This window comes from Triticum dicoccoides, chromosome 3A (assembly GCF_002162155.2).
Source record: "Triticum dicoccoides isolate Atlit2015 ecotype Zavitan chromosome 3A, WEW_v2.0, whole genome shotgun sequence".
NCBI classification, from domain to species: domain Eukaryota; kingdom Viridiplantae; phylum Streptophyta; class Magnoliopsida; order Poales; family Poaceae; genus Triticum; species Triticum dicoccoides.
In genome coordinates this window covers 340,449,143-340,521,231 of record NC_041384.1, presented here as the reverse complement: position 1 = coordinate 340,521,231, position 72,089 = coordinate 340,449,143, and the positions used below count along the sequence as shown (strand labels likewise).

Genomic DNA, 72,089 nt, shown 5'->3' with positions numbered 1-72,089 from the left:
ATGAATGTGATGTCTACAGAAGGGTGAAAGCAGAACACCAACGACCAGCTGGTCTCCACCAACCTCTTGCTATTCCAGAATTGAAGTTTGACCATATCGAGATGGACTTCGTTACTGGATTTCCTAAGTCCAAGCGTGGGAATGATGCTATTTTTGTTTTCATTGACAAGCTTACAAAAGTGGATCATTTCCTTCCAATCAAAGAATCTATCACAACAGCTCAGTTGGCAGAGCTATACACCTCCAGAATTGTCTCTTTGCACGGTATTCCACAATTGGTATCTTCAGACCGCGGAAGCATTTTCACTTCTAAGTTCTGGGACTCCTTTCAGAAGGCCATGGGTACCAACATTCGCTTCAGCACAGCTTTCCATCCTCAAACAAGTGGCCAAGTCGAGCGAGTAAATCAAATTCTCGAAGACATGCTCAGGGCTTGTTTCATCTCTTTCGGAATGAAGTGGGAAGATTGTCTTCCATATGCCGAGTTCTCCTACAACAATAGCTTCCAAGCGAGTTCGGGCAAGGCCCCATTCGAAATTCTCTATGGCAGGAAGTGACGTACTCCTCTCAATTGGTCAGAGACTGGTGAACGCCAACTTCCTGGCAACGACTTGATCACAGAAGCTGAAGAAATGTGTAAAGTCATCCATGAAAATCTCAAAGCCGCACAATCGCGCCAGAAGAGTTACTATGATAGCAAGCACCATGACTTGGTTTTCGAGATCAGAGACCATGTCTACCTCAGCGTCTCCCCAATGAAAGGCACTCGTCGCTTCGGTATCAAAGGGAAGCTTGCCCCTAGATACGTGGGTCCTTTCAAGATCATTGGCAAAAGAGGCGACCTCGCCTATCAACTTGAGCTTCCGTCCAACTTCGCAAACATGCACGATGTGTTTCATGTGTCACAGCTTCGCAAGTGCTTCAAGACCCCCGAGCGCACTATCAACTTTGAAGAGATTGATCTCCAAGAAGATTTGTCTTATCATGAGCATCTCATTGCTATTCTTGAAGAAACCGAGCACAAGACTCACAACAAGTCAATCAAATTCCTGAAAGTGAAGTGGTCACACCATTCCGACCGAGAAGCCACCTGGGAACGCGAGGACCACCTCCGTTCCGAATATCCGGAGTTCTTTCAGTCCTAGATCTCGGGATGAGATCCTCTTGTAGTGGTGGAGTGTTGTAACACCCCAAATGTAAAACTTACATATTTGGAGATGTATCCAACCTTGTCATGTTCAATACCAAGTGGTTTCATCTTGTGGGTTTTTCCTTTTTGGGTTTTGTTTTGTTCCTCATTGCATTGTCTTGTCTTGTTTTGTCATTTTTCTTTTGCCTTCATTGTTGCATCATGGCCTCATCATAATATTGCATGTGTGCCTCTTGTCATTTTGCATTCCATCCTCGTCATTTGCATTGTGTGTTTGTTTTCATGCATGTTATATGGTGGCATGCTCCATGTGTGGTTCTTGCAGCATCACTTCTCCTCCTACGCCTTTCTTCCTTTCTTTTTGCAGGTCTCATATTGCACTACTCCTTTAATATTCGTCCTCTCCATATAAATCAGTCATCATGCCTTAAACCTCTCTGACAAGTTTCACCTAATTTGGAGGTGGTTTAGTTGGGGTAAAAAATGCCTCAAGTTTGAACCTAATTCAAACTTGGAATATTTTTCTTCCTCTAAAATTTCCCAAACCATTTTTACAATTATGTGCATCATACAAGGGTTCCAGATATATTTTTATATCTTCCATAGCTTTCCTCTATCACTCTGGTTTTTTTTCTTGTTTTCTTCTCTTTGAGGAAAACAGGAAAAGTAAAGAGAGCAACAGCTATAGTGCAACCCAGCAGCAGCGTGGGCACCTGGGCCTCGTCCACCAAGTCGGCCCATCTAGCCGCGCGCCAGCCAGCCCAGCTAGCCCACGCGCACGAAGCCTTCCCCTTTCTCACCCATGCGCCCATGCACTCCCTGTGCTTCACGCCCACATGGCCAAGCCGGCCCCAGATGTCGGCGCCTCACTTTAGTCTCTAGCCCGCTTTTTCCCTCTCCTCTCGCCGTCGCCATGGGGACTGCGAGCACGAGAGTGCGAGCTTCGTCCCATCGCCCTAGGACCCTATAAGCTCTTTGCCCTTGCCCTACCTACCCTCTAGGGTTTCCTCTCCCTCTCCCTGCCGCCGCTAGGCCACCTAACCCTCTAGATCCACCGTGCTCCGTCGTGCCTGAATGCATCTGAGAGCGCGGCCTCGTCATCGGCGAGCACTCCGTCGACACCAGCCCCGCCCGCCATGTCCTTCTTCTTCCCCGTCGTCGTCTACGTCCACGATGTCGACTACGTGGAGCCAGAACTCGTTGCTGCAGTGTCTTCTTCCTCGTCTTCGACTCCGGCCACCGCGGCTATTCGGTCGCCCTCACCGCCGTCTCCGTCCACGTCACGCCAAGCCGAGCACCCCAGCGTGTTCGTGGTGAGCTTGCGCACCTCCCCGACCTTTTTTCCCTTCCACTAGCTTGCTCCGCTGTAGTATGCCATGGCCGCCCCGAGCTCGTCGTTGTCGGCACTCGTCTCCGGTGAGTGCCACGACCCCTCTCGCTAGGTGCGTATGTCCGTCGTGTTCCTCGCGTCGCACACGTCCGATCTGCGCGCCCTGCCACCCGCTTAGGCCTCTACTTCATCATGTTTGCGGTATCCATCGCCGTCCCTGTCACCTCGTCACCGGCGTCATTCCCATCATCGTCCGGTGCCGCGCTTGCCTTGCGCGTATGCGGGTTCCTCCTACGACCCTGTTGCGCCTCTCCGCCGTGTCGTAGGGTCCCCGGAACAACTCAAGTGAGGCCCTCCGCCGTGCCCGTCGCCGGCCGGCAGCGCCCCTGTTTTTGCTCTACTTCAGCCGCGCGCTTGGGCCCACCAGTCAGTCTCATGCGTCTCCATGCCCACCTGCTAGACACACAAGCACACACACCCTCTCACATGACATGTGGGACCCACGGGCCCACCTGTCATCCGCATGTTTCTGTCTCTAGCCAAATCGGGTTCCTTGTCCATTTTGGCCCTTTCCAGTTCGAGTCCTTCCTTATCTGGCAAGTCTAGATCGGGACATAACCCATTTTAGGTTTTCCTTTTCTGTCTATTTCCCTTTTAGGCAGGTTTCAACTTATAGCTTTTGTGAGGACTTTTCTACACCAACCCCAACATATTATATATGTTTTTGGGGTAGAAAAATCCCACCAATCCAGTGGCGGCATTTGTTTTTGTATTTGAGCAAGTTCATGTACATGTTATTTTACATCATGATGCTATTTCGTTATTTTTGTGTGCTTTTTTTCAAGCATGCTATAAGGTTATTTGACACATGGTTAGCTTCATTTTTGTGCCTACATCATGATAGATTTTATTCCATGTCTTTTGGTGGACTGTGATGAGTGCAACAAGCTTGCAAAGATGCCATCATGAATCTATTTCTGCCATGTCCTGAATTTCACGGTCTGGATCTGTTTATAAAACTTGCTATGTTTACATGGGTGCCATCATATCTTCTGTGCCTTTTTGGCTCATGTTCAGTAAGGGAGTTTTGTTCTATGCATTTAGTAGACGCATGCCATGCCTTTGTTTTCTATGTTAATTTCCTGTAGCATGTTGTTTGCTTGCTCTAAACATTGCTTCCTAATGTTGTTTTTGACATGTTAGTATTTTCACTAAGTCCGTGAAACTGATATCTTTTGCACTTTTGCCATGATTGTTTGAACCTGTTCTAGTGTGATTTAGCCATAGCTCAGTGTTCATGTTTTGTCAAGCATCTCTTGTACATCACTGTCATATGCTTTGTTGCTATATTGGAGTGCAGTAGCTTAGTTTCTTGTTGCATTCTAAGTGCTATCCTGCTGTTAATCGCAAATTTGCATCATCCTTGCATTGCTTGTCATTTGCAAACCGTGCATCCGTTTCTGGTGATCCTTATATCGAGTTCGGCCGAAATCACCTCATCTTTCCAGGGGCATACTTGGTTTGCCAAGTTGATGCCTTGATCATTCTTTCCCTTCCGGAGCACGCATATGCATTGCATATCATATCTTGCATATCATGCCATGTATTGCATCATGTTGCTTGTGCATTGCACCGTGATTGATTGTTGTTTCTGTTTGCTTGTGTTCTTGCTTTGGGTAGATCTGGGAGACGAGTACATGAACGAGGAACCTGTTGAGTACGCTAACGAGGAGCAAGCTTTTGACGACTCTGAGAACATTGCAGGCAAGATGACCATACCCTCGATATCACTTCTATCTTTGCTTGCTAGTTGTTCGTTCTATCGCTATGTCACGCTACCTACCACTTTTTATATCATGCCTCCCATATTGCCATGTCAAGCCTCTAACCCACCTTCCTAGCAAACTGTTGTTTGGCTATGTTACCACTTTTGCTCAGCCCCTCTTATAGCGTTGTTAGTTGCAGGTGAAGTTGAAGTTTGTTCCATGTTGGAACATTGACATGTTGGGATATCACAAATATCTCTTATTTTAATTTAATGCATCTATATACTGGGTAAAGGGTGGAAGGCTCGGCCTTTTACCTGGTGTTTTCTTCCACTCTTGTCGCCCTAACTTCCATCATACCGGTGTTATGTTCCTTGATTTTGCATTCCTTACGCGGTTAGGGTTATGGGACCCCCTTGACAGTTCGCTTTGAATAAACTCCTCCAGCAAGGCCAAACCTTTGTTTTACATTTGACGACCTAAGCCTTTTCCCTTGGGTTTCCGCGAGCCCGAGGGTCATCTTTATTTTAAACCCCCGGGCCAGTGCTCCTCTGAGTGTTGGTCCAACCTGGGCGATGTCCGGCGCCCCCTGGGCAACCAGGGTCTATGCCAACCCGACGTCTGGTGCATCTGGTGTGCCTTGAGAACGAGATACGTGCGACTCCTATCGGAATTTGTTGGCACATCGGGCGGCTTTGCTGGTCTTGTTTTACCATTGTCGAAATGTCTTGTAACCGGGATTCCGAGACTGGTCGGGTATTTTCGGGAGAAGGAATATCCTTCGTTGACCGTGAGAGCTTGTGATGGGCTAAGTTGGGACACCCCTGCAGGGTATAAACTTTCGAGAGCCGTGCTCGCGGTTATGTGGCAGATGGGATTTTGTTAATATCTGGTTGTAGATAACTTGACACTTGACTTAATTAAAATGAATCAACCGCGTGGGTAGTCGTGATGGTCTCTCTTCGGTGGAGTCCGGGAAGTGAACACAGTCTTGGGTTATGTTCGAACGTAAGTAGTTTTAGGATCACTTCTTGATCACGTATAACTTTTGGACCGTTGCGTAGCTTCTCATCTTACTCTTATTTGCGTATGTTAGCCACCATATTTGCTTAGTGCTTGCTGCAGCTCCACCTCATTACCTTACCCTACCCATAAGCTTAAATAGTCTTGATCCCGTGGGTGTGATTGCTGAGTCCTCGTGACTCACGGATACTTCCAAACAGTTGCAGGTGCCGATGATAACCAGTGCAGGTGATGCTACCGAACTCAAGTGGGAGTTCGACGAGGACCTTGGTCATTACTATGTTCCGTTTCCTGATAATCAGTAGTGGAGCCCAGTTGGGACGATTGGGGATCTAGCATTTGGGGTTGTCTTCCTTTATTTTGGTTCCGTAGACGGACCTTGATTGTACTCTGGATGATGTATGTTTAACTTGTTATTTGTGTGAAGTGGCGATTGTAAGCCAACTCTTTATCTCTTTCTTATTCAGTACATGGGATTGTGTGAAGATTACCCCTCTTGCGACAAAACTACCATGCGGTTATGCCTTTAAGTCGTGCCTTGACACGTGGGAGATATAGCCGCATCGTGGTCGTTACACCTTATGTGACGATTAGTAGCATAGTTCAAAGAAATGACTCACATGGACAACAACATATATAAAACTTTAATAGCATCCAGATCATCTTTCACGACACCCCTTCCAGCAAGAAGAATAAACTGTCAGTTTGATATAACCAGATAGGTACCAGACATAGATGTAGCAGTATATGTTATGGTTCCTAACTCAATTAATTTTACGAAAGTAAAGTTTCATCAAGCAAATGAGGGACATCTTTACCAAAGAGAATAAATCGGCTTAAGTACATTGTGTAATATATTGCTGGAGGAGGACGACCCAATAAAACTTATTCCAACAACACCAACATCTCCTCGCCTTTGCCCATGTGCTCCTAGCGTGAAATCATGGTCGATGATGGCTCCAGCCTCCGCCGGTTAACCAGCCGCCACGTGACATTAGCTCCTCAATCCATCATGGTCCGGTACGCTAGGCACATGCCTACGCTTCTCGCCACCCATGCCCCAAGGCTGAATCAGAAGTTCACAACAGAATTAAATGTTTGCATTACCTTTTGTTTCCAAAACATGCAGAGTTCTTTGTATTAAGCAAGATAGATCAATAGCAGACACAATTCAAACTGAAAAAGTTGTACATGGTCATCATGCCCACTGCATGTATCCAATAAGTTTAACTAATGGGCAACATTTTATGAGGAAACAAAGGCTTTTCCTATCAACATCTCAGCAAATGTTCAACCAGTGCTCCAAAAACAAGTCAATGGCAGATCTACACTGCATTTCGGGGTGAACAAAAATCCAAAATAGATTAAGAACATGCGTCCATATTACTATTCATAAAAAGTTTACAAATTGACAAAAAATGGAACCACCATGAAAAGAACAGGTGCATAATGCATTTCAATTTTTATAAGAAAATATGTCATCAAAGAAGATGAAAGCAGAGACCATTTTTATACAATATAACCGATGGTACATAACCTTCGACCATAAAACATTTGCATATCACAACTCTCAGTTCAATAAAATTCATGTTAGAACTGTAAGCATGTTGATTTTTACACTGTATACATGTCAATATATCAAGCAACTCCTTCCTTTTCTTTGTTTTTTAATAAGCACAAAGCATGAACTCTAAACCGAACCTTATGTGAAGAGAAGGATGAGCTCTGAAGCTCTATACATTGTTGCTGTGACATAATATCAGTATGTACTCTGTACTGACATAATAAGAAATCTCACGCACAGTTGTCATTGTTGGGGAACGTAGTAATTTCAAAAAAAATCCTACGCACACGCAATATCATGGTGATGCATAGCAACGAGATGGGAGAGTGTTGTCCACGTACCCTCGTAGACCGAAAGCGGAAGCGTTAGCACAACGCGGTTGATGTAGTCGTACGTCTTCACGATCCAACCGATCAAGTACCGAACGTACGACACCTCCGAGTTCAGCACACGTTCAGCCCATGACGCTCCTCGAACTCCGATCCAGCCAAGTATTGAGGGAGAGTTTCGTCAGCACGATGGCGTGGTAACGATGTTGATGTTCTACAGACGCAGGGCTTCGCCTAAGCACCACTATAGTATTATCGAGGTGGACTATGGTGGAGGGGGCACCGCACACGGCTAAGAGATCAAGAGATCAATTGTTGTGTATTTGGGGTGCCCCCTGCCCCGTATATAAAGGAGCAAGGAGGGGTGCGGCCGGCCAGGGAGAGGGCACGCTAGGAGGAGTCCTACTCCCACCGGGAGTAGGACTCCCCCCATTCCCTAGTTGGAATAGGATTCGGGAGAAGGAAAGAAAGAGGGGAAGAAGGAAAGAGGGGGCCGACCCCCTTTGCCCTAAACCAATTTGGTTTGGGCCTTGGGGGGCGTGCCCCACACTTCCCTTGCTGCCCTCTATTTCCACTAAGGCCCATGTAGGCCCATTAAGCCCCTGGGGGGTTCCGGTAACCTCCCGGTACTCCGGTAAAATCCCGATTTCACCCGGAACACTTCCGACATCCAAATATAGGCTTCCAATATATCAATCTTTATGTCTCGACCATTTCGAGACTCCTCGTCATGTCCTTGATCACATCCGGGACTCTGAACAACCTTCAGTACATCAAAACATATAAACTCATAATATAATTGTCATCGTAACGTCAAGCGTGCGGACCCTACACGTTCGAGAACTATGTAGACATGACCGAGACACGTCTCTGGTCAATAACCAATAGCGGAACCTGGATTCTCATATTGGCTCCTACATATTCTACGAAGATCTTTTTCGGTCAAACCGCATAACAACATACATTGTTCCCTTTGTCATCGGTATGTTACTTGCCCGAGATTCGATCGTCGGTATCTCAATACCTAGTTCAATCTCGTTGCCGGCAAGTCTCTTTACTCGTTTCGTAATACATCATCCTGCAACTAACTCATTAGTTGCAATGCTTGCAAGGCTTAAGTGATGTGCATTACCGAGTGGGCCCAGAGATACCTCTCCGACAATCGGAGTGACAAATCCTAATCTCGAAATACGCCAACCCAACAAGTACCTTTGGAGACACCTGTAGAGCACCTTTATAATCACCCAGTCACGTTTTGACGTTTGGTAGCACACAAAGTGTTCCTCCGGTAAATGGGAGTTGCATAATCTCATAGTCATAGGAACATGTATGAGTCATGAAGAAAGCAATAGCAACAAACTAAACGATCAAGTGCTAAGCTAACGGAATGGGTCAAGTCAATCACATCATTCTCCTAATGATGTGATCCCGTTAATCAAATGACAACCCATGTCAATGGTTAGGAAACTTAACCATCTTTGATCAATGAGCTAGTCAAGTAGAGGCATACTAGTGACACTCTATTTGTCTATGTATTCACACATGTATTATGTTTCCGGTTAATACAATTCTAGCATGAATAATAAACATTTATCATGATATAAGGAAATAAATGATAACTTTATTATTGCCTCTAGGGCATATTTCCTTCAGTCTCCCACTTGCACTAGAGTCAATAATCTAGATTACACAGTAATGATTCTAAAAGCCATGGAGCCTTGGTGCTGATCATGTTTTGCTCGTGGAAGAGGCTTAGCCAATGGGTCTGCAACATTGAGATCCATATGTATCTTGCAAATTTCTATGTCTCCCACCTGGACTAAATCCCGAATGGAATTGAAGCGTCTCTTGATGTGCTTGGTTCTCTTGTGAAATCTGGATTCCTTCGCCAAGGCAATGGCTCTAGTATTGTCACAAAAGATTTTCATTGGACCCGGTGCACTAGGTATGACACCTAGATCGGATATGAACTCCTTCATCCAGACTCCTTCATTTGCTGCTTCCGAAGCAGCTATGTATTTCGCTTCACACGTAGATCCCGCCACAACGCTTTGTTTAGAACTGCACCAACTGACAGCTCCACGGTTCAATGTAAACACGTATCCGGTTTGCGATTTAGAATCGTCCGGATCAGTGTCAAAGCTTGCATCAACGTAACCATTTACAATGAGCTCTTTGTCACCTCCATAAATGAGAAACATATCCTTAGTCCTTTTCAGGTATTTCAGGATGTTCTTGACCGCTGTCCAGTGATCCACTCCTGGATTACTTTGGTACCTCCTTGCTAGACTTATAACATGGCACACATCAGGTCTGCTACACAGCATTGCATACATGATAGAGCCTATGGCTGAAGCATAGGGAACATCTTTCATTTTCTCTCTATCTTCTGCATTGGTCGGGCATTGAGTCTTACTCAACTTCACACCTTGTAACACAGGCAAGAACCCTTTCTTTGCTTGATCCATTTTGAACTTCTTCAAAACTTTGTCAAGGTATGTGCTTTGTGAAAGTCCAATTAAGCGTCTTGGTCTATCTCTATAGATCTTGATGCCCAATATGTAAGCAGCTTCACCGAGGTCTTTCATTAAAAAACTCTTATTCAAGTATCCCTTTATGCTATAAAGAAATTCTATATCATTTCCAATCAGCAATATGTCATCCACATATAATATCATAAATGCTACAGAGCTCCCACTCACTTTCTTGTAAATAAATGCTTCTCCAAAAGTCTGTATAAAACCAAATGCTTTGATCACACTATCAAAGCTTTTATTCCAACTCCGAGAGGCTTTCACCAGTCCATAAATGGATCGCTGGAGCTTGCACACTTTGTTAGCTCCCTTTGGATCGACAAAACCTTCCGGTTGCATCATATACAACTCTTCTTCCAGAAATCCATTCAGGAATGCAGTTTTGACATCCATTTGCCAAATTTCATAATCATAAAATGCGGCAATTGCTAACATGATCCGGACAGACTTAAGCATCGCTACGGGTGAGAAAGTCTCATCATAGTCAATCCCTTGAACTTGTCGAAAACCTTTCGCAACAAGTCGAGCTTTGTAGACAGTAACATTACCGTCAGCGTCAGTCTTCTTCTTGAAGATCCATTTATTCTCAATTGCTTGTCGATCATTGGGCAAGTCAACCAAAGTCCATACTTTGTTCTCATACATGGATCCCATCTCAATTTCATGGCCTCAAGCCATTTTGCGGAATCTGGGCTCACCATCTCTTCTTCATAGTTCGTAGGTTCATCATGATCTAGTAGCATGACTTTCAGAACAGGATTACCGTACCACTCTGGTGCGGATCTTACTCTGGTTGACCTACGAGGTTCAGTAACAACTTGATCTAAAGTTTCATGATCATCATCATTAACTTCCTCACTAATTGGTGTAGGTGTCACAGAAACCGGTTTCTGTGATGAACTACTTTCCAATAAGGGAGCAGGTATAGTTACCTCATCAAGTTCTACTTTCCTCCCACTCACTTCTTTCGAGAGAAACTCCTTCTCTAGAAAAACTCCGAATTTAGCAACAAAAGTCTTGCCTTCAGATCTATGATAGAAGGTGTACCCAACAGTCTCCTTTGGGTATCCTACGAAGACACATTTCTCCGATTTGGATTTGAGCTTATCAGGTTGAAGCTTTTTCACATAAGCATCGCAGCCCCAAACTTTCAGAAACGACAACTTTGGTTTCTTACCAAACCACAGTTCATAAGGCGTCGTCTCAACGGATTTCGATGGCGCCCTATTTAACGTGAATGCGGCCGTCTCTAAAGCATAACCCCAAAACGATAGCGGTAAATTAGTAAGAGACATCATAGATCGCACCATATCTAGTAAAGTACGATTACGACGTTCGGACACACCATTACACTGTGGTGTTCCGGGTGGCGTGAGTTGCGAAACTATTCCGCATTGTTTCAAATGAAGACCAAACTCATAACTCAAATATTCTCCTCCATGATCTGATCGTAGAAACTTTATTTTCTTGTTACGATGATTTTCTATTTCACTCTGGAATTCTCTGAACTTTTCAAATGTTTCAGACTTATGTTTCATTAAGTAGATATACCCATATCTGCTTAAATCATCTGTGAAGGTGAGAAAATAACGTTATCCGCCACGAGCCTCAATATTCATCGGACCACATACATCTGTATGTATGATTTCCAACAAATCTGTTGCTCTCTCCATTGTTCCGGAGAACGGTGTTTTAGTCATCTTTCCTATGAGGCACGGTTCGCAAGTACCAAGTGATTCATAGTCAAGTGGTTCCAAAAGTCCATCAGTATGGAGTTTCTTCATGCGCTTTACACCGATCTGACCTAAACGGCAGTGCCACCAATAAGTTGCACTATCATTATCAACTCTACATCTTTTGGTTTCAATATTATGAATATGTGTATCACTACTATCGAGACTCAACAAAAATAGACAATTCTTCATGGGTGCATGACCATAAAAGACATTACTCATATAAATAGAACAACCATTATTCTCTGATTTAAATGAATAACCGTATCGCATCAAACAAGATCCAAATATAATGTTCATGCTCAACGCTGGCACCAAATAACAATTATTTAGGTCTAATACTAATCCCGAAGGTAGATGTAGAGGTAGCGTGCCGACCACGATCACATCGACTTTGAAACCATTTCCCACGTGCACCGTCACCTCGTCCTTAGCCAATCTTCGCTTAATCTGTAGACCCTGTTTCGAGTTGCAAATGTTAGCAACAGAATCAGTATCAAATACCCAGGTGCTACTGCGAGCATTAGTAAGGTACACATCAATAACATGTATATCACATATACCTTTGTTCACTTTGTCATCCTTCTTATCCGCCAAATACTTGGGGCAGTTCCGCTTCTAGTGACCAGTCTGCTTGCAGTAGAAGCACTCAGTCTCAGGCTTAGGTCCAGACTTGGGTTTCTTCTCCTGAGCAGCAACTTGTTTGCTGTTCTTCTTGAAGTTCCCCTTCTTCTTCCCTTTGCCCTTTTTCTTGAAACTGGTGGTCTTATTGACCATCAACACTTGATGCTCCTTCTTGATTTCTACCTCCGCAGCCTTTAGCATCGCGAAGAGCTTGGGAATAGTCTTATTCATCCCTTGCATGTTATAGTTCATCACGAAGCTTTTGTAGCTTGGTGGCAGTGATTGAAGAACTCTGTCAATGACACTATCAACAGGAAGATTAACTCCCAGTTGAGTCAAGTGATTATGATACCCAGACATTTTGAGTATATGTTCACTGACGGAACTGTTCTCCTCCATCTTGCAGCTATAGAACTTATTGGAGACTTCATATCTCTCAATCCGGGCATTTGCTTGAAATATTAACTTCAACTCCTGGAACATCTCATATGCTCCATGACGTTCAAAACGTCGTTGAAGACCCAGTTCTAAGCCATAAAGCATGGCACACTGAACTATCGAGTAGTCATCAGCTTTGCTCTGCCAGACGTTCATAACATCTGGTGTTGCTCCTGCAGCAGACTTGGCACTTAGTAGTGCTTCCAGGACGTAATTCTTTTGTGCAGTAATGAGGATAATCCTCAAGTTACGGACCCAGTCCGTGTAATTGCTACCATCATCTTTCAACTTTGCTTTCTCAAGGAACGCATTAAAATTCAACACAACAACAGCACGAGCCATCTATCTACAATCAACATAGACAAGCAAGATACTATCAGGTACTAAGTTCATGATAAATTTAAGTTCTATTAATCATATTACCTAAGAACTCCCACTTAGATAGACATCCCTCTAATCCTCTAAGTGATCACGTGATCCAAATCAACTAAACCATGTCCGATCATCACGTGAGATGGAGTAGTTTCAATGGTGAACATCACTATGTTGATCATATCTACTATATGATTCACGCTCGACCTTTCGGTCTCCGTGTTTCGAGGCCATATTTGTTATATGCTAGGCTCGTCAAGTTAAACCTGAGTATTCCACATGTGCAACTTTTTTGCACCCGTTGTATTTGAACGTAGAGCCTATCACACCCGTTCATCACGTGGTGTCTCAGCACGAAGAACTTTCGCAACGGTGTATACTCGGGGAGAACATTTGTACCTTGATAATTTAGTGAGAGATTATCTTATAATGCTATCTTCAAACAAAGCAAGATAAATTGCATAAAAGATAAACATCACATGCAATCAATATAAGTGATATGATATGGCCATCATCATCTTGTGCTTGTCATCTCCATCTTCGAAGCACCGTCATGATCACCATCGTCACCGGCGCGACACCTTGATCTCCATCGTAGCATCACTGTCGTCTCGCCAATCTTATGCTTCCACGACTATCGCTACCGCTTAGTGATAAAGTAAAGCACTACAAGACGATTGCTTTGCATACAATAAAGCGACAACCATATGGCTCTTGTCAGTTGCCGATAACTCGGATACAAAACATGATCATCTCATACAATAAAATTTAGCATCATGTCTTAACCATATCACATCACAACATGCCCTGCAAAAACAAGTTAGACGTCCTCTATTTTGTTGTTGCAAGTTTTACGTGGCTGCTACGGGCTTAGCAAGAACCGTTCTTACCTACGCATCAAAACCACAATGATAGTTTGTCAAGTTGGTGCTGTTTTAACCTTCGCAAGGACCGGCGTAGCCACACTTGGTTCAACTAAAGTTGGAGAAACTGACACCCGCCAGCCACCTGTGTGCAAAGCACGTCGGTAGAACCAGTCTCGTGTAAGCGTACGCGTAACGTCGGTCCGGGCCGCTTCATCCAACAATACCGCCGAACCAAAGTATGACATGCAGGTAAGCAGTATGACTTATATCACCCACAACTCACTTGTGTTCTACCCGTGCATATGACATCTACGCATAAAACCTGGCTCGGATACCACTATTGGGGAACGTAGTAATTTCAAAAAAATTCCTACGCACATGCAAGATCATGGTGATGCATAGCAACGAGATGGGAGAGTGTTGTCCATGTACCCTCGTAGACCGAAAGCGGAAGCGTTAGCACAACGCGGTTGATGTAGTCGTACGTCTTCACGATCCGACCAATCAAGTACCGAATGTACGGCACCTCCGAGTTCAGCACACGTTCAACCCGATGACGTCCCTCGAACTCCGATCCAGCCAAGTGTTGATGGAGAGTTTTGTCAGCACGACGGCGTGGTGACGATGTTGATGTTCGACCGATGCAGGGCTTCGCCTAAGCACCGCTACAGTATTATCGAGGTGGATTATGGTGGAAGGGGGCATCGCACACGGCTAAGAGATCAAGAGATCAATTGTTGTGTATTTGTGGTGCCTCCTGCCCCCGTATATAAAGGAGCAAGGGGGGGTGCGGCCGGCCAGGGAGAGGGCGCGCCAGGAGGAGTCCTACTCCCACCGGGAGTAGGACTCCCCCTTTCCTAGTTGGAATAGGATTCGGGAGAAGGAAAGAAAGAGGGGAAGAAGGAAAGAGGGGCCCGACCCCCTTTGCCCTAAACCAATTTGGTTTGGGCCTTGGGGGGGCCGCCCCACACTTCCCTTGCTGCCCTCTATTTCCACTAAGGCCCATGTAGGCCCATTAAGCCCCCGGGGGGTTCCGATAACCTCCCGGTACTCCGGTAAAATCCCGATTTCACCCGGAACACTTCCGACATCCAAATATAGGCTTCCAATATATCAATCTTTATGTCTCGACCATTTCGAGACTCCTCGTCATGTCCTTGATCACATCCGGGACTCCGAACAACCTTCGGTACATCAAAACATATAAACTCATAATATAATTGTCATCGTAACGTCAAGCGTGCGGACCCTACACGTTCGAGAACTATGTAGACATGACCGAGACACGTCTCTGGTCAATAACCAATAGCAGAACCTGGATTCTCATATTGGCTCCTACATATTCTACGAAGATCTTTTTCGGTCAAACCGCATAACAACATACATTGTTCCCTTTGTCATCGGTATGTTACTTGCCCGAGATTCGATCGTCGGTATCTCAATACCTAGTTCAATCTCGTTGCCGGCAAGTCTCTTTACTCGTTTCGTAATACATCATCCCGCAACTAACTCATTAGTTGCAATGCTTGCAAGGCTTAAGTGATGTGCATTACCGAGTGGGCCCAGAGATACCTCTCCGACAATCGGAGTGACAAATCCTAATCTCGAAATACGCCAACCCAACAAGTACCTTTGGAGACACCTGTAGAGCACCTTTATAATCACCCAGTCACGTTTTGACGTTTGGTAGCACACAAAGTGTTCCTCCGGTAAATGGTAGTTGCATAATCTCATAGTCATAGGAACATGTATGAGTCATGAAGAAAGCAATAGCAACAAACTAAACGATCAAGTGCTAAGCTAACGGAATGGGTCAAGTCAATCACATCATTTTCCTAATGATGTGATCCCGTTAATCAAATGACAACCCATGTCAATGGTTAGGAAACTTAACCATCTTTGATCAACGAGCTAGTCAAGTAGAGGCATACTAGTGACACTCTGTTTGTCTATGTATTCACACATGTGTTATGTTTCCGGTTAATACAATTCTAGCATGAGTAATAAACATTTATCATGATATAAGGAAATAAATAATAACTTTATTATTGCCTCTAGGGCATATTTCCTTCAGTCATGTCATCAGCAGCAACAACTTTTCCTTCAAGGTTGCAGGCTTGTTGATGAGGACATCAATACCATTGTCACACCCACAGCCCCTGCTGCTATACATACTGGACCGATTACTAGAGCTCGCGCACGCCAATTGAATTATCAGATACTTTCGTTTCTTGGTAACGATTCTAATGTTCATGAGAATATGATGCTGCCTAAATTGGATACATTTGTTTTGCTTACAAATGAAGGGCCTAGCTTGGACAAGAAAGATGAACCTTGGAGCAAGTTCAAGCATGGAGATGATGGCATGCGCAAGGGGAACAAGAACGGAGTTACAAGTGATGATTCCAGGACTTTGAAGCCACCATAAATGAGTGCATGAAGCTGGGACAAAATATACAAGATGCCACTTCATAAATTTCGTCCAGAGGCTATTTTAGGTGCTGCGTCACCTTATTATTGGGCCAGACCCATGTATTTTCGAAGTACTTAAGTATAGGCTGTTTTTAGAGTCCAAATGTGTGGGGAAACAAGAGTTAGGGTTGGTTTCGGACCCCTCCACCAAGGGCCACGAAATTCCCCTCTCTCCTCCATATATACAGCCCTTAGGGCATCGTGTAGACTTTGGGTTTTGTTTAGATTAAAAGTTCGCCATAGCTGCAACTTCGCGTACTTCGTTTGTGTTCAACGACCAGACCAAGGCGTCACAGAACCCCACCTTGATCAATAAAGCTTTCATCTTATATTCGCAATATCCAGATTGCAATCTCAGTTTCTTGCTTGTTCTTCATTTGCTTGCAGGAAACATACCCTCGTGGTCAGGTTGATCGTGCTCCGGCGTGGTCAATAACCCTCGGAAGTTGGTTTAGCGATTGCTAAGGCGCGACGTCTTGCACGTTCGTAGTCAGATCGTCAAGATCGACTCCCACAGAAAACGATAGCCACCATCTCATCGAAACATCGGGACACCTTTGCCTCTATCAAGTGGTATCAGATTTCCAGGTTGCTCGGTGAGATTTTACAGTTTTTTGTAGATTAGATAGAGTCTGTTCTTCATACCTACAGTCCACGAAAAAGCCACAAAAAAATTAGGGTTAGTTCATCATATCCAAACCAATCTGAGCCTTTGCATAATCTTTTTAGGGTTTTTGCTTTATTGAATTTGTGGTTGCATAGTCGTGTCAAGTTGCTGGTCTTAGAGTCTAGTCTTTTAGAGTTTTGAGTTCTGGTCATAAGTTGTCACGCCGCCGCCGCACCATCATCATCGCCTTGCCATCTACCACCATTGCTTCTCCGCCACCGCTCTGAATCCGTATCCATATACCACCACCAATCTGTATCCATATACCACCACCAATCTGTATCCATATACCACCACCGCTACCATATGCCACCACCGCTGCCATATACCACAACCATATATCCACCACCAATCCGAGTTTTTCTCATATTAGGTTTGTTTTTGAGATCAATCTGAATTCCGATTCGTGTTTCCTAGCCTGCGTAGGTCTCGGGAAAAAAAAGAGTCTGGAGACCCCCGGGTAGTTTTTAGGCCAAAATTTCAGCGACCAAAAATATTTTTTCCCTATCCTATTTTTAGGCTTTTCTGAGTCTTTTGAGCCACGTGCCATCATAGTGATTTTTTGTCGCACTTTTTCGTCGTCGCTGCCCTGATTTCCGAAAAAAAAAATCAAAAAAAAATTCCGTGCCCATCCTATCAGTTTGACGAGGGAAGAGTTTTGAGACACTTGCCATTATAGTGATTTTTCGCAAAAAAAGAGGAGCGCAAAAGGAGCAAAAAAAAAGTTCCAGAGTGTGCTTTTCCCTTGTTTACGTGCAGCGCCGTGATTTTGTTAGTGTTCTAGGCTCGCGTCTCTAGGACGGTCTAGCCTAGGACCAGCATAGTACCGTCGTTGAGCGTTTATTCAACTTTGCATCTCTGAATTGATTATTGCTGACCCCTTTTGCTACCATATTATAAGCCTTCCTAGCTCCACATATATCTACGTTGTGCGTTTGACTCTCCCTAGTAATCGCTCTATCCAAGCTTTGAGAGTTTTGACTACGACGGTTGCCGATCACCGCCTGCTGCTGGGTAAGAACTGGTAAGAATTTGAGATTTGCTTGACGGATTTGTGACACTCTACCACTGCCGTTTTCTAGTAGTCTGTAGGTTCATATTCTTGTGTGTTTCTATTGCTGCTAACCATGGCAGGATCACAACCCAACGCGATTGACTGGGAGAACATGACGAACAAAGAGTTACATGATAAGTTTCAGCAAATGATGAGTGGACAGGTGGAAGATGTGCTAAACATATTTGAAGAGGCCATGGAGAAGATAGATGGCATGGAGAAGATGTTTGAAACAAAGCTCGACAACAAGTTTGCTGAATTGCTTTCGCGTTTTCCACCACCGACTGCACCTGCCGCACCTCTGCACCAACAGCAACAACACCGACTACCTCCACGTCGGGAAATAGCCCTCCGCTGAGCAAGCCGTGTCCCTCTTCAGCCTGGCCAAACTGCTGGTGCTGCTGTTGATACTTCTGTGGCTCCTGCTGCTGATGTGGAGGGGGATGATTATGTGGGAGATTACTAGGATGAGGTTGATCAAAATCAGAACTACGTGCAACCACCAGCACCACAACCACCAGGTCGTCCACATGCAAATAATGGCAATGTTAGGGCTCCCCCTCAGGTACGAGATCATGACCATCTCCCTAAACTGAAATTGAATATTCCACCATCTAAGGGTAGATATGTTCCTGATATATATCTTACTTGGGAGTTAGAAACTAAACAACGATTTACATGTTTACAATATCCTGAGGAGAGACGTGTTCCTGCTGCTGTTTGTGCTTTCACTAGCTTTGCATGTGTTTGGTGGTCTGAACATTGTAGATTATATCCTATTCCAGCTACTTGGGCTGCTTTGAAAACTGCTTTGCATACTCATTGGGTTCCACCATATTATCAACGTGAATTACTTCAAAAATTGCAGCGATTAAGACAAGGAAAAAATTCTGTAGAAGAATATTATCAGGAATTGCAAACTGGCATGATTAGATGTGGTATTGTTGAGGAGAATGAAGCTATGCTTGCACGTTTTATGGGTGGATTAAATAGAGAGATTCAGACCATTCTAGAGTATAAGGAGTATACTAATATCACTCGTTTATTCCATCTTGCTTGTAAAGCTGAACGTGAAGTGCAGGATCGACAGGCATTGGCGTGGACTAACTTTTCTGCAGGTCGACCTTCATCATGGACACCACGTGCATCATCTACTTCCACACGTTCTGCTACACCAGCACCTCTGTCGGTTGCCACCTCCAACCCTGATACAATAAAGCAGGCACAATCACCACTATCTGCCAAGAGCACACCTTCTGGGCCTGCAAAGAGCTCTTCTTCATCCATGGCATCAACAGGGCAAACACATGATACTATTTGTCGACGTTGCAAGGGTGGAGGTCATTATGCGAGAGAATGCCCATCTAAGCGTGTGATGATTGTTACTGAAGATGGTGGGTATGAGTCCGCTAATGACTATGATGAGGAGACTTTGGCTCTTATTACGCGTGACGAACACGGTGGAGACGATTCTGATCATGAGACGCAATACATGGCTCCTGAAGATGCTGACAGGTATGAATGTTTAGTTGCTCAACGTGTTTTGAGTGTGCAGGTTACACAAGCTGAGCAAAATCAGAGGCATAATTTGTTCCATACAAAGGGAGTTGTGAAGGAACGTTTTGTTCGCGTGATCATAGATGGAGGGAGTTGCAATAACTTGGCTAGCATGGAGATGGTGGAGAAGCTATCTCTCACCACAAGACCACATCCACATCCTTACTACATCCAATGGTTCAACAACAGCGGCAAGGTTAAGGTAACACGTACTGTTCGTGTGCATTTTAGTATCTCTACATATGCTGATTATGTTGATTGTGATGTGGTACCTATGCAAGCATGTTCCTTATTACTTGGTCGACCATGGCAATTTGATAAAAATTATGTACACCATGGTAGAAACAATCAGTATACTCTTGTTCATGTGGATAAAAATATTACTTTGCTTCCTATGACTCCTGATTCCATTTTGAAGGATGATATTAATAGAGCTAATAAAGCAAAACAGGAGAAAAATAAGAGTGAAAATCAGATTGTGGCAAAAGAATTTGAGCAACAAATGCAGCCTAATAAAAAACAATCTAGTGTTGCTTCTGAAATTAAATTGAAAAGTGCATGTTTACTTGCCACCAAGTCTGATATTGATGATCTAGATTTTAGCAAATCTGTTTGCTATGCTTTTGTGTGCAAAGAGGCATATTTTCATTCGAGGACGTGCCTTCCTCTTTGCCTCCTGCTGTCACTAACATTTTGCAGGAGTTCGCTGACGTCTTTCCACAAGACGTGCCACCGGGATTACCACCTATTCGAGGGATTGAGCATCAAATTGACTTAATTTCCGGTGCATCATTACCCAACCGTGCACCATACCATACCAATCCAGAGGAGACGAAGGAGATTATGCGTCAAGTACAGGAACTGCTCGACAAAGGTTATATACGTGAATCCCTTAGTCCTTGTGCTGTTCCTATCATTTTAGTGTCGAAAAAGGATGGCACGTCGCGTATGTGCGTTGATTGTAGAGGCATTAATAATATTACTATTCGTTATCGTCATCCTATTTCTAGGCTAGATGATATGCTTGATGAATTGAGTGGCTCTATAATATTCTCCAAAGTTGATTTGCGTAGTGGATACCATCAAATTCGTATGAAATTGGGAGATGAATGGAAAACAACATTTAAAACTAAGTTTGGATTATATGAGTGGTTAGTCATGCCTTTTGGGTTAACTAATGCACCTAGTACTTTCATGAGGTTAATGAACAAAGTTTTACGTGCTTTCATTGGACGATTTGTGGTAGTTTACTTTGATGACATATTGATTTATAGCAAATCTTTGGAGGAACATTTGGAACATTTACGTGTTGTTTTTATTTCTCTACGTGATGCACGTTTGTTTGGTAACCTTGGAAAGTGCACCTTTTGCACCGACCGAGTATCTTTTCTTGGCTATGTTGTTACTCCACAGGGAATTGAAGTTGATAAAGCCAAGATTGAAGCTATTGAGAGTTGGCCGCAGCCCAAAACGGTCACACAAGTGAGGAGTTTCCTTGGCCTCGTTGGTTTCTATAGGCGTTTTGTGAGAGATTTCAGCACCATTGCTGCACCTCTCAACGAGCTTACAAAGAAGGATGTGCCTTTTGTTTGGGGTACCGCACAGGAAGAAGCCTTCACGGTATTGAAAGATAAGTTGACACATGCTCCTTTACTCCAACTTCCTAATTTCAATAAGACTTTTGAGCTTGAATGTGATGCTAGTGGAATTGGATTAGGAGGTGTGTTATTACAAGATAGCAAACTTGTTGCATACTTTTCTAAAAAATTGAGTGGGCCTAGTCTGAACTATTCTACTTATGATAAAGAATTATATGCTCTTGTTCGGACCTTAGAAACATGGCAACATTATTTATGTCCCAAGGAATTTGTTATACATTCTGATCATGAATCTTTGAAACACATTAAAAGTCAAGCAAAACTGAACCGTAGACATGCTAAATGGGTTGAATTCATTGAGACTTTCCCTTATGTCATTAAACACAAGAAGGGTAAAGAAAATGTTATTGCAGATGCATTGTCTCGTCGTTATACTATGCTTTCACAACTTGACTTTAAAATATTTGGTTTGGAGACCATCAAAGATCAATATGTTCATGATGCTGAATTTAAAGATGTATTGCAGAATTGTAAGGAAGGGAGAACTTGGAACAAGTTCGTTCTTAACAATGGATTTGTGTTTCGTGCTAACAAGCTATGCATTCCAGCTAGCTCCGTTCGTCTTTTGTTGTTGCAGGAGGCGCATGGAGGAGGATTAATGGGTCACTTTGGCGTCAAGAAGACGGAGGATATACTTGCTACACATTTCTTTTGGCCAAAGATGAGACGGGATGTTGAACGTTTTGTTGCTCGCTGCACTACATGTCAAAAAGCTAAGTCACGACTCAATCCTCATGGTTTATATATGCCTTTGCCTGTACCTAGTGTTCCTTGGGAGGATATATCTATGGACTTTGTTTTAGGTTTACCTCGAACAAAGAAGGGGAGGGATAGCATATTTGTTGTCGTGGATAGATTCTCGAAAATGGCACACTTTATACCATGTCATAAAAGCGATGATGCTGTTAATGTTGCTGATTTGTTCTTTCGTGAAATTATTCGCTTGCATGGTGTGCCAAATACTATTGTTTCAGATCGTGATACTAAATTTAGCCACTTTTGGAAATGTTTATGGGCTAAGTTGGGGACTAAGCTGCTTTTTAGTACTACTTGTCACCCCCAAACTGATGGACAAACTGAAGTAGTCAATAGAACATTGTCTACTATGCTTAGGGCTGTTTTGAAGAATAACAAGAAAATGTGGGAAGAATGCTTGCCTCATATTGAATTTGCTTATAATCGTTCATTGCATTCTACTACTAAGATGTGCCCTTTTGAAATTATGTATGATTTCCTACCTCGTGCACCTATTGATTTGTTGCCTCTTCCATCTTCGGAGAAGGTTAATTTTGATGCTAAAGAACGTGCTGAATTGATTTTAAAAATGCATGAGTTAACTAAGGAAAACATTGAGCGTATGAATGCTAAATATAAACTTGCTGGAGATAAGGGTAGAAAAAATGTTGTGTTTGCACCTGGAGATCTTGTTTGGTTACATTTGCGTAAGGATAGATTTCCTAATTTGCGCAAATCAAAACTAATGCCACGTGCTGATGGTCCTTTTAAGGTGTTAGAGAAAATAAATGATAATGCATATAAACTTGAGCTGCCTGCAGATTTTGGGGTTAGTCCCACTTTTAACATTGCAGATTTGAAGCCTTATTTGGGTGAGGACGATGAACTTTCATCGAGGACGACTTCATTTCAAGAATGGGAGGATGATGAGGACATCAATACCATTGTTACACCCACAGCCCCTGCTGCTATACATACTGGACCGATTACTAGAGCTCGCGCACGCCAATTGAATTATCAGGTACTTTCGTTTCTTGGTAACGATTCTAATGTTCATGAGAATATGATGCTGCCTAAATTGGATACATTTGTTTTGCTTACAAATGAAGGGCCTAGCTTGGACAAGAAAGATGAACCTAGGAGCAAGTTCAAGCATGGAGATGATGGCATGCGCAAGGGGATCAAGAACGTAGTTACAAGTGATGATTCCAGGACTTTGAAGCCACCATAATGAGTGCATGAAGCTGGGACGAAATATACAAGATGTCACTTCATAAATTTCGTCCAGAGGCTATTTTAGGTGCTGCATCACCTTATTGTTGAGCCAGGCCCATGTATTTTCTAAGTACTTAAGTATAGGCTGTTTTTAGAGTCCGTATGTGTGGGGAAACAAGAGTTAGGGTTGGTTTCGGACCCCTCCACCAAGGGCCACAAAATTCCCCTCTCTCCTCCATATATACAACCCTTAGGGCATCGTTTAGACTTTGAGTTTTGTTTAGATTAAAAATTCGCCATAGCTGCAACTTCGCGTACTTTGTTTGTGTTCAACGACCAGACCAAGGCGTCACAGAACCCCATCTTGATCAATAAAGCTTTCATCTTATATTTGCAATATCCAGATTGCAATCTCAGTTTCTTGCTTGTTCTTTGTTTGCTTGCAGGAAACAGACCCTCGTGGTCAGGTTGATCGTGCTCCGGCGTGGTTAATAACCCTCGGAAGTTGGTTTAGCGATTGCTAAGGCGCGACGTGGATCGTCAAGGCCGACTCCCACAGAAAACGATAGCCACCATCTCATCAAAACATCGGGACACCTTTGCCTCTATCACTTGTGCTCATTGCAAATCCATAATATAGCAAGCAACTGAAACGCTCCATGAATAGTTTCTTTTTCCCATAATTTTCATGGGGAAAAATGGGAACAAAAAGCTACAAAATTTAGCCATCTCTACCTATTGCAAGGTGTACAGGTTCTGCAGGGCATATATAGATTATTGCAATAAATTTGTACTCTCCATTTAAAGGATCAACTATCTTGTTCCAGTTTGCATACTTTATCCATTTTCCTTGCACTGAACTTAATGCATGAGAATGCTCTATACTATAATGTCTATAAAGGGGTGTCATCAAGTTATCATAGCGCGAGCCTAAGAAACAAAGCACGGCAATGACCAAACACATGTTGCCCATTTTGCCCAAATGTTACTTCACAGGAATGAAGTCTGATACTGATAGTACAAATCAGATGCAATGAAAAGCTCCTTCTCAAGTAAAGTTATTTCTATCCACCTTCACATAAAAATAATCCTGTTCCTGTGCATCACTCTTAAACATCACAAGCAGTAATCAGTAACCCTATGGACAGAGACAGTTTTGAAGCGTGTCCATGCCAAAGCTAGCATGCATGACCTATTGCCTTCTCAGCATCATTCTCGTGAACAGGGCACTACAAAGCAAAAGATATAATCATATTCTTTTACGATTCAGTACACATACACTGAAGCAGCAAGTGTTGTAGTTTTGGGAGCCATTATCATTGTTCATCAACAGGAATAATGATTATTTGCACAACAAAATTAACAGAGCATCCCATGTGTAGGTGTATAAGTAGAAAGAACGAGCTAGCCTCATTGGGTTATTTTCTGAAGGTATGTGCAGTGATAAAAGTAATCAAAACCTGACCAAGTGACCATGCTACAAACATTCACCATTCCATGCAGAGTGAGAAAATAGGCAACCTATGAAAACATGACAAGATTTATTAAATTTAGTATGAAGAGCCTTCAACACATATAATCCAATCTCCAAAGGGAGGGCAAAAGCAGAGCTGAGTAGCCCTTAATGAATGAGCTAGCCTGCATCACAAAAAAAGGAAAACTGTTAAAATGAGTTCACTTGTTTATCTAGGTTGGAATTCCAAGACCTCGGTGAGCTTGTTCCCATAGGTGTCCTTCCATTGCACGCGCCGCTATAGACCCATGTAGCCCTTCTGCGTCGTGCCACCGTGTGGGTGGGGTATGATTCTTGCTGCATCCAAAGAAAAAGTGTTAGAATCAAGTAGTAAGCTACATGAAGAATCGATGACATGTTATAAAGCATGACATAATTTGGTCCCGCTACTTAAATTCCTAACTGTTATAGTGTCTCTAAGTTGTCTCTCCGCTTGGTCAATCAACAACTACTTTTGCTTATCTCTATCAATGGCTTAATTTGACAACCATAAACAACAACCATAATTTAGTCAAAACATATGCATGACAGAGATCAGAAAAAAAGTGACAACACAACATACAACTAAGAAAAAAAAGCTATGAGTGTATCAATTCCCATAGTATCTCTAAATATACAAGCAATACTACATGTCTTTGCTTATGAGGTTATAAACACCTTTGTATTCGCCAAAAGATGATCATGATATTTTTATGATGGCTCAAAGTGCTGTCCGACCGAGTCATGGTCGAGCTCCAGTGGTGCGCCTCCACCAGCACCAGCGCCCAGACCTACACCTAACCTCGTTGTGCCAGTTATCGGCAAAACCTTCTCCCTCCTCCGCACCTTCCGTAACAACACTGACGATCAATGGTTTAGATACCGGATCAAGAAGTACGGTTGGTTTCCATCATGTTGTTGATGGGCTCGTCTACGGTGCTGCTGGCTGGACAGCAGCAACCATTTCAGATTAAGCACCGACCAACTCATCTTGATGCAGACAAGTATCATGATAGTGAATATTCACACTAAATTGAAATCTGAGTAATCACGTACGTATAGGCTATGTAGAAGATGGGAACGAAGTGCAATCCTTCTTTGCGTCAATAGTCACCATGTAGAAGAAGACCCATCCGAATTATACAGTCTGCAATGTAAGCAGTACATTCTTGACCTAATTCAGAAACACTAAATAACAGAAGAAATCCACAATTAATTATAGAATTTGTCTATTGTTCTTCTAAGCTAAATCCCCTTTATAGGAATTTCTAGTGGAGTCTGCCAAAGGGCAAAAGAGGCGATGCGGAGTTCCATGAGTGCATGGGAGTAGGGAATACGTCGAGGGCACGGCGGCATACCTGTCTTGTTGGTGCGGCCGCGGATGAAGACGGCGGCCAGCGTGCGGTGCTCTGAGAAGACGACCTTCTTCCGCCACCATGCCCATCACCGTGTGAAGGCGAAGGAATACTCAACAGAGGTGTCTCGATGGCGACCCGAAGGTCCACAACGATGGCGGCGGCGCCTCCTTTAGGACCTCGGCGGCGGCGCCTCCACGACCCCTCAGCGCCGGCAAAGGGATCCGCGGCTAGCGCCTGGGATCTGCGATGGCGGCGGTTGCGTCGTTCGCGTCGCGAATAGATCGAGGGGTCGTCGCTCCTTCGCTTCGTCCGTTTTTTTTTGGTGCGAGGGGCCTTTGTCGTCGTCCTTTTTTTTCCATGCGAGGGTTATTACGGGGAGATGGGAGGAGGGACGAAAATAAACCAGATAAAGATGAGACAAAAATTAACCGTGAAACGAAGACTAACAACTGAGACATTAGAAGTAGAGATAGGGGCACGTGTTGAAGCCCAACGTTTTGGTCTAAAAATTGGTGCTGCACTTCCCTAAAAATAAAATAAAAAAGGTGATGCACTATTTTAGGGGCATTGGAGATGCTTGGATTGCGGCGACCGTGGAACGGCACGCATTACATTTGTTTATTGTGTTTTTGTGGAAGACAAGGAAACAAACTACAGTTTCCCGTTCATGTACAGAGGTTGAGTTGCGGGCTATGGCTCTTTCGACAACAAAGGTGACTTGGCTAGGGTGATTTTGTTTGACGATTTTGGTGTTCCTGTCACTACGCCAACAGTGTAGTATCTCGGTTGTATGAGGGATTTTCTCCATATGATCATATATTCCTAGGAGTATATATATGTAGGATATATAGGAAAATGATTATATACTCTTGGGAGTATGTACTCCCGCTCTTCATATACCTCATAGATGATATCACTATACCTTATTATTATTTTTAATATTCCTTATTAATGATTACTAGATACCTCAAAGTTAGTTTTGTGATTTTTTTTTTCATTTGGGTGCATGTATATTATTTATATGCACAAACAGCTTTTTTGTACGTACAAATGGTATATTACGCAAACTAGAAGAACACCCGTGCGTTGCAACGGGGTCAATTAACTTAAAGAGTTCAATATTAATATTCTTATGCATATCAAGTTACATTGGCGACCTTTTCTACCATCAAATACTCACACACACACTCTCTCACTCCCTCTTCCTCACTCTCTCTCCCCCTCTCCCTCCCTCTCTCTCTCTCTAACACACACACACACACATATCCAGCTTATTGGGTACGGGACCATAATCCATCTATTTCACACACACACGCTAGTGCATAACAATATGGATTATGTGTATTATATTTGCCACCACAACTGAGGGAATTAATTTCATGTAAATCGGCTAGCCACAGCTCCAAGAATACGCGAAGGAGGTGGCCCGGGTCGGCATCGGCGCCGTCCGGCGCGGGCCACGGGCCCGCTTCCAAGTGCGTCTGCACGCCGGCCACTCACGCCGGGTCCTTCAAGTGCCGCACCAACTCCCAGGGCCACGGCCAGGGAAGGAGGGCGGCTTCCCTGGCCGTGGCCCTGGGAGTTATTTAGTAATGTAGAATCAATCACGAACAACCTCACGGCCAGGGAAGTGGAGGGAGGGGACAACCTCACGAACAACCTCACAACCGCACCAACCACCGCATCAATTTAGATTTTATTTTTAGAGATTGTTCGTGATTGATTCTACATTACTAAATAACTTGCGCTAGTATGGAAAGTTCTGATCTACTGAGATTTCTTTCGTTGTGTTAGAGAGTGACACGAAAATAAACCAATGAGGTGGAGGGAGGGGACAAAAAAAACCAGCGAAGGTGGGAGGAGGTATAAAAAAACCATGGAAGGTGGGACGAAAATAAACCGTACGAGGTTACCAACTGCTCCATTAGGAGTAGAGACTATGGGCCTAGATTTTGTTTATAAAATTTGTATCAAGGTATCTTAGAATAATTAATAAGGTATATTGAGAATGAAAAAGAGGTATAAAACATTTGATTATGAGGTATATTGAACGTGTGAGTACATACTCCTAGGAGTACAGAAAATTAGTATATGTACTCCTGGGAGTATGTAGTCCCGCTCTTCATATACCATATAGATAATACCACTATACCTTATTATTATTTCTAATATACCTTATTAATGATTACTATATACCTCAATTCAAGGCTTGAATGGTCGAGTAATCATGAATCTGCGAGATGGAAAACTCACATAATCTTTTGTCCGTAGTTCACTTTTTTGCTATACTTTCAACAACCTTCAATGTCTTTTTTGTTTTTCTGCAGGTTACATTTTCAGTTTATAATTACGTGAGGGGTCTTCTTCGATCTCAAGGTTATCCAACCGTACTTTACGCATCGGTCTTATTATGTGTGTAACATGTTACTAGTAGTGGACAGAACTGTCATTTTTGTAGGTGGATAGTTGTGATTGAGTGGCATTATGTTTATTTTGTACATCTACAATTTTATTTTCAGTTATTGAAGCATTCAAAAGAACATCACCATCTTGATATGCTTTTGTTTTTTTATTTGTAGCACTAAACCATGTTTAATTGGCAATGTCAATGAAAATCTGATATCTGTTTGTTCATGAAATCTCCTTTGTGATACCATCAAAGTGCTTCAGCTAGGAAAAATATGTTTTTTATAAGAGTAAGGTCATGCTATCTTTCGTATTTAATTCGTGACTTTTTGAGTGAAGGCGTATTCATTTCTAGAGTCCGATGCTTCTTTACAAGAATATATTTCAGCTTTATGTGATTAACTGTAATGGGCATGGCAATTTATTTCATGTAGCTTGAATGTGGTTGGCCTTGTTACCCCTGAGACCCCATATGGCCTTCCCCATTTGAAGCTTAGCTTTCCTTCTTCTGGATTGAGTTTCTTCTTGAGCACAAGGTCGCCCACTGTGCTTGTTCTCTATTGTGACTTTGTGCGTTTCTTCTTGAGCACAAGGTCGGTCACTGTGCTCCACGTTCTCCACTGTGACTTTGTGCTTGTCGTTATCTAGGATGTTGGTAATGCGTATTGATTTGAGCTTCAACTCTTCTATTGTGACAGTCTCTTCCCCGAATAACAGTTTGAATGGGGTGAAGCCTATTGGTCAAGTCTCCATAGTCTTGGTGGATTGTAGTAACTTTTGTAGCTCTTCTACTCATCGTCTCTTCTCTAAATCATCAAGACATGTTTTCAATCCTGTCAAAATGGTTATTTTTGCCCTTTCCACAAGGCCATTTGCTATTGGATTGCCCATTAATGCAGAGCATAGCTTGATGCCTGGGTTCTCACAAATGTTTCGAATGTCCTGCAGTCAAGTTGTCTAGCATTGTCTACTATGAGGTTGCTTGGGACTTCAGATCTGCAAATGATGAAGTTCGAGACAAATTGCTGGACAACGACTATTGCTTTCTTAACTAGAGGCACACCTATGTATTTCGCCTCTCTGGGGGCTATGCTCAGTCGTCCGATTAGATCTATTTCACATCTTGTGATGGGCCAAGTTGGTGGAATCGGTTGTAACTCATGAGCTGTTTTGTTTGCATCTCATGCCATCCATTGGCATGTAGACATCTCTTGACAAATTCCTGGGCGCCTGACAGGGTTGTCCGCCAATAGAATGGTGGCATGCCTTGGCACCAAGTGACCCATAGAGGCCTTCTTGAATGTCCTTTTATGAGTTCTTCACCTTCCGCTTTTGGCTTCACTTCCTCCCAAGTATTTTCATATTTTTTGAGTGCCAATCTTCTTGCTTAGTTGTAAGCAAATTGATTTTTAGAATTCTTTTTGTTGAAGGGTTGTGGACCTCCTCATAAAATGCACCTTCTGGGATGTTGGTTCTAGATCTTGCTTGCAAGTGAGCATATTCGCATCAAGTTATTGATGTCGTAGAATGTTTCGTACAGTTATTCTTCGAAGTGTTTGTGCATTCCCCTTGATAAAGCTAGGTACCATTTCATTTTTTTGGATTCTTTGTTTGATAGTTCTTGTCTCTGTGGTTGGTGATGAGTTGAGTCAGTATTGACCAACGCTATGTTGCTCATGCTGCTTTTAATTTGCTCAGGCCCAACAATAGTGCATAGTTTTTATGCCGTCCTCATATCGTCACCGTATTGACGATATAAAGTTATGGCGCCCCTTCAGTCCAAAGTCGTCGGTCTCACAATATGTAGGTGTTGTAGCCAATGTTTGGTTTGGAGGTTGTAGGGTAGGGCACTCGCAGGACGCAAGGATCGTCGCCTTTTAGGCGCCTTGATAAAACGGCACCTTGATCAGTAGAGGGGTGACAAGGATCCTGGGAATGGATATGTTGGCCATAGGTGCTAGGAAGTCGACGGTCGAGACCTCATGGGCTCGGTAAGCTTCGGAGGAGAAGGAAACATAACAGACGTTGTTCGGCGCAACCCAATAGAGCTAGCTCGAGACTGGTCCGACTCTAGCCATGTAACCCTGATTTGACCAAGTATATATAGTAAGGCAAGTCATTTTCCCACCCATCTCTTTTCTTTTACTTGTCCGGCGCCAGGCTGAGAGACTTGTAACCCAAGAGATATAGATCTCCTCGGCGATCTTCTCGATCCATGGCGTGCACCACATCAATACAAACATCAGAGGCAGGAGTAGGGCCTTAATTCCTCCCGGAGGGCCTGAACCTGGGTAAATCCTTCACCCTGTGCCTCATCATCTCGATTCGCTGTGTGCTTGCCCTATCGAACAAAACGTCGTCCCTTGACGGTGTTGCCTGTACTACCGACATTTGGCGCACCAAGTAGGGGCAAAGTATGCAAATCTAACTTACCAAATCGAGATGGCCTCCGCAACCATGATCTGCGGTTCTGTGACGAACCAAGATCTTACCCTTCGCATCCTCTACTTCGTCTCAAAGAAGGCAGAGGCCTGGATCCTTCCCACCCCTTTCCGTAAGGGGTAGGCCTTTAGCTTCGAGGGCGTGGACTTCGTCACCGGGGTCCTTGGGTCGTGCTCTGTAGTCTCCACTCGGCCGCCTTGCTTGCCCCTTGAGAATCTGTGCCAAAGAAGGCCCTGGGCTGACCATGGGCTAGCGTGAGAAGTCTTCATGACGGGCCTGATCCTCGGCGCTGTCGGAAGTCATGACGTCCTGTCAACCCTCATAACGGAGCAAAGCCCTGCGGGCGCACAACTCAAGGAATGCGCCTCCACCTCTCCGTCGAGCAGTAGGAACTCAAGCGTCAGAAGGACAAGTTCACCTCCCGACGCCTCAAACGCCTCCAAGAGCTACGTGACCACACTCTTCAGGTCAACAACTAGTTCGGTCTCCTGAAGAAGAGGAGTCCTCGTCTTCCTCTCCGGTCTGGAACCTCGTCATGGTTACGATAGCGGCCAACGCAATTGAGATCCTGGAAGGAGTCCCGGGACATGAGAAGTTGCATTAGATCCGGGTCTAGTTTGAGGAAGCCGCCACCTTGCAGGCAGTGATCTCCGTGGGGCAGGCTCGATTGGTAATGTCCAATACCAAGAGCTCAAGGGGCCCTTAAGCTTTCGGCTCTTTGGCCCATCATCCCGGAGCCTCGGTGAGGTCCAGATTCAACCATTTCAAGGACTCACCAAGGCATGCCTTGCCCTCATCACGCTACCCTGAGATCGGAAGTTGGACAAGCTGGACAAGCGACTGACCTTTGGTCCGGCAGCTTCACCGTGGAGTACATGGTGCATGGGGGAGCGGACAACGAAAACGCTGCCATGGCAAGGGAAAATGCTGCCACGACTGCAAATCTGGCTTCAGCCGAAAGCCCTGCAATGGCAGTAACTCCCACTGGAGTGACTACATCGAGGACGCGGTATGTCTGACCATGAGTGCAAGTATAGTGCATGCTGTCGGTCATGGGATGGCGCGGTCCAGTAGGAGAGCATGCAATCCTGCAAGAATAAAAGGGAGAAACGCAGCATTAAGTACGCTACACAAAAACTCTTGTGTCTCCTCTGTTCTTCGTTTTTGACTGAGAGAGAGAGGAAGTTTTTCAAAGTGTTGACATCATGGAGAGCTTGGTTTGCTTCCTCCACATGGTCAGCCTCTTATTGGCAATGCACTATGCGCTCTTCTTGTAGGCGACACTTTATGTTGACGACGTCGATATTCTTCTTGGCGAAGTTGTGGTGCCCAATCCTCTTAGACGCGTTTTTCATGAGCTTCTTCACGGCGTTCACAATGGAGTATGGGGTTCCGAAGTCCATTGCCCCTATGAAGAGGTGGCGCTTGGTCTTCATGGTGGGATGTCGTCGAGCCCGGTGTGAATAGCGCTGGAAGGTATCTCGAAAGCATGGGTACTTGATCGCCATCTTGAAGAAGGCGAATATCATGAAGACTTGTGGTTGTTGAACATGACCTGGATGCTCTCCATTTGCCCTTTCATTGTGGCGTCGAGGTAGTCCTTGTTGCGAGCTTCGAATTTGCGCATCTCTGCACGGAAGTCGGTGGCGAGGTTGTTGATGCACTCATGCAAGATGGCATTCACATCATTCATAGCTTGTTTTAAGCTGAAGTGGTGCGTCTTGGTGACATAGTCGTTCGCATCCTCTTGGTTGCCGTAGACCGGGCGAGATGTACCGTCCCTATCCGTAATGACACTCAACAAGGTGTAAGTAGAGATGGAAAAGAACAATACCAAATTTACCTCTTTTTGATGTTGGTGAAGGATCAAGCGATCTCACAGCTGACAATGTGAAATGAGTGCACTTGGTGATGAATCTTGTCCAACCTCACACCTACACACAAAGGCATGACTTAGTGGAGCTCAGTAGGGGTTAGTGGCATGACTCAAGCAGTTTGGAGTTCAAGATGTTGTAGAAGTTGGAAGCGAACCGCAATGAACTCAAAATGCCATGCAAGTGATTACAAATGTAAGATAGAGGTATTTTTGGGATTTGGAGACCTTGTATTCATCTGCGAATTCCGTCAGTACCAGGAAACTGACCACAGAAAGGGCTTCGTGTCCATATGCTAGCCTGACTTGGGATTTTGAATTCCGTCAGTGCCGGCAAACTAGCCACGGAAAGGGCTTCATGTCCATTTGCTGGGCCCTTGACTAAAGGTTGACTTTCGGGGCCCTCTGGTCCTCAGAACTAGATCCCGGTCAGCTCCGGGCGCCTCGTCATTCTCTTGGCTCCACTTGGGGGCACCTTCCGCGATCCTCTCCTCTAGGGCCTGTCGGACCTAGCTTGGCTGGTGTGGATCCTGGTGGGGCCTGGACATTCAAATTGTTGGATAAAAGCCAAGAGTGAGAAGCCACAAATGATGATTGATCAACTGGAGGTGGACATGGTTCCATTATAGCACAACAATCTAACTCCTTCTCATTGTTTTCAAGGCATCCCTAAGGCGTCAGGGTGCCCTCCAATCTCAAGGCGTCGAGCTTGCCTTTGACAGCCACAGAAGGTGTCCGCTTTGGAGCTTGAGGAGTCGGTTAGATCTGCGCCACCGGCAACAAGGTATGGATGGATTCCATCCTCTCTTCTTTCCCCTCGTCTAACTTTTCCCCGCCCTCCTCTGCTCTCCTCTCTAGGCGGCCGTCGGCGACCAGATCCGCCAGCTTCATGTTCCACAGGACAACACCATGTTATTGCAACAATCTTAAATGCACCTAACTTCATCAGACCTAACAGCGATTGAATTTCACATGAAATAGGGGTTCTTTGACATTCATATAGGACATCTCCAAATGAGGGAGTAGTTTGGGTGATGCCCATGCAGATGAAAGGAAGATACTGCGAGTTGAAGTTGAATTGATTTTGTACTGTGGAATGGAAGAAAATTTTATCTGTACACAGTTATACTGTATTAGGATTCGCCTTTCTCTCTTTCTTCCCACTTGGACTTTTAGATTGAACACCTGAAATACATTCAATCTGCAAGAAAGATGTTCCATCTTTTTTACTGAGCTGATAAATTATCAGGTCAAATGTATATCTTAATCCTGGTTAGCAACATTAAAAGATTGTCACTACCAGGTGCCAAGTTGTACTTTGGTTTTTGCTACTAGTGGCCTTGATAATTTTAAAGTATTTGGTTCCTTGTCCTTACATGAAGTTCGTAATGTCTTTCTGATTCAGTGCCTTTTGCATGCAAAATGTGTTTATTTAACCATTCGGTTATGGAGACCTATTTATTATCCTCTGCTACAAGAGCCAAAATGGTTTTACCTTTTTTTCACTTGCACCATGCACCACACTTAGCAGTTTTAACACATCTATTCACCATTTTTTTCTTAACAATTTACTTAGAAAAAGCACAAGCTGATATAATCACACATATCACTAGCAATCAAGCTCAAGCACACATATATCACTACAGCTATCACCTAGCTAGCTGAAGCAATTTAACAACATTTGAACATGCATGTTCAGTCGGTTGAGACAATTTGATTCATTCAAGCCAGGGGCAAATTAGGCATTTCATAGGTGCTATTTCTCCTCCCAACATGTGGAGTTAATTTAGTGACTGTTTTCTAGCAAATTCTGGTATTTTTGTAATGGTACTTGGCAAATTGTGTTTTTCAGAGTGTCTGGGCAATTGATGTAACATCACATTGTCGAGGAGAAAATTTGGCATAAATATTACCCACGTGGTGTTTTTTTTTGTCTGCAGATGTATTTTTGTTATGATAAATTAACGGTAGTTTTTTTAACCCACAGTAGTGGATTTTGTTAAACAAGAATTTAATTTGTACTGATTGTTGACAGCATACCATGTTAAATATTAAACATTAGCCATGTTCTATTTTTGTTGATGCAGATAATAGAACAACGTACATACTCTGGTGTCAGCTCCTGACTATTCTTGTTCATTTTGCAGATACTAAAAATGGCGAACTGTCCATACAGGAAAATATTTTAGCTGCTTCCTGTGCAGGGATTGCAACAGCTGTTGCAACTAATCCATTATGGGTTGTGAAGACTAGACTACAAGTATGTATACTACATTGCTATGCTTGTCTTTATTTCAGAAGGCCCAATTTATTTTTGTAACAGAGGCACATATCGATTCTGTAGATTTATGGTGTTGCAAATTGCTTCCAAACTTGTGTCTTGTATATTCCCACCTTTTGGGTTTAGAAGGTCTCTTACCAAAATCAGATATGTTGCTAATGCAAATTCCATTACCCTTGCCATCCTGTCCCCACATTACTCGCTAGACCATTTACTCATTGGTTGATGTGCAGAGTTTAATACGAGCACTAACTATGCTATGAGTAGTGCTACATGTCCGATGATTTCTCATTGGATCTTTGTCCGACGGTAGCCAATCACCAAGGGATCACATCGCTACTTGAAAAACAAGCATAGGATCACGTTGCTGTACACAGATCAGATGTAAATCATCATATGCAAAACAATTCCTTTGTGCTATTGGCTGTGCATGGGCAGAGTTAAAGGGGGGAAATTAGGTGGGAGATTATAGCGAGCATTTTAGGATGTGGTTAATAAAAAAGATTGAAATGTTAATGACTGTCTTGGTATGGGTTTTCTTTGTGAGGGGCCTTGTAAACCCAAAAGGATGGAGTATGATATCATTAAGATCATGCAAGACTGATTGTATACCTTGGCTTGCATTAGTTTTCTTTACGCTGTGTTTGCGTGTGAACAATCGAATCAAAGCCGGATGGATGAAGTGGCGCCAAGCTTCTAGCCTTCTCTGTGATAAGAGAGTGCCACAAAAGCTGAAAGGCAAGTTCTACAGGACGGCGGTTCGACCTGCAATGCTGTATGAAGCTGAGTGTTGGCCGACTAAAAGGCGACATGTTCAACAGTTAGGTGTCGCGGAGATGCGTATGTTGAGATGGATGTGTGGCCACACGAGGAAGGATCGAGTCCGGAATGATGATATACGAGATAGAGTTGGGGTAGCACCAATTGAAGAGAAGCTTGTCCAACATCATCTGAGATGGTTTGGGCATATTCAGCGCAGGCCTCAGAAGTTCCAGTGCATAGCGGACGGCTAAAGTGTGAGGAGAATGTCAAGAGAGGTCGGGGTACACCGAATTTGACATGGGAGGAGTCCGTTAAGATAGACCTGAAGGATTGGAGTATCACCAAAGAACAAGCTATGGACAGGGGTGCGTGGAAGCTTGCTATCCATGTGTCAGAGCCATGAGTTGGTCGCAAGATCTTATGGGTTTCACCTCTAGCCTACCAAACTTGTTTGGGACTAAAGGCTTTGTTGTTGTTGTTGTTGTTTGGATGGCTGTATTGGAGGCCTCCATATTGAATTGGTTTCATTTCCAGTTCAGCCATGAAATTGTAATGGACATGAATACGAATTCGGTTATTTGGGTGTTAACTGAATTGGCTCACATGAAATTGTAATGGACATGAATACGAATTCGGTTATTTGGGTGTTAACTGAATTGGCTCACGGAATCATACTGAGGTTTCAGTACGGAATCATGTTTGGATGGCAAACTATGGAATTGCATAGCAACATATGTATGCATCAAAACAATTTTGTTTACAATGTGTGACTATAATTGGATGATTATATAGGATTTCTTTTACCAAATTTAACAACACAATAGTTCAGATAGCTTCAAGTTAAACATGACATAGTTCCAAATTTGACAAAACAATAGATAGGTTCAGGTTCAACCTTGTGGCACGCTGGATTGTTTAGCCCTATGACATTCCGATTGAAAATCCCGCGGTTGCAATTATCCATTAACTATATGGCAAACACACTTGGAAGTGTTCTATAAAGGCGAAACATAAGCACACAGATTTTGACGGAAACATAGTACTGACGAAAGAACAGCAACTGAACCTGAAGAACAGAGATACAGAACAGGGCTCGTTCCTGTCGAGCCAAAGCTTCTTGAGATACAGAAGAGGGCTGGTTCCCCGACAACACGCCACGCCATGCGGGCAGCGGCCCTTGGTCCTCCTGGCAGCTGGCCCCTGGTCTTCCGGGCAGACGGCGTGCGCTTTGCAGGAGGTGCGGAGCTGGATAGCCGGAGGAGCCCAACAGTGCATGAACCACATCGATCTCAACATCCAATGGCTCCTTGAATATCGGTGAACCAGTGCATCAGCTCCCCCTTGGAGGTGTCGGAGGGGATGCAGCAACGGGCTTGAGCTCAGATGGGACCTGGCGGCATGGGGCCAGGGCCAGGGAGGACAAGATCGAACTGTGGCGAGGAGAGGAAGGGACGACAGCGGAGGAGGAAGGGAAGGGACGGCCTGCCGAAGATACCCGCGTTGCCGTGGTTGATCTAGCTGGGCGCCGCCGTCGACTGCCTCGCTGTGTTCTCTCCTGTCCTCGTTTCCTCCCCTTTTCTCTGTTCGCGGTCGTGGGACGAAACATATCATCCTTAACCGCTATGTTTTGCGGAAGAGCCAATTCAACCGAAATCGGAGCGAGAGGGCTCGTTTCCTCCCATTTTCTCTGTTCATGGTCGTGGGACGAAACATATCATCCTTAACCGCTATGTTTTGCGGAAGAGCCAATTCGACCGAAATCGGAGCGAGAGGGCTCCGAATCGTTGGGATGATAGTTTGCCTGCGAGCTGTAATGCCTGTGTATTCGTTACAGTTTTGGTGTGATATTTCAGAGTACATCGGAACACCTGTATTGAGAGCAGCCCAATACCAAATCCAATTCGACAGCCCAATACAGACATCCAAACACAGCGTTAGCGTAAATGGTGCTTGTATTAATGTTGATCAAGGTGCATAATTGTCTAACAACTAATTCAAGTAAATCCTAGCCCCGGACACAAGATATTTAGCAAGGTTAGTCTCAACCTTGTAAGGGATGATGCTATCCATTGGGATGTCGCATGTTGGCATCGTCTTCACATGAATCCACGGGCATAGATATGGTGATCCCAAATTTAAGTTGTAAAACCTGATATTTTGTTTTACCAAACCAGAAGAGAACACAACGTACAATACACACACAACTTAGGATGTTGACCAATCTAGCAAAGATCAGCTGTATTACTTGGATGCTTGTTATTGAAACTAAGGAAGTGTTTGGTTAGGGCATTGTTAACACAAATGATAATGTAATTAGGTTACAACGTGTTGTGTCTCTATTGAGACTATTGCTCATTTTGTTTGGTTCTCTTCGGTAATGGTAACAGTCTAACAGCGACAAGGCAAGCAATCAAAGAGGTGAGAAAAGGCACTTTAAGGGGTGCCACTATGTGATTCTCTTGCTCTATTGCTGAGATAACCCAGAGCTGAGAAGGACCATGTGTAGCGAGCCATGCATAGTCGAACTATCTCCAACGACACACATTGCTGGAGGCGAGATTATCAGCGGTGTGGCAATAGTGGCACGGTGCATGTGGGGAGTGGAGTGCTATTGATCAACCTGATCAGGCGATAGCCAATGCCCGAAGCTGCTCGAAAAATGACTATGTGCCCCATTTGGCATCGTTGTGAAAGATATGTCGAGCAAGCTGAGAAAAAAAGGGAAACAAGAATGACAGTGCCATGTACCGGGTTACACCAGCGGGCCGGAAGTTGACCCGCCAGGCCGGACATTTGCCCATCAGGCCATGATGCGGCCCATGCCCGCTTTCTGGCTGGCGGGCTCCTCAGGGCATGGCTATTTACTTGGGGATCAAGCGTGGCTATCTCGGAGATCACGGGGTATCTCCACCGGGTCGTAATCAACCTGGGCTCATGTAAACCCTAGGCCTTGTCCCCTATATAAGTGAGGCCTAGGGATAGACATCTAATCTAGTCTCAATACACCTATGCGATCATTGTACTCCAAACCCAATCAATCTAGCAGGAGTGTAGGGCATTACCTCCACCGTAAGGGCCTGAACTTGGGTAATTGCTTCGTGTGCACTCTCAGCTAAACTTCCATCCCGCGCTTCCATCCTGGACTGGTAGCTCGATGACGCAATGGTTTATCTCACCCTTCTCCGGAACCCCATGGCGGTCGTGTGGATCTGCACGACAACATCAACCTCATGCCAGATCAACCGATGGCCGAGTGGTTCAACACTGTGATCAAGGCAGCAGTGGTGCAGCACGACATGTCAACCCAGATGCGCAACCGACTAGCGATCACCTCTGAGCTGCGCACAAACGTCAATTCTTCGCGCCCAATCGCAACTGACCTGCAGCTCAAACTCGTTAGGCCGCCCGTCACCATTCGATCTGACCCTCATGGTTCAAGACCGACTCGTAAGTCGGCCGATGCGTGGGATACCATCCAAGCCCTTCACGCTCGTAGAGCACCACGATACCGATGGGACCCAGAGGTCCTTAGCCTGGTTCACTCAAGTCGGGCGGCATTCATCAACCTGGCATGCTTTATCAAAGACATCCTCGAGCACCCTTTCACGCCAAAATTCCAGGTGTAGGGCGTCGACAAATATATGAGCGACTCCAAGTCGGACAACTGGCTAGCCGACTACCTCACAGTCGTCAACCAAGCCAGAGGAGATGAACTGAATGCACTTTGCTACGTCCGTAGCCAATTCTATTTATGAGTGTCAGGTTTTCTAGGATGCGTTCATGACAAATTTTGAAGGCACCTACCAGATGTCATGCAGTGCCTATGACCTCACTTATTGCATTCAAGAGCCTTAGGATACGATCCGCTGGTTCATCTCGTGGTTGCTCAAAGAGAAACTCTTTGGACGATGTTTCCAGTGAGCAGGCTATTTAGGCCAAATTCGGGGCCAGGAAGTGTATGTGCGAGCTCATGGAAATCGCCAACGACTTCGCGGCCGAAGAAGAGATCGTGTGAGCTGGCAGGAAAAACTGGACCTGCCAGGACAAGCCCGAGTCCTCCAAGTCAAGGGGCTACCATGATCGCTCCAGGCAGAACCAGAAGCGCAAGCGCAAGAATGTCGAGTCGGACTCTGACCTTGTCGCTGCAGCCGAGTACAACACCCCGATGTAAAGGAAGCGGCCCTGGAAACAAGTAGTAGGGCATGTGGCAGCTGAAGGGGAAAACCCCAAGAAAAACCTATGATGAGATAATGGATGGCCTTGTAGCTACCACACCTACCTGGGCTACCAGGCGACACACGCAAGCCAACAATGCAACTTCAACGACTAGTTGGTCGCCGAAAAACCCAACAAGCAACGACGACTTCGAGAACAGTGCCCCAAGGGTGGCAGTCATCCCGAGAAGGACTTCCCTCATGATGTAAAGAAGGTGATGGGGTCTTTTGCGGCCTCGAATCATAGCGGGTCTAAAGGATCACACAGTGCAAGGCAATGTGCTAGTGCCCGACGTCCCCCAATGCCTCGACTGGTCCTACTGTGCGATTCTGTTTGACCAGTCCAACCTTCCGGACTACATATTCCTCACCTAGGGAGATTCACCTTGGTGCTCGACTTGGTCATGGGGGTTGTCAGCTGTCCAAGGTCCTGATGGAAGACGACATCAACATATTCTACATCTCACGCTGGAAAAGATGGGCATATCTCACGCCTGCAGCCGACCTCCAGCTATTTCCACGACATCGTGCCGGGGAAGTGTGCCCAGCCATTGGGATGGATCTCCTTGGAGGTTGTTTTTGTCACTCTCAAACTTTCGGCTGTGACACTATCTTTCGAGGTCATCCCTTTCAGGAGCGCCTATCATGCCCTCCTCGGCCGACCAACGCACGCGAAATTCATGGCAATCTTGCCTATCATGCCCTCCTCGGCCGACCAACGCACACGAAATTCATGGCAATCCCATGTTACGTGTACTTAAAGCTGAAGGTGCCGGGCCCCAGCCGGGTAATTATGGTCAGCGGCAACTTCAAGTGCGCACATGATTGCATGGTGGCAATGTCGACCTAGCTGAAGCTGAGCTCGCCAAAATCCAGAAGACGGCGGATCCCGAGGCCCTCTCGTCGAGCAAGAAGGTCAAGTGACCTCTGCTTTCTAGCTCGGCCAGGACACCCAGAAGGTCAAGCTGACCGTTGAGATCAACGCTGACCTGAGCAACACATAGGTAAGTGCTCTCATCAATTTTCTCCGTGAGAACCGAGATATCTTCGCATGGCAGCCTGCTGACATGCCTAGTGTATCGGCAAAAAATGCCAAGCACTCATTGCACGTCTTGAAGAGCGCCCGACCCGTGAAGCAAGCCCTGCGTTGATTCGCACCAGAAAGGTGTAAAGCTATTGGAGAAGAGCTAGCCTGGCTCTTGGCTGCCGGTTTCATTCGAGAAGTTTCCCACTTGGACTGGCTGGCAAACCCAGTCCTCGTCTGGAAGAAAAACTACACGTGGCGCATGTGCGTCTGACTACACCGACCCCAACAAGGCATGCCACAAGGATCCATTTCTGCTCCCTTGCATCGACCAGGTGATCGATTCCATTGTGGGGTGTGAGCGCCTATGCTTTCGGGATACCTACTCGGGATATCACTAGATCCGGATGAAAGAATCTGACCAGGAGAGGACCTCCTTCATCATGCCTTTTGGGCCCTTCTGCTACATCATGATGCTTTTCAGACTCAAGAATGCTGGCGCAACATACCAGTGCACCATGCAGAAGTGCCTCGGCGAGTAGATCAACGTCAACGTCGAGGCCTATGTCGACGACGTGGTGGTCAAGTCAAGGTTTGGAGGACAGACACCTGGCCGACCTCGCGAAGACGTTTGCCTGTGAAGACGTTTGCTAAACTGCGCCGATTCCGGATGAAGCTAACCCCGGACAAATGCCTGTTCGAGGTTCCTTCGGGCAAGCTTCTCGGCTTCATCGTCTCCCAGTGCGACGTCGAGCCCAAACCCTGACCAAATGGCGGCGATCTCCAAGCTCGGCAAACCCAAGAAGCCGAGGGACATCCAGAAGTTGGCAGGTTGCAACCCTAAGCCGCTTCATTTCCCAGCTTGGCGAAAAGGCCTTGCTGCTGTACGGTCTCCTTCAGAATTCAGACTAATTCGTCAGGATAGATGAGGCCCAGTCGGCACTGGACAACCTCAAGCAGCTGCTGTGAACTCAAGCAGCTGCTGTGAAGCAACCAATTTTGTCCGCTCCAAGAACTGACGAATCCATGCTTTTATATATCTGTGCTATTACATAGATTGTAAGCGTGGTGGTCGTGGTTTAATGCGAGGAGGAAGGCCGAGCTTAGAAGGTCCAACACCTGACGTATTACGTCAGTGAGGTGTTGTCCCCATCGAAGTCTCGTTACACCCACTATGAAAAGATCACCTATGGGGTGTTCATGGTGGCTCGGAAGCTGCTACACTACCTCCAGGCTCACCTGATCACTATGGTCAGCCACACACCCCTGGCCGACATCATCAACAATAGAAATGCCATGGGCCTGGTCGCCAATTGGCGCATCGAGCTCCTTCCCTTCAAGATCACTTACCAGTCTTGCAAGGTGATAAAGTCACAGGCCCTGTCCGACTTCCTAGTTCAGTGGACCAAGTCCCAGAATCTTCCCATGTAGGTCGACCTTGAGCACTGGTTTCTTGACGGATCCTGAGGTCTGGGCGTGGTCTGGAGACTTTTTTTTTTGTTGCCAATTTTTAGCCCAAAAGGTCCTGAATATGCATTTTCCTTATAATTATTTATCTGTTTGGCAAAACGTTTTGAAATTTTCCCTGATTGAATATCATGGGAACCAGTCAATGGTCAAAACTGGCTGGGATGACTAGGCAGTCAATGGTCAAAACCAGTCAAAATTGTGTGAAACTGGTTTAGGGTTGTTTTTTGAACGGTTTTGAAAGTTTGAGGTTGTAAAGTAGACGGTTTTGAAGTTCGGGGTTGTATCTTTAGACTTTGATGACAATTCAGGGTTGTAACATGGACTTCTCTCCGATTTAATTGAATGTTTATCGTTAACAACTTAAACTAAGTCACAAGATCTTTGGACCTGATCATTTATAAGGAGTCATACATGAATTTTCGTTGTTGCTTAATTTTGGGGCACAATCTTGCATTTGTGTGGCACATTGAATGATATTCAACAACTATATTACTCTGTTTTCTCCTGAAGACACAAGGGATGAGGCCTGGCGTGGTGCCTTACACGAGCGTCTTATCTGCGTTACGTAGGATTGCAGCAGAAGAAGGTCTCCGTGGATTGTACAGGTTGGCTGCATTTTGACTATAAAGCTCAATCGTTTTTACTTTTTGTTGTGTCCTTGATTGTTTCTTCCACAACAACAGTGGTCTTCTTCCTTCTTTAGCTGGGGTTACTCATGTAGCCATCCAGTTCCCAGTATACGAGAAGGCGAAGCTGTACCTTGCCAAAAGAGGTAATGAGATATCTTCTACAATGAAAAGTGAGACGAATCTGGGCAAGAGATTGACTGAAAAGTGTATGTGTTTTCCAGACAATACTACAGTTGACAAGCTTGGCCCTGGTCAAGTAGCAATTTGTTCTTCAGGATCCAAAATAGCAGCCTCGCTGATAACATACCCTCATGAGGTATGTTTATCGATCCTCCCTATTCGATAGTATACTTTCATCATCCAAATGCTATATCATTTGCTGCATACATGCTTCTCCTTCTATGGTAGTACAAGTGCAGTGTTGTTTGTAACGTCTGCCAGATCTGTTTGTGTCCCCATTATGGAATAGCAAATCATGGAGTGCAACAATTCACAAAGTCTTTTTACTTCTCACTGGGATAACTGAATGGAGCAGTTGTTACTGCCTACTACAAATGAGGAGTCTATTTTCAAATGAAATACATAAGCTTATGAAATGAGAGGCTAAAGAAATATTTAATCCATTACAAAATGTAAGCCGTATTTTTGGCCAGACGAGGATTTGACCAATAATTAGTCTATTAATATGTGGTTTGCGTCTACAAAGTCACAATCAGGATTCTTTGGACAGCATATCTAGTGACACCAATAACATGCCTTGATGAAACAAAATAGACCCTGACATGGATGGAGTATGATATATCTGATCTCCTTTAGGAGTTAAATTAGAGAAAGAAACAGAGAGATGTTTTTAATTTAACAAGGAATAATCACCTTCTGTTGGCACATCAAAAGGCCCTTTGCTATTATTTTAATTTTCAGTCATTGTTTTACACGCAGGTTGTACGATCTAAGTTGCAAGAACAAGGCCGTGTTCCCCATGGTGCTATACGGTATATAGGTGTAACGGACTGTATAAAGCAAGTGTTACAGAAGGAGGGGATTGCTGGATTCTACCGAGGTTGTGCTACAAATTTGTTGCGAACAACGCCGAACGCTGTCATTACTTTTACTAGTTATGAGATGATCAATCGACTCATGCACCAACTCCTGTCCTCCTAATTGAAAGATGGAAACCAACAAATCTTCAATGTGCTTGCAATGCTGAATCGTAAGTTCTGGCTGTAATGGTTCGTTATCGTGGTTGCATTGCCATTTGTCCATTATTGAAGAAAAGATAGCTGTTGACGACAGATTTTGGTAAAAGTAGACGGATCCAGAGGTTTGTATTTTGCCGTGAGGGAGAAACCCTGTTGTTTTAAATTCATTCTGCATAGTTGTTAGGAGCAAATCGTTGTCTACAGAAAGTTGGCATGCTTTTCTCCTTTTGCGCATCAAGAACGATGGCATGCTAATTGTCCATTCACGTTGATTTAAGCTTTTAGAAGAATATTTGGCCAGCTATTGTAGCTGATCATATGTTATCACTTTTTCCTTTGGAAGTGTCACACCCTTTGTTTCAACAATGACGATTATACTCCTATATAAAGGATGCTGGTGCCGCGGTGGCAAGGCGACATGCCTTGGCGGTCTATGACAGGTGGATCGTGGGCAGGCGTGGTGCCACCATCATGGAGCAGATTCGGTTGTGCTTGTGAGGAGCCCCCCTTGCGCCCTCTTGCTCGTGATGGCGTGATTGGACCTGCCTGTTGGCTGGCTTGTACGCCCCGTGTCGGCTGCCCGGTTGCGACAGGCGGGGCGTGCGTTCCGCCCGCGACACCAGTTCACGCATGGAGGCTGGCTGTCAGCATCGTTCTAGACGGGCATGCGTGACCGACTCGGCATGGGACAGACGGCTGTTTGGAGAGGGCCAACTGGCAGTGCTTGGTACGCCAGTCGGTTTTATTTGCGTGCTTGCCAGTTGGTTTTATGTTTTTTTATATTAGCTACTAGTTGGTTTAATGTGCGTGCTTGTCTGGACGGCCGGCGTTCGTCGCCCCTGCTGGGTTGGGCCAAATTTAGTGTTTTGACCTGTTAAGCTGGATTTGACCCTGGTTCGAAGAACATTCAGGATCTGGTCTCTATCCTTACTGTTGGGGTAGATGACGGTTGGGTATAACTGTCTGCCGCCGAGGCCCTTAGCGGTAGGCCACTTATCCACGTCAGCTTAAGTAAAGGACTTGTTACCCGTGCCGTCAACCCTACCGCCGAGGCCTTTGGCGGTAGGCTGTTATACCCTATTGCTAGCGAGCCTGACGGTAGGTTTTGAACAGTTATAAGCCGGCTGGCGGGGTCTACCCACCAAGCCAGCCCTTACCCTCAGGGTCTTTGGCGGTAGGGTTGCATACCCTATCGTAAATATAACCCACTCTCAGGAACAACATAGATTTCCCCTCTTCGACAGCTACCGCCGAGGTAGTTGGTAGTAGGGTATTATAGGCTATCGCAAAATAAACCCCAATTTCAGGACCAGAACCGTCTGGAGCTCGGTGTCTAGGGAGGGGGGGGGTGTTTGAAGCCTACTGCTAGATACATTGGTGGTTGGGTACTTCACCCTATCGCAACTTTCTCTCGTGGTAGGTACACTGTAACCACATCAGCAACAACCAACGGTTGTCCGCCTTTGCCGTCAATCCTACCGCAAGGGGCCTCGGCGGTAGGCAGTTATACCCTACCGCCATCGACCCCGACGATAGGAAAAGGGTTAGATCCCGTTTTTTTTAAAACAAGGTCATATCCAGCTTAACTTTCTAAAAAGGGTCAAAACACTAAATTTGGCCGCTAGGTTGCCTCGTACGCATGCGCCGCGTGAGCTTGTGCACACGACACGGGGTGTGAGTGTTGCATGGCTGACCTTGCCTGCCATGTGGGTGTTTGCTAGGTACTTTTCTGGCTGGTCTTGTTTGTCTGCTTTTCTGGCTAGTCTTGGTTACGTATTTTTGTTTCGTAAAAAGGGGACATCGCTTGGCCTCTACATCAAGTGATGCACATATCCTTTTATTTATCATATCAAAGTTCATCATCCGACCATAACAAAGTTCAACCAATAAATTGTCACACATGACTACCCTTAGGGTAAATTTTTAATCATAGGGAAATGAGCCTCATGTATCACAAACCTACTAGTAGTCCACCAACCAAATCGGCTAAATAAATCTCGATAGACCATTTCCCATTGGTTGCACCCAAAAAACCGTGGGTGCCCGATCCTCCTCCTTGTGTAGTAATGACCATATATGGATCCAACTGGTAGCCTTAAAGATAACCTGCACAAAGTTCGAAACTTTCATTCTATTAAAAATACAATCATTACTAGTGTTCCAAATGGCCCAAAGTAAAACACAAATTCCCACACAGATGTGAGACTTCAACTTGGGGTGCACCCGCACTAACCAGTTTCCAAACATATTCGTACTACTCGTGGGTGGAGGTAGATTGAAAGCTATATGGACTGTTCGCCATAGTAGCTTGACAAGTGGGCATTGAAGGATAGATGCTGAATCGACTCCTCATCACCACAAAAGCAACATGTAGTGCATCCCTGCCAATCTTTTTTGAGATTATCTTTTGTCATGATGACATTGCGATCCAAGTACCACATGAAGATTTTTATTTTCAATGGGACTTTCATTTTCCATATATATTTGATGTGAAAAGGCTGCCCATCATTGATGAGGTCTATATACATGGATTTGACTGTTAAGGCACCAGAAGCAGTCCAACTTCCAACGAAATGTGTCTTATTCGTGTGAAAGGTTGATCATCATCAACCTTTCAACAAGGTTTAACAAGTCTGTCCATCTGTCCCCAATCAGTGGTCTTCAGGCAACATTCAACGATATGTGGCCCATCACAGAGGCAACCGAGACATCTTTCTGCTGTGCAGTATGATAGAGACGAGGGTATTGCATGGCTAGTGGCTTGTCCCCTAGCCATGTATCTTCCTAGAACCTAGTAGGTAGGTCATTTCCTGCAGTGAACATCCCTTCGCGAAAAAATCATTTTTAACTCCCATGAGTCCTTTCCAGAAATGCGAGTTTGTTGGTTTTGCCTGAACCTTACAGAGGGTTTTTGAATGAAGGTACTCATTCCTAAGTAATTCTTGCCAAACCCATCCCCGATAAGTATCTTGAAAAGCCATTTACTCAACAGACACTTATTTTTAATCTCAAGGTCTTCCACCCCTAGACCTCCTTGGTCTTTAGGGCGACAGATCACATCCCACCTTGTCAGGTGGTATTTACGCTTATGTTCATCAGACTGCCAGAAAAACATGGATATGTAGTAATCCAATCTTTTTCTTACCCCTTTAGTTATTTTAAAGAAAGGTAACATGAACATAGACAAGCTTGTCAGAACAACATTGATTAGGGTGAGCCTTGCCCCATAAGACATAAGCTTACCAATCCAGCAACTCAACCTTTTCTCAAAGCGATCCTCAATACCTTTCCATTCCTTATTAAGAAGTTTACGGAAATGCTAGGATACCAAGGTATCTAAAGGGGAAAGAGGCTGACTCACAACCAAACAGTTGTTTGTACTGATCCTCTTCTTCTTTGGCTTTTCCAAAGCAGAAGAGTTCGCTTTTGTGGAACTTAATTTTGAGACCAGATAATTGCTCAAATAAATAAAGAATAAGTTTCATATTTTTTGCCTTTTCAATGTCTTGTTCCATGAAGAATATGGTGTCATTGTCATACTGAAGTACCGATACCCCACTGTCCACAAGATGAGGAATTAAGCTCGCAACATGACCCGCTTCCTTGGCCCGGCTAATGAGAATCGGTAGAAGATCTGCCACAATGTTGAGAAGAATAGGCGACATAGGGCCTCCCTGCTGCAAACCCTTTCGTGTTTGGAAATAGTGACCAATGTCATTATTTATGTTGACACCTACGCTTCCTCCTTTCACAAATGTGTCAATCCATTGGCACCATTTTCTCAGGAAGCCTTTCATGCGCATACATTGTTGCAAGAATGGCCATCTAACTTTGTCATAGGCTTTTTCAAAATCCACTTTGAAGACAACTCCATCAAGTTTCTTCGAGTGTAACGCGTGAATCATTTCATGCAAGACAACAACCCCCTCTAGGACGTGTTGCCCTGGCATAAACGCTTTCTTGGTTGGTCTCACCATGTAGGATCGAAAGTAGGTCTAGAGGGGGGGGATTAGACTACTTGACCAAATAAAAATCTAACATTTTCCTAATTTTAGATGTGGGCAGCTATTATCAATTAGCACAAGTCAAGCAATCAACCTACACATGCAATTCTAAGTGTTGCAGTGGAAAGTAAATCATTGCATATGAAGGTAAAGGGAAGGGTTTGGAGAGTGCAAACGCAATGATGACACGAAGATTTTTGGCGTGGTTCTGATAGGTGGTGCTATCGTACATCCATGTTGATGGAGACTTCAACCCACGAAGGGTAACGATTGTGTGAGTCCACGGAGGGCTCCACCCACGAAGGGTCCATGAAGAAGCAATCTTGTCTATCCCACCATGGCCATCGCCCACGAAGGACTTGCCTCACTCGGGTAGATCTTCACTAAGTAGGCGATCTTCTTGCCCTTACAAACTTCTTGGCTCAACTCCACAATCTTGTCGAAGGCTCTCAAGCGACACCTAACCAAACTAGGAGACACCACTCTCCAAAAGGTAATAGATGCTGTGTTGATGATGAACTCCTTGCTCTTGTGCTTCAAATGATAGTCTCCTCAACACTCAACTCTCTCTCACAGGTTTGGATATGGTGCAAGATGATTTGAGTGGAAATCAACTTGGGGAAGGCTAGAAATCAAGAATCTTGTGGTAGGATTGGAATATCTTGATCTCAACACATGAGTATGTGGTTCTCTCTCAGAAAATGTATGCTGGAAGTGTAAGCACGTTCTAATGGCTGTCTCACATATGGAGAAGGGGGTGGAGGGGTATATATAGCAACCACACAAAATCCAACCGTTACACATATTTGACCCAACTCGGTCTGACCGAATAGAAGAACTCGGTGAGACCAATTTAGTTCAAAATTTGAACGTTAGGAATCTCGGTGGGACCGACTGGAACAACTCGGTGGGACCGATGTGCTAGGGCTTAGGGCAAACATCAACTCGGTGGCACTGATTGCATCAACTCGATGAGATCGAAGTGAAGCAATAAGGCAACAGAGAAGATGTCAAGCCAACTCGGTGAGACCGATCGCTATTTCAGTGAGACCGAAATAATTGCAACAGGCAACAGAGACTTGGCAAGGCCATCTCGGTGAGACCGAGATCCATATCGGTGTGACCAACCTGTTAGGGTTTTTGGCACTGGCTATGACAAATGAACTCGGTGGCGCCGGGTAGAAAGAATCGGTGAGGCCGAGTTAGAGTTTAGGGTTTTGACATATTTGGAATGAGAAAGTGGTTGAGGGCTTTGGAGCAATATCACTAAGCATTTTGAGCAAGTAGACCATTAAGCAACACCTCATCCCCTTTTAATAGTATTGGCTTTCCTATGGACTCAATCTGATCTTGGATCACTAAAATATAAATGAAGAGTCTTGAGCTTTTGCCAGTATGTGTCCTTAGCATTTTGAGGGGTCCACATCTCTAGTCCATGCCATGCCATTCATTGAACTTTCTAAGATATTAAACTTGAATGAATATTAGTTCAATGAGCTATATGTTGTTATGAATTACCAAAACAACCCAGGGATTAGTTGCACTTTCAATCTCCCCTTTTTGGTAATTGATGACAACATATAGATCAAAGCTTCGACAAATGATAATATGAATGAAATACATCGTCGCTTTGAGAAGTATTGTAGCGACCAGACCTCAAACAGTGTGATCTCTGCGCATCAGTGTCATCCCTGGATCGGTAATGCTGACACACATAGTATTTGAGGATTTATAACAGAGTAACAATCACACACTTATTACATCTGATGTCTCAAAAGAGAACTTATTACAATAAATATGGCTTAAGGCCATCTAATACGATAACAACAGAAGGCTTGAAAGATAAAGTGAGTCCATCAACTCCAACGGCATCACTGAGTGAAAGACCACGACCTAAGGCTCCTTACTCGTCGTCTGAATAGTCTGCAACATGATACGTTGCAGCCTGAAAATGGGCCAGCACATGGAATATGCTGGCAATGTAACACAAGAGAGTAATGAACAGAATAATGCTATCACTACATGCATATTTGGCTGGTGGAGGTTGTATGGTTAATATGTTTTGCGGAAAGCCAATTTTTCCCTACAATAAAGGAATACATTTTATTTAACTATCATGGTGGTTGTTAAACATTGAGAAGGTTCACCCAACTCAATCCCAATTAAGCATCATCATTAAACCCAATCAAATTATATTAGGAGTGATGAGATCCACATGATAATCCAAGAACTAGATACTCAAGATGTCCATAACCGAGGACACGGCTAACCATGATTAGTTTGTACACTCTGCAAAGGTTTGTGCACTTTTCCCCACAAGACCAGATCTCCTCCGTTGGATTTCTCGCACTACATGATGTTTCAGAAATGGATGACTAAGACACAGTCTTTTCGAAGAGGTCTCCTTAACCGATAGATAGGCCTGTACACCTACAATCCCCTACATCTGCTAGCCCATCATGGAAAGGTTCCCCACAACCTACTCAACTACGCCAGAGCCCATAATGGCATGTGGCTGCACACGGAAGTTTCTAGCACGAATAATCTTATGATCCCTTTGAGCCTGGGTGGCAGTCCATAGGAGAATCACACGGTACCCCGGGATTTCCAAAAATACAGGCAACACTGGGTTCCCCAGGTGCCTCAATCCACTCAGATGTGTATGAAACTTGCCACCTTAAGTTAACCATTAATTAACAATACTCACATCTGTCATGAATACACTCAAACCCAAACCACGTCTACGAGCATAGCATAGCAATATAAGCAACGTAGAAGTAACTCCCAAAGGTTTGATAATACAGGACAGTAGGTACTGCCTCATCTACTTCCCAAAACCCACATATTAATCAGATCCTAATCATACAATTGTTTGAGGATTGATCTAATGCAATAAAACTGGGTAGTAAAGAGGTACAAGTGTTACTTGCCTTGCTGATGATCCGTGAAACCTAGAGACTCGTAGTAGCACGCTTCGCACTCCGGGTACTCCATCGCAATCAAACAAGCATACAGTAAGCAATCAAGCAAAGATGCACGGGTAACACTCAAATAAGAAGATCTAATCAGAAAGTTCAACTTAAGAACTCCGGTTTGCAAAAAAGAATCAAATCAAACGAAGCAACGAAACTCAAACTACGAAAGAAACAAGCTTCAATTACTAATCTGGACTAAACTCAAATTTTATAGTAGCAAAAACTTATTTAAGTTGATTAAACAGAAGAAGGGATTCGAGACGAAACTCTAGGCGCTTGAATCGCTTGATTCCGATAAACGAGCGAAAAGTTAAACTAAAACGAAAATCGAATCAGAAATCACGATCGAAAATAATCGTGAAAAATCTGAGAAAAAGAAAAACTGACGAACAGGCTATCGAACGAACGTTCGCTGTCTGCGGCTAAATGGTGAAAACCATTCGTTAAAACGAACGAACGAACAGGCGTTCGCTAAATAACTAAACCAGAATAAAAAAATAAAAACCGATCTAAATAAAAAAACCGCGGTTTGTTTTAAAAAAAAGACGGTTTTCTAAGGAAAACCGCGACGGCGGCGGCGGCTACCTCGACGAATTTGGCGAGGGTGGCGGCAGGTCCGGCGGTGGTGGTCGGCGGCGACGGGCGGCGGGGTCGGCGGCGGCGTGGCTGCGAGGGGCGGCGTCGGGTTCCGGCGGCGGCGAGTCCGGCGGCGGCGGCGCGAGTTTCGAGGCGGGGCTAGGGTTTCTGTGCGGGGGCTGGCGGCTCGGGCCTTCGGCTTTAAAAGGGCCGGCCGGGTACAATGTCCCAGGCGGACACGACCTGGTTAGGTCGGTAACTTTTTTTTAAATAATTCTGCACAGAAAAACGAATAAAAGAAATACTAAACGGACTCCAAGAATCCTGAAATAAATTTTCCCCGTCCTCTAAAAATCTACCGGACAAGGTGAACATTTATTTGGGACTCTAATGCAATTTTGAAAAACACATATTTTTCCTAATTCAAATAAAATAGCAATAAAACTCCGAATAAAAAATCTTATTTGATTTTAATTTTAAATCTCCAATATTTATTTACTTTGGGGAAGTCATTTTATCCCCTCTCTTTTATTTTTATAAAAGAAATATTCGAAGGGAAAATAATTAAAATCAAACGATTCTCTTTTCAAAATTTGAGAAACTCAAATATGAAAATAACGAAATCCTCAACTCACTTAGTGGGTCCTTGAGTTGCGTAGAATTTCTAAGATCGAACCAAAATGCAATAAAATATGATATGCAATGATGATCTAATGTATAACATTTCAAATTGAAAATTTGGGATGTTGCAAGTATGTGATAAGCAAGATCTCCCCCTAAATTTGTGCATTATTTAAAAATTTGCATTCGAATGCAAATGCACAATGGATTAGGATCATTGGTCACTCTTCCATGTCACATACATCTTGGTGGAGCGCTCAAAATGATAAGAATTAAATAACATTCACTCATCGCCAAAGATACAAGCGATTGATCATACACAAGCATTCGTAGATATAAGCGTAGTATGATCAAACACATGATCACATATGTATCTCATGAGCATAACACAAATGTAGCAAGAGTAGATACAACCAAACAAACCAAAGTAGCAAATAAAACCAACAGAAGGCAAAAAGGCACTCTCTTTCGAAGCCTATGATTTATAAACTCCCCCCCCCCCTTTGGCAACACGTTGCCAAAAAGTTCGAAAACGTATAGTGCTATGCGGCACTCTGGGCACGATCTCCGGGAGCTCTTGAAGTGGTCTTTGGCTTATAGCTCCGGTGTGCGTAGATGGCGTTGAGATGACTGCGTGGAGCAATTAGCTAGAGTAGCTCCATGCAGAGCATTTTAGACACATAAATTTGCAAAATACATACAGATCTGAATGTGACAGATCCGTTGACTAAACCTCTCTCACAAGCAAGACATGATCACGCCTTAGTACTCTTTAGGTGTTAATCACATGGCGATGTGAACTAGATTATTGACTCTAGTAAACTCTTTGGATGTTGGTCACATGGCGATGTGAATTATGGGTGTTAATCACATGGTGATGTGAACTAGATTATTGACTCTAGTGCAAGTGGGAGACTAATGGAAATATGCCCTAGAGGCAATAATAAAATGGTTGTTATTATATTTCCTAAATCATGATAAAGGTTTATTATTCATGCTATAATTGTATTGACCGGAAACTTAAATACATGTGCGGATACATAAACAAATACCATGTCCCTAGTGAGCCTTTACTATACTAGCTCATTGATCAAATATGGTTAAGGTTTCCTAACCATAGACATGAGTTGTCATTTGATAACGGGATCACCTCATTAGGAGAATGATGTGATGGACAAGACCCATCTGTTAGCTTAGCATATTGATCATTCGGTTTATTGCTACATGTCAAATACATATTCCTTCGACTATGAGATTATGCAACTCCCGGATACCGGAGGAATACCTTGTGGGCTATCAAACATCACAACGTAACTAGGCGATCATAAAGATGCTCTAGGGGTATCTCTGATGGTGTTTGTTGAGTTGGCATAGATCAAGATTAGGATTTGTCACTCCAAGTATCGGAGAGGTATCTCTGGGCCCTCACGGTAATACACATCATAATAAGCCTTACAAGCAAAGTGACTAAGGAGATAGTTGCAGGATGATGTATTACGGAATGAGTAAAGAGACTTGCCAGTAACGAGATTGAACTAGGTATGAAGATACCGACGATCAAATCTCAGGCAAGTAACGTACCGATGGACGAAGGGAATTAAGTATGTTGTCATAAGGTTCGACCGATAAAGATCTTCGTAGAATATGTAGGATAAAATATTGGCATCCAGGTTTCGCTATTGGTTGTTGACAGGAGAGGTTTCTTGGTCATGTCTACATAGTTCTCGAACCCGTAGGGTCCGCACGCTTAACATTCATTAATGTATAGTGTTATATGTGTTATATGATTTGGTGACCGAATGTTGTTCGGAGTCCTGGATGAGATCACAGACATGACGAGGAGTCTCGAAATGGTCGAGAGGTGAAGATTGATATATAGGACGATGGTATTCGGACACCGGAAGAGTTTCGGGATGCACCGGGTAGTCATCGGGTCACCGAAAGGGGTTCCAGACACCCCTCGTAAGTGTATGGGCTTAATGGGCCAAAGGGGGAGACAGAACAACCCACTAGGGGGCTGGTGCGCCCCTCTACATGGCTGGCCGGCCCTAGGGGAAGGAAAGGGGAGGGGTGGCCCCTCCTGCCTTTCCCTCCTAGGGAGAGAAAGGAAGGGGGGGGGCGCTTCCTCCTCTTACCTTCCCCCCGCACTCATATATGGAAGGGGGCGCGATTTGGGGAAGTCCCGAAGTAGGACTCGACCCTACTTGGGGCGCCCCTTAGCTTGTCCCCTCTCCCCCACCTATATATATATGTGTGTGTGTGTGTGTGTGTGTGTGTGTGTGTGTGTGTGTGGGAAGGGGGCGCCTAGCACAATCACGACAATTGCTTAGCCGTGTGCGGCGCCCCCTTCCACCGTTTACACCCACGGTCATTTTTTCGTAGTGCTTAGGCGAAGCCTTGCGGAGATAGCTTCACCATCACCATGACCACACCATTGTGCTGCCGGAACTCATCCACTACCTCGCCGCTTACAGTCTACGAGGGTACGTAGACACACTCTCCCCTTTCGTTGCTATGCATCTTCATGGATAGATCTTGCGTGTGCGTATATTTTTTTGTTCTCCATGCAACGTTTCTTAAGAGCGGCATCATGAGCTAGGTCTATGCGTAGATGATATGCACAAGTAGAACACATAGGAGTTGTGGGCGGTGATGTTCATACTGCTTACCACCAACGTCTTATTTTGATTCGGCGGTATTGTGGGATGAAGCGGCCCGGACCAACCTTACATGTCCACGCACATGAGACCGGTTCCACCGACTGACATGCAACTTGTTTTGCATAAAGGTGGCTGGCGGGTGTCTGTTTCTCCTACTTTAGTTGAATTGAATTTGACCTCGGCCGGTCCTTGAAGAAGGTTAAAACAGCAAACTTGATAAATCACCGTTGTGCTTTTGCGTAGGTAAGAACGGTTCTTGCTAGTTGCCCGTAGCAGCCACATAAAACTTGCAACAACAAAGTAGAGGACGTTTAACTTGTTTTTGCAGGGTATGTTGTGATGTGATATGGTCAAGACATGATGCGACAAATGTTGTTGTATGAGATGATCATGTTTTGTAATATCGACAACCGGCAGGAGCCTTAGGGTTGTCTCTTAATTATTGTATGAAATACAAGCGCCATGTAATTGCTTTGCTTTATCGCTATGCATTAGCGATAGTTATAGAAGCAATAGTTGCCGAGACGACCCCGACTCAACGATGGAGATCAAGGTGTCAAGCCGGTGACGATGGAGATCATGACGTTGCTTTGGAGATGGAGATCAAAAGCACAAGATGATGATGGCCATATCATGTCATATATTTTGATTGCATGTGATGTTTATCCTTTATGCATCTTATTTTGCTTAAAACGACGGTAGCATTATAAGATGATCCCTTCACTTAATTTCAAGATAAAAGTGTTCTCCCTAAGTATGCACCGTTGCTAAAGTTCGTCGTTTTGAAGCACCTCGTGATGATCGGGTGTGATAGACTCTACGTTTACATACAACGGGTGTAAGCCAGTTTTGCACATGCGGAATACTTGGGTTAAACTTGACGATCCTAGCATGTACAGACATGGTCTCGGAACACTGGAGACCAAAAGGTCGAACGTGAGTCATATAGTAGATATGATAAACATAGAGATGTTCACCATTGAAGATTACCCATCTCGCATGATGACCGGACATGGGTTAGTTGATTTGGATCACGTAATCATTTATATGACTTGAGGGATGTCTATCTAAGTGGGAGTTCTTAAGTAATATGATTAATTGAACTTAATTTATCATGAACTTAGTCCTGATAGTTTTTGCATATCTATGTTGTAGATCAATGGCCCGTGCTAATGTTCCGTCGAATTTTAATGCATTCCTAGAGAAAGCTAAGTAGAAAGATGATGGTAGCAACTACACGGACTGGGTCTGTAACTTGAGGATTATCCTCATTGCTGCACAGAAGAATTATGTCCTTGATGCACCGCTAGGTGAAAGGCCTGCTGCAGGAGCATATGCTGATGTTATGAACGGCTGGGAAGCTCGATTTGATGACTACTCGATAGTTCAGCATGCCATGCTTTACGACTTAGAATCAGGACTTCAAAGACGTTTTGAATGTCATGGACCATATGAGATGTTCCAGGAATTGAAGTTTAAATTTCAAGCAAATGCCCAAGTTGAGAGATATGAAGTCTCCAACAAGTTCTATAGCTGCAAGATGGAGAACAGTTCTGTCAGTGAACACATACTCAAAATCTCTGGGTATCATAATCACTTGACTCAGCTAGGAGTTAATCTTCCAGATGATAGTGTTATTGACAGAGTTCTTCAATCACTGCCACCAAGCTACAAAGGCTTCATGATGAACAATAATATGCGAGGGATGGATATGACAATTCTCGAGCTCTTCGCTATGCTCAAAGCTGTGGACGTAGAAATCAAGAAGGAGCATCAAGTGTTGATAGTTAACAAGACCACTGGTTTCAAGAAAAATGGCAAGGGAAAGAAGGGGAACTTCAAGAAGAATGGCAAGAAAGTTGCCACTCCCGGGAAGAAGCCCAAGTCTGGACCCAAGCCTGAAACCGAGTTCTTCTACTGCAAAGGGACTGGTCATTGGGAGCAGAACTGAAGGAAATATGCCCTAGAGGCAATAATAAAGTTATTATTTATTTCCTTATATCATGATAAATGTTTATTATTCATGCTAGAATTGTATTAACCGGAAACATAATACATGTGTGAATACATAGACAAACATAGTGTCACTAGTATGCCTCTACTTGACTAGCTCGTTGATCGAAGATGGTTAAGTTTCCTAGCCATAGAGATGAGTTGTCATTTGATTAACGGGATCACATCATTAGGAGAATGATGTGATTGACTTGACCCATTTCGTTAGCTTAGCACTTGATCGTTTAGTTTGTTGCTATTGCTTTCTTCATGACTTATACATGTTCCTATGACTATGAGATTATGCAACTCCCGTTTACCAGAGGAACACTTTGTGTGCTACCAAACATCACAACGTAACTAGAAGATTATAAAGGTGCTCTACAAGTGTCTCCGAAGGTACTTGTTGGGTTGGCGTCAGTCCAATTGTCGGAGAGGTATCTCTGGGCCCTCTCGATAATGCACATCACATAAGCCTTGCAAGCATTGCAACTAATAAGTTAGTTGCGGCATGATGTATTACGGAACAAGTAAAGAGACTTGCCGGTAATGAGATTGAACTAGGTATTGAGATACCGACGATCAAATCTCGGGCAAGTAACATACCGATGAGAAAGGGAACAACGTATGTTGTTATGCGGTCTGATCGATAAAAGATCTTCGTACAATATGTAGGAGCCAATATGAGCATCCAGGTTCCGCTATTGGTTATTGACCGGAGACGTGTCTCGGTCATGTCTACATTATTCTCGAACCCGTAGGGTCCGCACACTTAACGTTACGATGACCGTTTCATTATGAGTTTATATATTTTGATGTACCGAAGGTTGTTCGGAGTCCTGGATATGATCACGGACATGACGAGGAGTCTCGAAATGGTCGATACATAAAGATCGATATATTGGACGGCTATATTCGGACACCGGAAGTGTTTCGGGTGATTTCGGAGAAAACCGGAGTGCCAGAAGGGTTACCGGAACCCCCCGGGGAAGTATTGGGCCTTAGTGGGCCTGAGGGGAGAGAGAGGGCAGCAGCCCAAGAGGTGGCGCGCCCCCTCCCATGGGGAGTCCGAATTGGACTAGGGGAGGGGGGCGCGGCCCCTCTTTCCCTCTCCCTCTTCCTCTCTTTCCTTCCCCCTTCTCTCTTCCTAGTTGGACTAGGAAAGGGGAGTCCTACTCCTACTAGGAGGAGGACTCCCCCCTCCTTGGCGCGCCCCAAAGGCCGGCCGGCCTCTTCCCCTTGCTCCTTTATATACAGGGGCAGGGGGCACCTCTAGACACACAAGTTGATCTTCGTGATCGTTCTCTTAGCCGTGTGCGGTGCCCCCCTCCACCATAATCCTCGATAATATTGTAGCGGTGCTTAGGCGAAGCCCTGCGACGGTAGAACATCAAGATCGTCACCACGCCGTCGTGCTGACGGAACTCTTCCCCGACACTTTGCTGGATCGGAGTCCGGCGATCGTCATCGAGCTGAATGTGTGCTAGAACTCGGAGGTGCCGTAGTTTCGGTGCTTGATCGGTCGGGGTGTGAAGATGTACGACTACATCAACCACGTTGTGCTAACGCTTCCGCTTCTGGTATACGAGGGTACGTAGACAACACTCTCCCCTCTCATTGCTATGCATCACCATGATCTTGCGTGTGCGTAGGATTTTTTTTGAAATTACTACGTTCCCCAACAGGAACTGCCCCAAGTATTTGACGGATAAGAAGGATGGCAAAGTGAACAAAGGTATATTTGATATACATGTTATTGATGTGTACCTTACTAATGCTCATAGTAGCGTCTGGGTATTTGATACTGGTTCAGTTGCTCATATTTGTAACTTGAAACAAGGGCTACGGATTAAACGAAGATTGGCTAAGGATGAGGTGATAATGCGCGTCGAGAATGGTTCCAAGATCGATGTGATCACCGTCGGCACGCTACCTCTACATCTACCTTCGGGATTAGTTTTAGACCTGAATAATTGTTATTTGGTGCCAACTTTGAGCATGAATATTATATCTTGATCTTGTTTGATACGAGACAATTATTCATTTAAATCGGAGAATAATGGTTGTTCTATTTATATGATTAATATCTTTTATGGTCATGCACCCTTGAAGAGTGGTCTATTTTTGTTAAATCTCGATCGTGGTGATACACATTTTCATAATATTGATGCCAAAAGATGCAAAGTTGATAATGATAGTGCAACATATTTGTGGCACTGCCGTTTAGGTCATATTGGTGTAAAGCGCATGAAGAAACTCCATGCGGATGGACTTTTGGAATCACTTGATTATGAATCCTTAGATGCTTGCGAACCATGCCTCATGGGCAAGATGACTAAAACTCCGTTCCCCGGAACAATGGAGCGAGCCACTAACTTATTGGAAATAATACATACCAATGTATGTGGTCCGATGAGTGTTGAGGCTCGCCGCGGGTATTGTTATTTTCTAACCTTGAAATAGATTTGAGCAGATATGGGTATATCTACTTGATGAAACACAAGTCTGAAACATTTGAAAAGTTCAGATAGTTTCATAGTGAAGTGAAGAATCATCATAACAAGAAAATAAAGTTTCTACGATCTGATCGTGGAGGGGAATATTTGAGTTATGAGTTTGGCCTTCATTTAAAACAATGTGGAATAGTTTCACAACTCACGCCACCTGGAACACCACAATGTAATGGTGTGTCCGAACGTCGTCATCGTACTTTATTAGATATGGCGCGATCTATGATGTCTCTTACCGATTTACCACTATTGTTTTGGGGTTATGCATTAGAGACAACTACATTCACATTAAATAGGGCATCGTCTAAATGCGTTGAGAGGACACCGCATGAACTATGGTTTGGCAAGAAACCTAAGCTGTCGTTTCTTAAAGTTTGGGGTTGCGAAACTTATGTCAAAAGGCTTCAGCCTGATAAGCTCAAACCCAAATCGAAGAAGTGCATCTTCATAGAATACCCTAAGGAAACAATTGGGTACACCTTCTACCACATATCCGAAGGAATATTTTTTACCGAGAATGGAAACTTTCTAGAGAAGGAGTTTCTCTCGAAAGAAGTGAGTGGGAGGAAAGTAGAACTTGATGAGGTAATTGTAACTTCTCTCGAATTGGAAAGTAGCACATCAGTGAAACCCGTTCCCGTGATTCCTACACCAACTAGGGAGGAAGCTAATGATAATGATCATGAAACTTCAGATCAAGTTTCTACTGGACCCCGTAGGTCGAACAGAGCATGTTCCGTACCAGAGTGGTACGGTAATCCTGTTCTGGAAGTCATGTTACTAGACCATGACAAACGTACGAACTATCAAGAAGCAATGATGAGCCCAGATTCTGATAAATGGCTTGAGGCCATGAAATCTGAGATAGGATCCATGTATGAGAACAAAGTGTGGACTTTGGTTGACTTGCCCGATGATCGGCAAGCCATAGAGAATAAATGGATCTTCAAGAAGACTGATGCTGATGGTAATGTTACCATCTACAAAGCTTGACTTGTCGCAAAAGGTTTTCAACAAGTCAAGGAGTTGACTACGATGAGACCTTCTCACCCGTAGCAATGCTTAAGTCTGTCCGAATCATGTTAGCAATTGCCGCATTTTATGATTATGAAATCTGGCAAATGGACGTCAAAACTGCATTCCTTAATGGATTTCATAAAGAAGAGTTGTATATGATGCAACCAGAAGGTTTTGTCGATCCTAAAGGTGCTAACAAAGTGTGCAAGCTCCAGTGATCCATCTATGGATTGGTGCAAGCATCTCAGAGTTCGAATATACGCTTTGATGAGGTGATCAAAACATATGTTTTATACAGACTTTTGGAGAAGCCTGTATTTACAAGAAAGTGAGTGGGAGCTCTATAGCATTTCTAATATTATATGTGGATGGCATATTGTTGATTGGGAATGATATAGAATTTCTCGATAGCATAAAAGGATACTTGAATAAAAGTTTTTCAATGAAAGACCTCGGTGAAGATGCTTATATATTGGGCATCAAGATCTATAGAGATAGATCAAGATGCTTAATTGGACTTTCACAAAGCACATATCGTGATAAATTTTGAAGAAGTTCAAAATGGATCAGTCAAAGAAAGGGTTCTTACCTGTGTTACAAGGTGTAAAGTTGAGTAAGACTCAATGCCCGACCACTGCAGAAGATAGAGAGAAAATGGAAGTCATTCCCTATGCCTCAGCCATAGGCTCTATCATGTATGCTATGCTATGTACCAGACCTGATGTGTGCCTTGCTATAAGTCTAGTAGGGAGGTACCAAAGTAATCTAGGTGTGAATCACTAGACAGCGGTCAAGAACATCCTGAAGTACCTGAAAAGGACTAAGGATATGTTTCTCATTTATGGAGGTGACAAAGAGCTTGTCGTAAATGGTTACTTCGATGCTAGCTTTGACACTAATCTGAATGACTCTAAGTCACAAACCGGATACGTATTTATATTGAATGGTGGAGCTGTCACTTGGTGCAGTTCCAAGCAAAGCGTCATGGCGGGATCTACGTGTGAAGTAGAGTACATAGCTTCTCCGGAAGAAGCAAATGAAGGAGTCTGCATGAAGGAGTTCATATCCGATCTAGGTGTAATACCTAGTGCATCGGGTCCAATGAAAATATTTTGTGACAATACTGGAGCAATTGCCCTGGCGAAGGAATCCAGATTTCACAAAAGAACCAAACACATCAAGAGACACTTCAACTTCATCCGTGATCAAGTTAAGGAGGGAGACATAGAGATTTGCAAAATACATACAGATCTGAATGTGGCAGATCCATTGACTAAGCCTCTTCCACGAGCAAAACATGATCAGCACCAAGACTCCATGGGTGTTAGAATATTACAATGTAATCTAGATTATTGACTGTACTGCAAGTGGGAGACTGAAGGAAATATGCCCTAGAGGCAATAATAAAGTTGTTATTTTATATTTTCTTATATCATGATAAATGTTTATTATTCATGCTAGAATTGTATTAACCGGAAACTTGATACATGTGTGGATACATAGACAAAACACCGTGTCCCTAGTAAGCCTCCACTAGACTAGCTCGTTAATCAAAGATGGTTAAGTTTCCTAACCATAGACATGTGTTGTCATTTGATGAAAGGGATCACATCATTAGGAGAATGATGTGATGGACAAGACCCATTTGTTAGCTTAGCATATTGATAGTTTCATTTTATTGCTATTGCTTTCTTTATGTCATATACATATTACTTTGACTATGAGATTATGCAACTCCCGGATATCGGAGGAATACCTTGTGTCTTATCAAACATCACAACATAACTCGGTGATTATAAAGATGCTCTACAGGTATCTCCGAGGGTGTTTGTTGGGTTGGGATAGGTCGATATTAGGATTTGTCACTCCAAGTATCGGACAGGTATCTCTGGGCCCTTTTGGTAATGCACATCATAAGAAGCCTTGCAAGCAATGTGACAAATGAGTTAGTTGCAGGATGATGTATTACGGAATGAGTAAAGAGACTTGCCGGTAACGATATTGGACTAGGTATGAAGATACCGACGATCGAATCTCGGGCAAGTAACATACTGATGACAAAGGGAATAACGTATGTTTTCATAACGGTTCGACTGATAAAGATCTTCGTAGAATATGTAGGAGCCAATATGAGCATCAAGGTTCCATTGTTGGTTATTGACCGAAGAGGTTTCTCGGTCATGTCTACATAGTTCTCGAACCCGTAGGGTCCTCACGCTTAACGTTCACTGATGATTTTGTATTATATGAGTTATGTGATTTGGTGACCGGATGTTGTTCGGAGTCCCGGATGAGATCACGAACATGACGAGGAGTCTCTAAATGGTCGAGAGGTAAAGATTGATATATAGGACGATAGTATTTGGACATCGGAAGTGTTCCAGAGGGTATCTACATATCGGGTCACCGGAAGGGGTTCCGTGCACCCCCGACAAAGATATGGGCCTTGTGGGCCAAGAGAGGGATAGACCAGCCCACAAGGAGCTGGTGCGCCCTAATATAGTCCGAAATAGGAGGAGAAGGAAAGAGGGGAAGGGAGAAGGAAAGGAAGGATTCGGCCTCCCCCTTCCTTCCCTCCCCCCTCTCTCTTTCCTTTCCCCTCCGATTAAAAAGGAAAGGGGGAGGCCGAATTGGGAGGACCCAAAGTAGGATTCCTCCTACTCGGGGCGCCCCCTTGGCTGCCTCTCCTACCCTCCAACCTATATATATATATATGTGTGTGTGTGTGTGTTTGTGTGTGTGTGTGCGGGGGGGGGGGGCACCACTAGAACACACACCAACAATTGTTAGCCGTGTGCGGCGCCCCCTCCACAGTTTACACATCCGGTCATATTCTCGTAGTGCTTAGGCTAAGCCCTACGCGGATCACATCACCATCACCGTCACCACGCCGTCGTGCTGACGGAACTCATCTACTTCCTCAACACTTTGCTGGATCAAGAGTTCGAGGGACGTCATCGAGCTGAACGTGTGCAGAACTCGGAGGTGACGTAGTTCGGTGCTTGATCGGTCGGAATGAGAAGAAGTTCAACTACATCAACCACGTTGTCAAACGCTTCCGCTTCCGGTCTACGAGGGTACGTGGACACACTCTCCCCCTCTCGTTGTTATGCATCTCCTAGATAGATCTTGCATGAGCCTAGGATTTTTTTTTGAAATTGCATGTACGTTTGCCAACAGCTTAATGGGCCAAAGGAGGGGACAGACCAGCCCACTAGGGGGCTGGTGCGCCCCTCTATATGGCTGGCCAGCCCTAGGGGAAGGAAAGGGGAGGGGTGGCCTGTCATGAAATTGTCATAGCAGATGTCCTAGCGAAAGGACTTAGTCGTAGGGCCATCGCAACTAGGAAGCTTAAAGGGGTTAATCGGGACAAAGGGCATGAGAGGTTTATACTAGTTCGGCCCCTTACGGTGAAGGTAAGGCCTAGTCTAGTTTGATGTTGTATTGCTAGGTTTCGATGACCAAGTTGCGAATCCGCTAGCTTGGCTATCGATCTGTTGTTTTTCTTGTCCTAAGCCGCCGCCGGGTCGTCCCCTTATATACACGGGTTGACGCCTGGCGGTCTATTGAGTCTTGGCCGGCTCATAAAACGTGTCCGGCTCAGTGACTTCTTTTATATGCATTTCTTTACAAGTCTTTCTTTACATATGGCGGTTTACAATATTGGGCCTTAAGCCGCCTCTGGGCTTAGGCCTTCTACAATTCTTAATAAACTATCACCTTGAATATTACTGGGCTTCTCTTAACGATCCGCCATTAGGGTTGACCCAGTCCCTCCCGGGCGGGTCATACCTGAAAGTTATATTCCCAACATTAGGCCCCAGGTTGATTTGAACCTTGTTCTTGTCAACCTTCAACATTTAGATGAAATCCATCTTCCTTTGCCTGTAAAAGCTTTGTAACCCGCCATGACGTCATCCTCCGAAAATATGAAAGCCTGCTATGACATCATCTCCAACAGATCTTTATCCTTAAACGTCTTCCGAGAATCGAGGCGTCCATTTAGCTGGATAATCATTATTTGGTTCTTCCTCGATTTTCACGCCTGCCTGTTCGCTTATCCCTGTATAAATAGGCACGACCAGGTCTTTCCTCACTCTTCCCTTTCTTCATCTTCTTCCTCTTGCAACCCTATTGCCGCTCGAGCTCCGCCGCCATCACAGAGCACCTCGTCTTCTTCCACCTCGGCCGCTGCATCAACCTGAATCGATCCAGAGAACGGCGGCGACCCTCCGCAGAAGATCCGTGGCGGTAAGTGTTCACCTTCCTGCTCCTCAGATCCGCATTAGGGTTTCTAGGTTTCTGTGTGTTCTTCATAGTTCATCACAGTTTCTTCGTAGTTCCTCCTCCGTAGCCTCTTCTGATCCAAAAAGGAACACACAACTCGTGTGGTAGTTGTTTTGCGTCCATTTTTGATACTAGTAGATCCCTTTTTCCTGTACAGAGGCCTCATTAACTCATGAACTCATCTGTACTAGATTTTTAGGTCTAGAATATTTTCTTTTCGGAATGGCCATTTGATCCAAAAAATAGTGACAGCTTGGTAAACTTGTTTGTGTCAACACTTAGCCAATTCTGTTTTTGGCATCCTTCGAATATCTTTAGTCATGGCGGCTTATCACGTCGGCTCACTTTTCCTTTATGTGTCATTAGCCCTTATTTTAAGACGCCATTACTTATTTGTACCATCATCATTTAACTTCTAATTTCATCATTGAATTGAACCGACACATCACTTTCTTTTCAGTCTGTCCTTTCATCATGCCGTCCAAAGCGCCAACAGTCTGCAACTGGGTCCCTTCCACAGTTATTGAGGATACCTTGAAGGAATTTGTCACCATAGGATTTTTTCCAGAGAAAAACGTTATGTCTTATCGTGCTCCTGACCCGGACGAAGAACGGCCTCAGCCCAAAGATGGTGAAGTTATCATTTTCACTGATCACATGAACCGGGGCTTCTCACCACCCGGCTCAAAGTTCTTCTGAGACGTTCTGCATTTTTTCAAGCTTCGTCCACAATACATTGGACCCAACTCTATATCCAATATCTGCAATTTTCAAGTTCTTTGCGAGGTATATCTTCAAGAAGAACCAACCGTGGAACTCTTCAGAGAATACTTTTATCTGAACCGCCAGAACGAATGCACCAATGGCCTTAGTTTGGAGCTTGGTGGAATCTCAATTCAACGCCGACAGGGCGCCATCTTTCCCTTAATAGTCTTACTGAGTCATCCCAAAGATTGGAATCAGACCTGGTTCTACTGCCAGGATACGTCACCAGCCAATGAAAAACCACTACCGGGTTATCGCGCGGAGCGTCTGGATTCCAAGTTTGTGCTCCCTGATAAGCTTACTACTGCTGAATGCAAGAAGCTTATTCCATCTATTAAAAGGATTCAAGCTTTATTGGGGAATGGCTTAACTGGAGTTGACCTAATCCGTTGCTGGGTCGCATGGCGGGTCACCCCTCTAAGCCGCCGATCCAAGTTAATGTATGAGTATGGCGGAGGCCCAGATGACTCTCTGTGTTATAGCTCTGTTCAATTGACTGAAGAAGACATTGTTGCAATGTCAACCATCATTGTGAACGGCAAATACGAGGACTGCAATAAGGTTGGGTTAAACCCCTTCTGCAAATTAACCCGGCACCAGAGGTGAAAACCCCTGACCTCTTCTCTTTTTGTGGTTTCCTCAGTAGTTTAAATACTTGCATGATGTTCTAACCTGTTTATTTGTTTACATGCCAAATTTGACTTCTGGAAGGCCAAGTATGATCAGGAAGCTGCTAAGAAGGCTAGAGCCGCTGCCATAGCCGCCAGAAGAACAACCCGGAAGCCCAAGAAGAAGAAGACTGCATCTGACATGTTCTAGCTTGATGATGATTCTGAGTCGGAGGTAGCCCTTGACTCCCTTGGCCAATTTTTCAACTATCTTATTGACACTGACTATTGCCAGGACGACACGGGGGCCAGCCAGGCCGTGGAAGAAGAGGTAACTATTTCCTCCGACTCAGCCCCTTTGCCAAGACAGAAACTTCTACTGGTAACCCAGAAAGTAAGGTTTTCGCACCCTTTGGCTCATTTGGACCCTCATTTTCTTTTGAAAAAGCAGCAACATGAGAGCCGCCATCAGGCCCGGACTAATGATGATGATGAACCACCTTCCGACTTACAAAAAACTCATCGAAAACGCCAGAATGAGGTTTCTTTCACCTTTGTCCTTTGTTTTTATCCATGAATCTATTTCCTTATATTCTTTAACTTTATTTTACCTTTGCAGGAGGTTTCTCGCTCTTTTGGCGACTCATCTCAGACTCAATTTCCGGCTTTCAAAACCGCCGCTGGGTAATGAAAATCATCTTTCCTCTGCATCTTTAAAACTGCATCATTATACTAACCGTCTCATAAAAAATCTTTCTTAGTGGTCAATCGAAATCCAAGAAAGCTAAGGTGATTAAGCCGGCAGAAGACCCAAAAAATCCTGCACCTGAACCGGCAACATCAACTCCTCCCGCTCAATCTGAAGTGCCAGAAGATCTAGCTGTCCATGCTCAATTGGACCCTCCTGAGCCGTCAGCTGATGAAACCATTGTCGATCCATCCACCATCAGACCAACCGGTTCAGCTAACCCGCCAGCGTCTTCTGACCATGACGTTCTGATCACTGGCAGCCGATTTGTTGCGCCGGGTAATCCGACTGCACTGGCCAGGCATTCTGCCAAACAGGATGCCTTGGAAAGGCAGAAAGTACAATTTGATATCTCTCACTACGCTCACCTGAATGTTAGTGACGTGCTGTCCGGCTATTTTAGTCATGTGCATTCCAGCAGTGACTCAGAAATTGAGATGGTCAAGCAATTGCAACTGAAATATGAGGTATGTACTCTGGTTTATATATACTCCACCAGCCCCCAAGTCTTCAGATTATGATGAACCTGAATGATCTGTAGACTTATGATATAGGTTGATACCTTGTCTTTAGATTTTTCCTAAGTCCAACAGTTTAGTATAAACTTTCACCTGTAGTCCCCAAGGGCCGGCTCAATTTTATCATAAATAAGCCGATACTTAACTTCATAACTGTCTTAAATCAGTCCCAATAAGTAGTGTGATCCGGCTCAACTTAAAAACTTTCTGAATGTCATGCATTAGCCCCCAAGTGCCAAGCGTTGTTACTTTGTAAAACACTTAGGACTTGAAGCATAGAAGAGTCATTTTGCATAAAAATTGCTTTGGCAGACATTAGCCCCCAAGTGCCAAGTGGTATTGTGTTTGCAAAGCACTTGGGACTTCAATCATTATAAACTTTAGTTAAATCTTGACACACCTGTGCCTGCTTGTAGACTGCCCTAACTGAATTGGGCTCTCAATTGACAGATGCAAAGACCCGGCTGGCAGACCAGGAAGCAGAGATAAAGACTGCTAATTCCAGACTTCAATTGAACTCTCTGAGACTAAAAAATTGAAGACCAGTTTGACTGACAAGAAGAAATCCTAGGCCGATGAGAAGACCTTGCTGATACAATGTGCCAAGACAGCAGAGGCGGCTCTTGAGGAGGTTACCACAGAGCTCACCGGCTTAAAAACCGTGTGTCTCAAATGGTCTCCGCCATCTTCGGTAAGTCACTTGTATTAATCACTTATACTTTATTTTGACCAGGAATATAAGCCGCCTGCTGAGCCTTTGTTAAAAACACTCGGAGGTCCATGAAGTAAAAATCTGAGCCAAGACAGTGTGACAAAACTGAAGTCGGTTTATACGTTGGTGGAACAATTGTATACTAGCGCTCAACGAGCACTTGCTACTATATCCCCTACTAACCAAGGACCCAACCGTTTTTGTGATGTCTTGAAGAAGTTATCGATCTTACCTGCCAGGTTTCAAGAGGTCAAACGATCCTGTGCCAGAGCCGGAGCCATGACTGCCTTGAGCCGCTCCAAAGCCTGGGTGCCAGATTTAGACCCGGTGGACGTGGCTAAGGGGTACCCTACTATGAAGGAAGAGGGGACTCCATTTGAGCAAGATGACTTTATTGCCTATGTGAGGGGAGTTCGTCCTCAAGCTACCATTCTTGGAGAGGGGACCAACATTGGCAAATATCAGCCGGGTTTTGATATGGAGAATAAGAAGATGGCGACTCCCTCTTATAAGGTGACAAATCTTATCCCACCGGTTCGCCAACACACTTTTGCCCCAGAAGTCGACCCAGTCGGCCTGATTGACGATGAAGCGGAGTTCATTGCTCTGAACGGCTTTGACTGGTCCAATCCCGGCTTCCAACCAGTAGAGGGAGGTGAACCAGTGAGGGGAGAGTCATAACCATCTTTTGGGCTTTCAAAGCCTTGTAATAGATTAGTTTGAAACCTACATGTTTTGCCTATGCCATCGTGCATAAAATGTTGCATATGACTCTTTGCTAATGATGTCAATATATATATGCAGCATATCCGTGATTACATCTGCAATGTTTTAACTCTGTTCCTGTAAATAATTAAAAAGCCGTCCTGGCGGTTTAGCACCGGACGGGTCAAAACACCTGGTGTATGACTTATGAAATTATCATAGTGGAAATGATAGAACCAGATGTAAGATAAACAAGGCTGGAAAAACCTTTGATTAAAGAAAAAACACAGAGAAACCTGTTCATGAATGACAATGTCATACCTGTGTTCTTTGAATCTGGACTACCGGTTTACATGATCCGGATGATGAGGTTGATAACCCAATCTTTTGTAGAAGTCAATACTTCCATATGTCTGACGACTGTTATGCCTTGGCAACTCATTGTCAAATAACCGAGCCGGTTTAATTTGAAACCATACTGACAGTTAAATTTGAGATGATAAAAACAATAAGACAAAACACTAGGCTTCATACAATGTAAATCAAAATATTTAAATAAAAATTGGAGGCTTCTGATTCGAATACGATCAGTAAACCGGACCAAAGGGGTTAAGCTAAGATTCGAATACGATCATATAGCCCCCAGTGGCTTTGGCGTTGCACCGATCAAGAGGGTACCGACAGCTATGTTCTCTTTGGTTCGAATACGACCTATGTTTGAACAGGAAGCCCCCAAATGACCTTGAGAAGTTTTTAACAACCCTGATTCAAATACGATCCAAGTCGGACCCAAAAGGGGTTAAGCTATGATTCAGATACGATCAAGAAGCCCCCTAGTGAGTTTGGCTTTGAGCCGATCAAGAGGGTTACGACAGCTATGTTCTCTTTGGTTTGAATATGACCTATGTTTGAACAAGAAGCCCCCTAGTGACCATGAAGTTTATGGCTAGATTCAAATACGATCCTAAGCCAGACCAAAAGGGTTAAGCTAGATTCGGATATGATCAACCCCTTAATAGTCATTTAAATAATGAAAATAATAAAGATATATGATCATTGAAGAGGAATAGGACAGATGTCCTGCTTTATTACTTATCATAATATATACAACGTCAAATTATGTACATGACGAGAGCCGGTGGCTCAGGTGTAGTATGGCCGAAGCTGGGCAATATTCCACGGCCGACGGGTCTCTTCCTCTGACTTACGTGAGTCTTTGTGCTCTTAAACGTCAATAAGGTAATATGACCCGTTGTTTAAGTTCTTATTGACCACAAAGGGCCCTTCCCAAGGTGGGGATAGCTTGTGTGCGTCAGACTGATCCTGGATGAGCCAGAGCACCAAGTCGCCTTCTTGAAAGCTTCTAGTTTTAACCCGGCGGCTGTGATAACGACACATGTCTTGTTGGTAAATTGTTGTTTGGGCTGCTACCAAATCTCGTTCCTCATCTAACAAGTCAAGTGCATCCTGTCCGGCTTGTTCATTATTAGCTTCAATGTAAGCCGCCATGCAGGGCGAGTCATGACGGATGTCGCTAGGCAGGACTGCTTCTGCTCCATAAACCATGAAGAACGGTGTATAACCTGTAGACCTATTAGGAGTGGTATTGATACTCCATAGCACCAAAGGTAACTCCTCTACCCAACAACCTGGTGTTCCTTGTAAAGGAACCATAAGCCGGGGCTTGAGACCTTTTAAAATTTCCTGATTTGCTCTCTCAGCTTGACCATTAGATTGGGGGCGAGCTACTGAAGAAACATCAAGCCGGATATGCTCACGTTGACAAAACTCCTCCATAGCACCTTGGGACAAATTAGTGCCATTGTCAGTTATAATGCTGTGTGGAAAACCAAAGCAAAAATTCATATTTTTCATGAACTGAACTGCCGTGGCTGCATCACACTTTCTCACTGGCTCTACCTCAACTCATTTTGTGAATTTGTCAACTGCCACCAAGAGATGTGTCTTTTTATCTTTGGATCTTTTGAAAGGTCCAACCATATCAAGCCCCCAAAGTGCAAACGGCAAAGTGATTGGAATCATCCGTAGTTCTTGAGCCGGTACGTGTGCTCGTCGTGCGAACTTTTGACATCCATCGCACCTACTGACTAGATCCTCTGCATCAGCATGAGCCGTTAACCAGTAAAAGCCATGAAGAAAAGCTTTGGCCACTAGAGATTTTGAGACGACATGATGGCCATAGTCTCCCTCATGGATCTCATGAAGAATCTCTTGACCTTCTTCAGGAGAGACACATCGTTGAAACGCCCCAGTGACGTTGCGATGATACAATTCACCGTCAAAAATTGTCATTGACTTGGACCGCCGGGTTATCTGTTGGGCCAGGGTCTCGTCCTCCGGCAACTCGCCCCGGGTCATGTAAGTCAAGAACGGTACTGTCCAATCTGGAATGACATGAAGAGCCGCCACCAATTGTGCCTCCGGGTCAGGAATGGCCAAATCTTCCTCTGTAGGCAACTTAACAGACGGGTTATGTAAAACATCTAAAAAGGTGTTAGGTGGCACCGGCTTACGCTGAGATCCTAACCGGCTTAAGGCATCGGCCGCTTCGTTCTTTCTGCGGTCAATGTTTTCCACTTGATAACCCTTAAAATGCCCCGCAACAGCGTCAACCTCGCGGTGATAAGCCGCCATGAGAGGATCCTTAGAATCCCACTTGTCTGACACTTGTTGAGCCACCAGATCTGAGTCGCCTAGGCACCGTACCTGGCTTAAGCTCATTTCCTTAGCCATTCGAATACCATGAAGCAAGGCCTCATACTCAGCTGCGTTGTTAGTGCAAGGAAACATCAATCGTAACACATAACGAAATTTATCACCTCGAGGAGAAGTTAGAACAACTCCAGCCCCCGAGCCTTCCAATTGTCTGGACCCATCAAAGTGAATCGTCCAATATGTGTTGTCTGGTTTTTCCTCTGGCATCTGCAACACTGTCCAGTCATTAATGAAGTCAACCAGCGCTTGATATTTGATCGCAGTACGTGGCACATACTTCAAACCATGAGACCCAAGTTCAATAGCCCACTTGGTGACTCGTCTTGTGGCTTCTCTATTTTGAATAATGTCTCCTAGAGGAGTAGAGCTAACCACAGTGATTGGTTGACCCTGAAAGTAATGCTTGAGCTTCCGGCTT

The 72,089-nt window shown here is 44.3% G+C and overlaps 2 protein-coding genes across 2 annotated transcripts; one reads left to right on the top strand and one right to left on the bottom strand.

Annotated features, from left to right (window-relative positions):
- Positions 1-24,609: 24,609 nt before the first annotated feature.
- On the bottom strand, positions 24,610-31,662 carry LOC119272269. The gene is made up of 4 exons (XM_037553787.1): positions 31,631-31,662; positions 25,938-26,283; positions 24,794-24,897; positions 24,610-24,725 (listed from the first exon to the last, which is right to left on the bottom strand). The coding sequence occupies exons 1-4, from the start codon at positions 31,660-31,662 to the stop codon at positions 24,638-24,640; spliced, it is 570 nt and encodes a 189-aa protein (XP_037409684.1). The 3' UTR covers positions 24,610-24,637.
- Positions 31,663-33,303: 1,641 nt separating this feature from the next.
- Positions 33,304-44,462, top strand: LOC119268150 (nicotinamide adenine dinucleotide transporter 2, mitochondrial-like; the record flags this gene model as incomplete). The annotated part of the gene is made up of 6 exons (XM_037549677.1): positions 33,304-33,442; positions 34,806-34,918; positions 42,920-43,014; positions 43,093-43,181; positions 43,260-43,354; positions 43,978-44,462. Coding segments are annotated over 6 exons (753 nt in total), but the record flags the coding sequence as incomplete, so codon positions are not given.
- Between the last annotated feature and the right edge of the window lie 27,627 nt (positions 44,463-72,089).

Bases quoted from the DNA above. Each gene is read 5' to 3' on its own strand.
- LOC119272269 (XM_037553787.1), bottom strand. From the start codon at position 31,662: ATGTACTCCACGGTGAAGCTGCCGGACCAAAG. The intron at 24,898-25,937 runs GTATGCCGCCGT...CTTTGGATGCAG, and splicing joins CGGCCGCACCAACAAGACAG to CAAGAATCATACCCCACCCA. The intron at 24,726-24,793 runs GTCTTGGAATTC...TTTGTGATGCAG, and splicing joins ATGGGAACAAGCTCACCGAG to GCTAGCTCATTCATTAAGGG.